Here is a 71,084-nt window from a genome sequence, read left to right on the forward strand (position 1 = left end):
TAAAAAAAATTACAGGATTTCAGCAGAAAGTTACAAGATATGCACCAGTTGGAAACCAAGCAGTATGTCCTACCCAAAACTTTTACAGTATTAAAAGTCGCGTTGCATATAACTGCCCTGGTACCATCATGAAAGGGCAAAAAAAGATGTCTGGAAGGGCCCTTTATAAATCACTATCATAGACAGAAGTACCATGCAAACAGAGAATGTTAGAAGCTGGGTTTTATAAGAAATCTCAGTTGGATAACAATAAAATGGTATAAAGCGGATGTTTAATAGCACTGAAATTCCATAGCAGCTCACAATCAACCATTAACAGGCTATGCAGAGGTTTTGTTTGAAAACTCCAGTAGTGTAACTAGTTTCTGCTTGTATCACAAGCTCATCTTCTATGGCCAGGGTACAATGGTTGGAGATTCAGCAATGAACAGGCAGTGATTGTCAGCCTGTTGCTGGTTTTGTTGCAAGAGCCCTCTGCTACCTTAAAGGCTAATTTGTTTAAACCAAACAGTCTTTACAAATCAACAGTTCTACCGTGCATTTCTGTCATGATGCATACTACATCACAGAGGGCTTCCTTCTGCAATGTGGTGTTGAGATTTGTAAATTTGGAGTGCTAAATTCACTGCTGTTTCCACTGCCAGTGTTTTGCAAACCAAGCCGAGCTAAGGAATGGAAAAGAGTTTGTGTTGCTTTGGATGCTTCACCATGTTTTTCATGAGGCAGCTGGAGGTTCACCTCACTGATGTTATTCACCAGCATATTCGATGTCAGGAAGTGAGTTAAGGAACTGCACCTGGTCAGCTTTTCTTCCAAAAACTGCTTATAGAGTTCCTGGACTTCTGCCTCCATGTAGTTGTTGAGTATGGAGTTTGAAAGAGGCTGCTTGTGGAAAGTCATGCTTTTCTCCCCAACCTCTTCTCCATGCCAGAACTTGACAGACTTGGATTTCAACACAGGTTCATTTAGAGGCGAATGTCCTAAGGGGATATCTTTTGAGAACAAAACAGGGCCAGCAGACAATCCATCATAGGTCTGGTCCATGATGCAACCTGAATCACACGTATGGTCAGCTATGTGATCTCCTCCGATATGCAGATCAGGATAGTTCTGGTAAAGGCTTTGACCCGACCAAGATCTATACAAATCCAGCTCGTTTTCACAGTGTTGCTCTTGTCTTGGTATGCACTGAGGAGTTGACTGGGGGATATTGTTTAATCTTTTCGCAGCTGGCTTTTGTAGAAAATTCTGCTGGGGAACGTCTTGGCCTCTTTCCTTGTCGCAGCACATCAGTGCCACCTTCTCTGCAGACTGCTTCTTGGATTCTGTACAAAAGTCTCCATTTGCATCTGTATCTTTAAACTGCTTTTGCCAGGGGTCTTCTCCAACTTCTCTTAGTGTCTGGGATTGGTGGGTCTTGTCTGGCCATTCCTCTTGGTAGGCAAAGTTGATGAGTATGCTTTCTGCTAGCATTCTGGCTGTGAATTGAGGCAGGCTGTCAAATTCGTATTGTAGATAATATTCCTTAAAAAAAAAGTGAGGGGCAGATGAAGTCATTTTGGAAATTAAGGCTCATACAACAAAAAATAACAGTTAGAACTTACTGGGCTTGACTCCATTACACTTGTTTATGAAAGGACTGTCTAAGGCATATAGCTCCAGGAGATGTAACAGGGATAATGCTTCTCTAAAACATATGTTTGTACAATGCCCTATATTGATAAAATTTTGGTGGAAGGTAATAGAGACAATCAACACAACTGTACAGAAAAATCTGAAATTTGTATAGGAAAATATCCTTTTGAATTATATACACAATACATGGAATCTAACAAAGGGACAATATGAATGGACTCTCTGCACCCTTACTGCAGCAAAAATACAGGTATTGGTGAACTGGGGAAAAAACTAAAATGTGGTTCTTTTCCACGACTGGATTAAAGGTATGTGCAAACTCACTACACATGAACAAGTTGCAAACAAACATAGACTTGCCATGGACAAATTTAATGATACTTAGAATTCATTTTTATAAATACCATATTAGGTTAAGGTCTGGTTAACTACAATAACATTTTTTTCTTTTTGTAATGTATACAATTTCTTTCTTTTTCTGTGATTTTTTTTTTTACATGGGTACTATTTCTTCTTCTTCTTCTTTGTGTCTTATCTTACTCTCTGTACTTGTGATTATGTACTTTTTATTTTTCAATAAAGAATATAAAATAAACAAACATTTTCCCCAGTCCTGCAGCATGCAGTTGAACTCAAGCAGCAAAATGCTCTACAGCAGCTTTCCCTAACTCACTTGCTTCCTAAATGCTGTTGGGCTCTGACTCACATTACCTCTAAGCTAAGCATGGGCCGTGCTGGATGGGGCTGACAATAGCTGCTTTCCAAAAACTTTGGGGCAGGATGCCAGGTTGGAGAACATTGCTTTTCCCCAACTCTGTCTGCCCAGGACAATTGACAGATACCCTCCAGAATTTTCCCTGGGATCTTCTTAACACCCCAGGGGAAACAGCAGTAGACCTCAACTGGATCTTACAATAGTTTACAGTGTGACCCTATACATTTGCACTCAGAAGTAAGTCCCACTGAGTTCAATGGGCTTACTCCCATTAAAGTAGATAAAGGATTGCCGCCTTTATACCCAGCTACTGTTGGTCAAGTGTAAACCTTAAAAACAGTGATGCAAACTAGGGGGAAACCATCAGTGCAAATATCACATCTGCTGTCTTGTCTTATTCACCTTTACCACAGCCCTGCAAGGTACCGTATTTTTTGCACCATAACACACACCTTTTTTTCCTCCTAAAAAGTAAGGGGAAATGTCTGTGCGTGTTATGGAGGGAATGCCTACGGGTGGCATGCCTACAGATTTTCCTCCTCTAAAAACTACATGCGTGTTATGGTCGAGTGCGTGTTATAGAGTGAAAAATACGGTAAGTCACAATAGTTCCCTTAAAAAGAAATCAGCTGTGGAAAGTGAGGCCAGAAATATTCAGTTTGCCCAAACCACAGTGTGGGCCATGGCAGGAACTGAACTTGGGCTTCTCACATCCTTGTTAAATGAATGGAAGGTGGCATATTAAAATATAAGCAACTAAATAAATAAATGAAACATCAGATTCTGCCCAGTTTCTCATCCATAAATCAAAATACTTTTAAGCCCCATCTACACTATACATTTGAATCAGTATCTTGCCACATTAAACAGTCATGGCTTCCCCCAAAGAATCCTGGGAACTTTGGTTTGTTAAGGGAACTGGGAGTTTGTTAAAGCACAACTGTTCTCCACACAGAGCGACAATTACCAGAGAGGGTTAACTATCAATCCCACTGCCAGGGAACTCTGGGAATTGTAGCTCTGTGAGGGGACTAGGGGTCTCCCAACATCTCTTAGCACACATAACAAACTACAGTTCACAGGATTCTTTAAAAGTATGTATACATTTTAAAATATGCATACAAAGCCCCCCAAAAAAGATTCTCATTGATGAACATAAGAAGCAGCAATCTTAGCTCCAAACTGAATCTTAGCTGCAAATCAAACCAATTCATATTCCTGCGATACAGTTACACATCTACAAATGAATATGTGTAACTGATTATTAAAAATAATGAAGCAGCACTTATGCTCAAAATTAGAAATGAGCATAGAACTGCAACCTTGAGATGTTGAAAGCCGCCGTCCTAAACACACTTGTCAGGAAAATGCATGCACACACACATATGCATCAGCCATTTGCCACTGCAATTTGTGTGCAAAAGTACAAACATAAACACAGTTTAGCAGATGAAATTACGAAACTAAATCAAATGACCAAAGAGTAAAATCCACTGGAAAAATTGGGACATTCTTCTGAACAGAAGTGTTGCACTGTAAGTACAAGAAATGTTTGGTTTTTAAAAAATAATAATAATAATAATAGAATAAATAGTGATAAAAGTACACAACATACCTTTGCAGGAAGGCAAGAATTACATGCTCTGTAAAATCAGTAATGTAAACAGAAGCAAAACTGGAGGCAGAGGATTCCTTAGTCTCTACCTTCTTCAAAGATCCTCTGAGTACTGTCTAGTGAGCTATCCTGTTCCCCTTTTCTTCTAGTACAGAATGCAACCCTCATGGAAAAATATGTCATCTAACCTCCAGTGACGACATACCCCAAAGAGGATATGATTATTATTTTTTAATGCAAAGGAGTATTAGGCAACAAGCCAAACAAAACTCATATTCTCCAAGTGACGGTTGCTACTTGAGTAATTTCGTAAGTCCATGGAAATGGGAACCAGACAATAACGAAAGTGAACTTAGTTCATTGCTCTGCTCTACAAGAAGCTGGACCTGAAAGCCCAGTGTACAGTACAGTGGTACCTTGGTTCTCAAACTTAATCCGTTCTGGAAGTCCATTCCAAAACCAAAGCATTCCAAAACCAAGGTGCGCTTTCCCATGGAAAGCAATGCAAAACGAATTAATCCGTTCCAGAATAAAAACAACCCCTAAAACAGGAATTTGACATGAATTTTACTATGTAACAAGACCATTAATCCATAAAATAAAAGCAATAATCAATGTACTGTACTATAAAATAAATAAGACAGTATTGTAGATGATAAAAAAATAAAAAATAAAAATTCTTACCTGCACTGATGATAGTCATTGTTTGGATGGAGGGCTTTTATCCATTTCCGCAGTCACACAATCAATAAATCAATCAATCAGTAGCTGAACTGGGTTCCACACAGTCACAAAAACAAATTAACCGAAAAAGCCTCAAAAACAAAAATGCAAAATAAATAGCAAAAACAAAAGCACCAAACTTGACTTCCAAAATGTTCAAAAAACAAGGCGCAGCTTCTGATTCGTGCAGGTGTCTTGGAAACAATAGCCGACAGCCGCATCAGGTGTTCGGCTTCTGAAAATCATTCAAAAACCAGAATACTTACAGTACTTCCGGGTTTTGGCATTTGAGTACCAAGGCATTTGCGAACCAAGGTACCACTGTAGTTCTTAGCTGTGGGTATTCAATATGGACACATAAAGGTCCAAAGTATATCTACTGCGTTAAATGTGCCATTGTAGCATTTTTGTGAAGTTATCGCCTCTCTCCCCTCCCCACCTCCCAAGTTGCTATGTAAATACAGTGGTACCTCGGGTTACAGACGCTTTAGGTTATGCGATTTTGGGTTGCGCACCATGCCAAACCCGGAAGTACCGGAACGGGTTTTGGCGCTCGCGCATGCACAGATGTGCTAAATCACACTTTGCGCATGCACAGAAGCAACGAATTGTGACCCACGCATGCGCAGACGTGGCGCTGCAGGTTGCGAATGTTGCGGGTTGTGGACGTGCCTCCCGCACAGATTACGTTCACAACCCGAAGTTCCACTGTAGCCAATTGAATGTTCCTGTAAAAACCCAATGTACAGCCACTTCTGATATAAATGGATATTTGTTTTTAGAAAAATGCATCAAACTACTAATAACTAAATATAAATTACACAATGAAATTGCGTATTTGAAAAACATACAGTTAGTAAGGAAAATGTTTGTTAACATTTCTATACATGTGGTTTATGCACAATCGTCTTCACAATAAGTTATTAATAAATATCCCATCTGCATAATTCATTACTATAATGGAAGACTTGCTTACTAGATTTTTACTTAAGCACCAGAGCTTGGAGGACAACTTCATATTTCATCTTTTCTTGCTTGCCCTTTTCCTTATTTTTATTTATCTTTAGTTCCAAGCTTTTCCTTAATAAATCCAACTTTTGGAGCATCTGTGCATCTTTCCAACTTCTAGACCTAGTTTAAAAATATAACCTGAATCAGATGACTTAGCTGAACTTGTTCTTAAACATAGTTCAAGAAAAAAGGGGGGGGGGGTTAGTTCTATTTCATATCTGCAGATTTCTTTACATTCCTTCATTTTTGTTCTTTAACGCAAATGTCTAAAATCTCATTTCTCTCTGTTACTGGGTCCGCATGTATGTTTTCTATGGGGCTGTGAACGGTGTACAAACTCAGTGACCGAAAACCTTGGTAGTTTACTCAGCCACTTCCAACTTCAATGGATTCAGATGTAGAATCTTTTATTTCTCAATGTCTGCAGTTCCTGTTTTCAGAGGGGTAGCTGTGCCTAGTTTGTTCCAGCAAATACGTCAAAGGGTCTTGTGTGGCACCTTGAGCACCAATAGATCTATTGTGACAGAAGCTTTAGTGAACTACGTAGGTCTAATTTGTCAGATGCAAGGAATGCTAAGTCAGCGGAGAGAGAGAATAAGCAGTGAGGTCAGAGTAATATGAACTGCAAGAACTGCAGGTTATGACAGGGCCTGTCCACACGGGTGCTTTTTTGTGGGTATATTCTGCAACATGTTTTTGGCACACTGATCATGCATTAGTTGTGAACACGTTCTGCTTCAGTTTGTTCTGTGATGCTTCCTCATTATTGAGGAATACTATATGTTATTTTTACTACATTATTGCCAAGGGCTACACAACAAAAACAGAACTAAAATAAAGCACATGTGTATAAAAAGTTACCAGATTTCAGCAGGTTACAGGATATGCACTGATTGGAAACGAAGCAGTGTGACTGGCCCAAAACTCTTGCAAGCACAAACAGTACTGAAAACAGAATTGCTTATGACTGACCCAATAGAATTATGAGCACATAGCATTACGAATGTGCAACGAAAAGAATGTCGGGGGGGGGGGCATAGACAAGTTTATACTGAATTGTCCACAGGTGTCTGCACAAAGTTTTGACTAAAATTAAAGCTTATGTGGTCAGTCACAAAGCAGTGTGGATGTTCATGCATTCTAACTAGCCAATTAATACCTGTAGTAGAATAAAAACTTGTTTTCCTGATGTAGGTCACAGATGACAGAACTGTACTTCTCGATGAATTCAGCCTTTACATGCTGGAGACTCTCTTTGAAGTCATATTCTTCCACCGGTTTCTGAACATTGCTGTTTCTGATATTAGATTTGCGCCCAGTTCTTTTGTCTTTGCCCTGTGCAGAATACAGAAGTCTACTGAAACAATAGTTACACTTCACTCTTCTCAGTACAATGTGTTTCTTATATGCAAAGTGGGAATTGCTGCTGGGGTGTGTTGCTTGTATATGCTGTGACTGGAAGGATTATTGTGACAGGGAAAGAGAGTGGGATTTGTCTATCGTCTTTGCAGGTGGGATCTGCAATAAAATGTTGCTGCATACAATGCTCCTTTTCAGGTTTCTAATCCTTTTCCAGGAAACTCCATTCCCTGCTCCCTTTTCCATTTTTTTCCTCTCAACAGCCAATTCAATGCCCACTGAGTATTCTCAGTCTGGGCTGTTTGGTTGGGGTGCGGGGGTGGGGTTCCTCCTTCCAAAAAGAAAAAAGGCCTGCTGCAAATCTTATGACTCCCGTAGTAAGCCTGTGAATAGTTCCCTCTTGCATGTAGATGCTGTTGTTTTTTGTTACACAAGAATCAGCAAATGGAGAATGAGTTTACTTGGAATGTTTCTGCTGGAGTACTACCAGTGGCAGCCCTTCCACTAATTGTGGTTGGTGCTCACTGGGGTTGGCTAGGATGGAAGGCAGGGAGGCCAACAGTAGTTGGAGCCAGAGCCAAAGAGCCAATGAGTTCTAGCTTTCCCCTCCTCCTCCTCCTCCCTGTTGGGTTCTATGAAGGCAGCACTGAGACGAAGGAGGAGGAAGGTGGGCGTACAGAACCACCTCTTGGACAGCTTGCAAGTAAGAAGGCAGGTTGAGGGGGACAGGGCAGTGCCCTATCTGCCCTAAAAGGACCAGGCTCCACTGCCTACCATGAAGCAGGGGGAAACAGCAAGCATGACTGGTGCAGAGTGGAGGGGGAAGCAGAATAGACGAAGGCACAAAATGGTATTCGAACAGTACAGCAAGACTTTTGCTTATGTAGGTGGAAAGATTTGGGCTCCATGTTATGCAGCAAAAACTCATCCTGGCAGTGAATACAGTAGTACGTCGGGTTAAGTACTTAATTCGTTCCGGAGGCCTGTACTTAACCTGAAAGTGTTCTTAACCTGAAGCACCACTTTAGCTAATGGGGCCTCCTGCTGCCGCCACGCCGCCGGAGCACGATTTCTGTTCTCATCCTGAAGCAAAGTTCTTAACCTGAAGCACTATTTCTGGGTTAGTGGAGTCTGTAACCTGAAGCGTATGTAACCTGAAGCTTATGTAACCCGAGGTACCACTGTACTATTTATTTAGGATGTGGGCAAGGGCATTGTTAGTGCGCTTGAATACTGCCAGTTCCCTGTATCATCCTGAGGATATAGAAAAGGAGGAACTTGGATCACGTGTGTTCCTAAATCAAGATGACTGGCTTGAAGCTATTTTAAAACTTGGTTATCAATGTGATTTAGTCACAGTTAGGTAGTAATAGAGTTGCAGTTTCCATTCTGATTACGAGGCTCTCCCATTTCCTTCTAACCGAGGCTCATTTTCGCAAGGTAATGCTTCCCTCATTTTCCAGATGCTGTTCACTCCCAGGGAGCTGTTTCCTTTTCAGATCAACTAAATGCTCCATTACAACAGTATTCTCCCATGACTTCTGAACTGAGCCTCACCAAGTGACCCACTATTCCATATTATATAGTACTGGCTGTCCCCAATACGTTTGTCTCTTGTCTGGGGAATATGTTCTCCAGTACTACCTGGGCTAGTCCTGAAATGCAGCTAGTGCACAGTCAACAAGAGTGTCTCCAATTCTATACCTCTATTTTGCATACCTCTGAAAAAGCTGCATCTCCAGGCTAAACAAACTGCAATGGCTGGCTTCCTCCTATGAAGGTTTTTACATTGTGAACACAGGATAAAACAGTCTATAAGTCTGTAACCCTGCACTGGGTCTGGTAGTAAGCTCCCCTGAACACATGGAGACTGTCTCTGAATGCATCAGTTTGCATAGTAAGAGGTTTTCCCTCACCAGATTGCAGCTGGTCCCACCCTAAGTTACCCACTTTCAGCGTTGACTGTTACTACTTGCAGTTTCTTTTCCTGATATCTTTTTACTGTCTGTTTTTGGGTTAGCCAAAGCCTTTTGATTCCAGATACTAACTGAAAGACTTTAGAGTCCAAGATAGCCAGGTGTCCATCCACAATGATTCTTTACCATCCCCAATTGTAGCTGGGATTCTGGGTCAGTTTTAAGCCCTTGCAGAAGGTTCCTCAGGAATTGATTGATTGATATTTATTATGGCCATTGGCCCATCACACGACAGTTTCCCACCAACATATATATACTTAAACCTCCAAATTTAAAACAGCCAAAAACTTACAGAAAACAGACAAGAACCAAAGCAGGAAGGATCTCATCTTACTTTCCAATGACCCTCCTTTGGGCTTCTCTTGAACTAGCACTGTGATAATTCTAATTCCTGCTGAAGCTCTTGGGCTTTGCTGGAATATGATTTCTCTTTTGAGGGCTGTTGTTTGCTGCACCTGAATTCAATCACCCAAGGAAAGAGATCTTATACAGTATAGTGGATAAGACTATCCGTAGTTACTAGCAACAATGGCTATGTTCTACCTTCATCACTGGAGGTGGTATGCCTTTCAATACCAGTGGCTGGGAATCAAATGGGGGCGTGTTGTTGCCCTTGGGTTCTGCTTTCAGATTTACTACAGACATCTGATTAGCCACTCTTAAAACAGGATGCTGGATGATGGTGGGTCTCTGGCCTGACCCCACAGATATTGCCTTACTTTCTTCTCCTTTCCACTGTTGGTACCAATGCTAAGTACTCTCAACTTCCATGAAAGGTGAGACATCTGGGGGTAGGGTAAAATTGGAGAATTCAGATTAGTTGGATGAGAGAGAGAATGAATACTGGGCATTTATTGTATAATAGCTGTATATTTACAGATATACAAACAAAACCAACTGGAAGCAAGCAGGCTCCTAAAAGCAGACAACTGGTCATCCTTTCTCCAAAGACAGCAACTGCATTCCAAAGGGAATCTCTTTAAGTAAAATAAATCACAGCTCACTTGCCTTCTCTCTCTCTCTCTCTCTCTCTCTCTCTCTCTCTCTTTCTCCAGATGCAAGCTTCTTTACACAATTTTGGTCCCTCAACCCCATTAGCTGAAAAGTATCATTTGCAAAAGGGAGGGAGATTTACGGCTATCAATGAATGCTAATGTTATTTTATTAAATGTCTGAACACATACTGACTGTGTGACAGATGCACACATTCAAGACAGGTAGAATTTTCTCCCAGTGGAGATAGGTATCATCGAGGATAAATCTTTTTTTGCTATCAATTAAAAACATATCCATTCTCCCTGGACATTAGGGGTTCGTAATACAACTGCTTTAGGAACTGGAGCCTTATAATACAACTGTTGCTGTGTGTTGCCCTGCCTAATTTTATATTATTGTAGTTTTATGTTTTTATTACTATTTTATTCTGTATGTTAATTTAAACTTCATGCTTGCCAGGGAACATCAGTTGAAGGGTGATCTAAAATACTTTAAGTAACTAATTATCACAATCAGAAGCATTTCCTAATTATTCTTTTTTATTATTCATTAAATTTATATTATATTGTGAAGCCTAATCACGAAAGAATGGTCTGTGTAGGGGTTCACCTGCATTAAGAAATAAATTGCTCAGAGCCAGAAAGGGAGAGTTGAAGCATTTTAAGCAAATTAAGCCAAAGCTAATATAATTACAATATATAATATTTCTAGATATCAATGGGATATTCCAACATGTGCTTAGATCTACCTCACTGAAACCATTAAGACTTAAAAATGTTTAATTTTGACTGGAGTGTGCCCAGTGTGTCTTGCAGAACTGGGAGGCCTATTGGTTAGAGATACAGTGGTACCTCGGGTTAAGTACTTAATTCGTTCAGGAGATCCGTTCTTAACCTGAAACTGTTCTTAACCTGAAGCACCACTTTAGCTAATGGGGCCTCCCGCTGCCGCCGCGCTGCCAGAGCACAATTTCTGTTCTCATCCTGAAGCAAAGTTCTTAACCTGAAGCACTATTTCTGGGTTAACGGAGTCTGTAACCTGAAGCATATGCAACCTGAAGCATATGTAACCCGAGGTACCACTGTACTCAGTGTATACAGTGAAGGCTAGTAAAGTTTTTTTCCATGGGAGTGGACAAACCCAGTAACATTTAGAACCCCTCAAACAGTTGGCTCATTTCCCCTTCCAAGCTCCTTGCAACACAGAAACTTTTCTCCTTCCTTTTTGTCTTACTAGATTCTTGACTAGGCTACTTCCTGTATTCCCACAATAGATTATTACATTCTCATCTATAATTGCATAAATGGTCATTGTCATTATTTGGCTCACAGCGGTAAGAAGAAGAAGAAGACACATAACCTATGTTTGTAGAAAATGAATGTTCATAACCATCTGCCTTGCTGTATTCCTTCCTGAGATAGATAACACTTAACAAATAAATTATTTAATTTAACTTTAGGTAAAGGGACCCCTTACCATTCGGTCCAGTTGTGGCTGACTCTGGGGTTGCGGTGCTCATCTCGCTTTATTGGCCGAGGGTGCCGGCGCACAGCTTCTGGGTCTTGTGGCCAGCATGACTAAGCCGCTTCTGGCGACCCAGAGCAGTGCACGGAAATGCCGTTTACCTTCCCGCCGGAGCGTTACTTATTTATCTACTTGCACTTTGATGTGCTTTCGAACTGCTAGGTTGGCAGGAGCAGGGACCGAGCAACGGAAGCTCACCCCGTCACGGGGATTCGAACTGCCGACCTTCTGATCGGCAAGTCCTAGGCTCTGTGGTTTAACCCACAACGCCACCCGCGTCCCTAATTTAACTTTATATCCTCATAAAAGGAAAACCATTTGCATGTGGATACTTCATAGTCCAAAAGCGTATTGGTCTCTCTCTCTCTCTCTCTCTCTCTCTCTCACACACACACACACACACACACAAACACACACACAGGAGATATCTACAGATTTGGGAGAACCCTAAGAAGTACAAAAAACTTTAATGGGGGTGGAATCCCAAAGAGCCTAATGAGGACTGAGCATGCTCAGGAAACAAGGAATGCTGACTGTTGAGAGGGTGGGAACAGGAAATTGAGTGAGGGTGAAATGGAGCATCCTAGAAGATGACAAGACAGGCTAGGAAGAATTCTTAACAGGAGCACCCCACATTTTGCTGCAGGTTCCACTTGCTAATTATAAGACAAGCAGCAGCCCTTGCAAATATGCCAGGCTGGCATGCATGGTTCTACCACCACTTATCTTCTCAACAACCTTGTCAGGTGGGTTGGTGACTGATCCAAGGTGACAGCTGAATAAGGATTTGAAGCTGTTCTGGGTCAACAATCAAAACACTCCACCTCATTAGATCTCGTTGACTTTAGGAGGTGAATGTAAGCTCCAAGTCAGCTCCAACAGCTCCGACCAAGCCTTGAAGCTGCTCATCACAAATCTTCCCCCTTCCCCACATTTTTAAAGGCAGGCATCTGGTCATCTAACCACCAGCCCCAATCCTCAGCCTTCCTGAATCAGGGCAGGGAAAGAGGAGTGGAATGAGGTGCCTTATTAATATAAATAACTTAAATAAAATCAATGGCAGTTTCATAGACCAATTCTAGTAGGAATGGGCCTACTTGTTTCAGTTTTCCACCTTTTCCACTCCTGGCAAGGCAGAATAGCAATGGCCAGCCTTTATGGCAAACGGACCACAAGGCAAGAGTTTGAGGCGATACCAGTTTTGTGCCCTAGTGTCCAGGGCTTACATGATCCATGTAGAAAAGGCACTAAGTCTTTTCTTCCTTCGGGCAGCAGGGGCACAGGTAGCTATCAGTGGTAGCCAGACAATTGGCTCATCAAGCTAAGAACTGTCTACACGGACTGCCAGCAGCTTTCTCCCACGTGTCAGAAAGGAGTCTTTTCCCAGCCTTGCCTGGAGGGAGCTGCCAACTTTCAGATTTGAAAATAAGGGATCAGCAGCCTTGAAAATAAGGGATCAGCAGCTTCATCTGTTCCAGGGACAGTCTACGGGATATCTAACAATCCAGGATAGCAGCGGGAAACAGCGCTAGAATAAGGGAATTCCCCACAAAAAAAGGGAAGGTTGACAGCTATGGACCTTCTGCATGCAAAGCGGATGGTCTACCACAGAGCTGTGGCTGTTCCCCCATTCATTACAAGTTCCCACTTCGCTGGAGACTTTAAAGCAGAAGTTGGATAGCCATCTGCAATGGGTGCTTCAGTTAAGGTTCCTGCATTGCAAAAGGGGGCTGGACTAGATGACCCTGGGTCCCTTCCAACTTGGTGCCCTCTGGCAGTTTTGGGACTACAGTTCACTGATCATCCCCAACTGCTGGCCATACCAGGCTGGCGCTGATGAAAATCCAACACCCGTGAAGGGCACCAGATTGCCCACCCCTTCTGCAGTGAAGCCACCACCAGAGCAAGGAATGGTTACTGCAGCGGTTCAAGGTATAATCACCGTTGTCCCGCGCCCTCCCGCAACCTTTTCCTCCAAACAACAAAAAACTCCTGCCGTTCCTCGCAAGCCGCGCTTGGGGGCGCCAGAGAGCAACCACCAGGAGGCGGAAGGACGTGAGAGCGTATAGGCCTGCGTTGTGAGGGCTTGCCTTTTTTTTGAGTGGCAGCTCCAGCAGACCAATCCGAAAGTACGGTGAGCCTACAGGCGGAGAACGGGGCAGGGGGATAAAATCCAGGCAGCGCAGGAGATGCTGCGTTTCCATAGCAACTGCGAAGATTGTGGCTCGGGCGGGCGGGCGGGCGGTAGGGATAGTTTTATCCAGGACGGAGCAGATAAAATTAAAGTGGGCGGAGGAGGTGGATGAACGGGGATCGGGGCCCTCAGCTGGTGTGAGCATGGGCACTATTCGGGTCTATTACACCAGTGTCACAGGATCCAGGGAGGTGAGAGGAGAGGGTTTAGACGAGAGGTAGAGACGCCCCTCCCCCGGGATGCAGCGATAGAGCCACCAAACGGAGGGTTGGGTAGGTGTGTCCATCATCTGGCGCGGAATAGGAGGGGCTCGTGGCACAGGTGTGGGCTGACTTAGAGAAACCCCATGGCACGTCAACTCGGAAGGCACTCTGCACATGCTCAAATACACCTTTGGGAAAAACAGGAGCCCATTTCTTACTTGGACTTTTGGCTGTACATATCTATCTAGGCACACACACAAACCTTGCTCTCTTCTGAGTGGTGCTGGTGCCAGGCTATTTCACGCCTTGGGCAAGGCTAACTACTTGGGTGCGCTGCTTTCCCCTGCCCCCCAAATTAAAAAATGCTAACTTCAATTTTCAAAAACAGACACCTTGTAGGAAATAAGTACTTATATTTGTTTGTGGCTGAAATGTGTCTCTGAACTGTGAAAATAGATTCTAACTGGTCCTAGAGGTCTATATGGGGTAGGGGGTGATTGTCCTTCATGTAAGAGAGGCTCCATGATTCAGGGCTACCATCTTCAACAGGAATGTTTGTTTCTGCCTAGGTGAAGCAAAGGCAGTCTGATGTCATTCGCATTCTGGATGGAAACCGTATGAAGTACCAGTTAGTGGATGTGTCCATCAGTGAAAGTTTACTGCAAGAGATGAGGGACAAAGCTGGGAAGCCAGATGCGATTCCACCTCAAATATTTAATGGAGAGGAGTATTGTGGGGTAAGAGATCAGACTCTACACAAACACAAAGACACACACACACCAAGCAGCTAAGATACGTAAGAGACAACCTGCTGGATCAGGCCAAAGCTCCACCATGTAGTCCTGCACTCTGTTCTCACAGTAGCTAACCCACAATTATATTTTATCCATTTGAACTATTGTTTATTGCATTTTTAGCCCAAACTTCCTCAAATATCTGAGCACCATTGCCTTCCGTCAATGATTCTTACAACAATCCTGGAGGGCAAGTTGGGTTGAGAGATAGTGACTGCTCCAGCAAGCCTTATAATTGACTGGAGATTTGAATCCAAGCCTCTCAGGTCCAAGCTTTTTCCAACCTGATGTTCTCCAGCTGTTTTGGGACTACAGATCCTGTAAGTTCCAGACAATGTTTAGCAATAATGGGAGTTGTAGTCCAGCAACATCTGGAGAACACCATCTTGGGTAAGATGGCTGTAACCATTACGCATACCAGATTTGTTGGTTTCTTGAATCTATATAACGGGCTGTTTGCATTTGTTTTTAGGATTTTGAGATGCTGTATGAAGCAACTGAAAATGAAGAAGTTAGGAAGTTCCTGAAGATAGGAAGGGTAGACAATGTTGCAAGAGAAGGGATTTCCATCTGAGATGTGGCTCCACATAGATATTAAAATACTGTCCAGTTTTTGACTTAGATGAAATTTGTGAATCCTGAGTGTCAAAAAAATTCCAAGCTATAAATACCTTAGTTGCACAAATGACAAATCAGCTTTTTGGATAACGTTTGCTTCAAGTGCCATGCCGTCTTCTCTGTGAAACAAGGTCCAGCACTACCTTCTTCAGAAGCTCAGTGGAAACACATTGTTTTTAGCTATGAAAAAACATTTGAGTATAGGTACTGGAAAATATTGCACATCTGGATGGAATATTCAATTAAAACGGCAGCCAAAGTGTATACAAAATCAGCTGATCTGTTAACAGTCCTTTGTGTCTCATGCCCATTAAGAACATAGGAGCCCAGTGGATCAGGCCAGTGGCCTTTATAGTTCAGCATAAATCTAATACCTTTGGGAAGCAGTCAATCTAATACCTTTGGGAAGCCCACAAGCAGGATCTGAATGCAATCTCCTGTGATTTCCAGAAACAGTATTCAGAAGCAACCTGCCTCCGACTATGGAGGCAGAGCATAACTACCATACTCAGTAGCCATGATAGCCTTAACCTCCACAAAGTGTCTAATTCTCTTTTGAAGCCAACCAAACTGATATACATTGCTGCTTCTTGTGTGAGCGAATGTCATAGTTTTAACTATTCAAATACAGTATGCCCAATGTGGTAGTTCATAGAACTACTTCAAACAAACAGAAAGAACCATTATTTTATGGAAGATTGAATGATACACAACATGATACAGCCACAGAATTAAGAGCTTCAAGATGGTTTGGAGTTCAGATGAAAAGGAGCCTGGGTATGTGTCCTTCCTCCTTTGTGGCATTTCATTTTAGATAGAGGGAAGTAGGCTGCAGGTGTGGGTTGGCTTGCATGGAGAAGGTCCCTGGTTCCATCTCCAGGTGGGAATGTTCCCTGCCTGAAACTTTGAAGAGCCACTGCTGGCCAGTGTAGACAATGCTGAACGTGATGGACCATTTGTGTGACTCAGTATAAGAAAGCTTTGTGCCTATGAAAGGGTCCAATCTCCCCTCCTCAACTATTATAACCCTAGTAATTATCATCACCACTACCCTGGGGGTGCTTTGTGATTTATTTTTTAATGCATATTGAATGCAAAAATATGTATACAATGTCACATGTAGTTTGGACCAAAATGCTGCTGTTCATCACCACTTCCTAAAACCAAAACTCTCTTGTGCAGAGCTACTGCAAGCCATTCTCCTCCCAACATCATCTACCCCTCCATCAGCTAAGATTTTGTGACTCTTTTGGTGAATACTTTAGCAGATCTGAGGGTTTTTCAGTACTTGCCAATATTTCCCTCTTGTTTTTCAGTGGCCCATTTGGGCTTCATTTCTGTTTGCTTTTAGAATACATGATTAAATATAAGAGAACACAGTAGAAGTGGGATCCCCTGTTGTAGGCTGGAGCAAAGGGAAAGGGAAAAGCTGAAGGCCACAGTGTCTCTAACATGGAAGCATGTTAGATAATACAAATAAACAAGACACCAGTAAAGCTTGTGTATGTGTGTGTGTGTCAGGTAGAAATCTTTATTATGAAATTCATACTACTGTAACACAAAACGGAGTGAACGGAAAGATGCAGAAGTACATCTGTTACTACAGATTTTTTTGAAACCGATTTTCATTGCTGTGTGTTGATTACCAATATTAAGACTAACTTAGCAGAAAGACAAAATACCCTTCAAAGAAATCAGCAATTGTGAAATATATGTATATTAAGAGAGAACCAGAACATCCTGTGATTTGATTTTCTAATTCAGGACCCAGAAGGGGACAGAAGGTTTTTTTTTTAATCCCATAAACATAAACAGGAAAGGCAGTCATTAATTAAAAAAAAAAACCCTTAAAAAACAAGATTGTTAAAAATGAGAAGCCTGATTATTATTAATAAAAACAAGAAAGTCCTTACTTGAGGAAAGAGTACATTATCTCAGGTTTCAAATATAAAGTACAAGAATTCAATTTTACCAAGTCTCAAAAAGCAGTTTAAAGGCAAATGCTTACAAAGGAGATGTTGGCTTAGTTCTCATGGTGGTTGTATGGAATGCCGTTCCATACAAACAACCACACCCTCCATGTAAACAGGGAATTTTCTTTTTGCATAATGTAGTTATGGCCTATAGTTACAGAATGAATTATATAGTTAGTACAGTGGTACCTTGGTTTGCAAACATCTCAGAAGTCGAACGTTTTGGTTTTCAAACAAACCTCGGAAGTTGAACATGCTACACGGCTTCCGCTGAGTGCAAGATAGCTGTCAGCTATTGAGTCCTTGGTTTTCGAACATTTCAGAACTCGAACAGTCTTCCGAAATGGATTACGTTTGAAAACCGAGGTACCACTGTAGTAGTAGTACTACCATTTTAGAATGGGACAACAATGAATCACCTAAAGGGGTATACCTCAATGAGAATTAGCCTCTTGCTGGATTATTGTGCCCTAAGATTGCCATCAAGGCAGCCTGGACTGCACAATCTTTTTTTCTTTAACAAGCTAGCAATAATGCTTCTTACAGATTTATCACCATGTCTCCTCGAATCATTGCTTGCTACTTGAACCTGCAAAGCAGTCCAGGGATAATAAATGGCACACTAAGATTCAGAATTGAACATTTTCTTCCCAGAACACATGATAAAGTTGACCTGAAATGGGATTCACAGTAGGATCAAGATCAAAACTGGGCACAATGGCTGTGACTGAACAAAACTGAATCCTAGAAGCAGCAGCAGCAGCAGGGATCGGCTCACAGCACGGATAAAAGCCTGTACTTACTTTGGGATCGGCTCACAGCACGGATGAAAGCCTGTACTTACTTTGACCTTTGATATGATGTTAAGACCTCTTCTAGCATCTGGTTTCCAAACAGTGATTGGTTGGAAGCTTCCAGAAAGTGTAGGCAGCTATCCTGCCCAACTTCGGATCTTAGCCACTGATACTAAAGAGATCAACTGGAGGTTCCATTTTAGCAACCGTAGCTAACAGGCATGGATAGGTCTGCCTTCTGTGAATTTATCTAATTGGTAGTTAAATTCATTTAAGACACAATTGTAGCTGTACCCTAAGACGGAGAATTCCATTATAATATGATGGCACCAACTACTAGCCATTGCCTCTTACTGGCAAAGTCTCAATATTCTATGAATACATTAACCCAACATTCACAGGTGCTGTTTTTGCAGGGATTCTGATGGGTTTGCGAATTCTTTTTTAAAAAACAAAAAACAAAACACAAACAATTCTAAATTTGCAGGCTGTTTGGAATTGCTTTATTGCAATACTATGGCATGAGTCAATATGACAATCTAAGATGTTTCGTTGCCTTACTGGTTGTAGAAATGACAATAAAAAGTAAATGTCAAAATTGCTTCCTGAAATTGGCTGTGATATTCCCTGCTGTAATATCCCTAAGACTGCCAAGTTATGATGATTTACATAAGAATATTTGTTCCCACCCTCCCATACTGTGTTTGGAAGAAGCCACATTCCTGGGAAGGAGAGTGAAGGTGGTAAGGGGACTCATAAACCCAAGATCTTGTACCATTGCACACCATTCAACACAGAGAGAAGTGGGGACTTACATTCCAATTCAGAAGCACTATTTTCCCAGTGCTGACTCCATGTGAGTTATATTTACAAGTCCTAAAACAGCCACGTTTTTAAGGAAAGCAATTTTTTACCTCACTTGTAAAAGTGAGCAACTGAAAAACAACATCCACAACAGAGTCCAAAGTTTCTAAAATGCATGCAAGAAACTTAAAAGTACACATCTGTTCAAGCTCAATATATGGACCACAACTTCAATAGGCCACCACTGTTCTTTCCAATGCAATGTGTTCATGCTTTTGTCCTTCCAACAGGAATAATCCTATCCCACCCTTGACTCAATTTACTACAGAGTGCTGTTAGAGCTGAAGCATCTCCAGATGCTAATTCACTGGAGGACAAAGAAAGAGACGGGCAAAAAGAGATGGCTTCCTACTGTATGGCAAAACATGGAAACAAACCATTGGTTCACCCTACTTTCTGCAGTCCCACATCACTTTGGGCACACATGTGCAAATACAATGTGTGAATCAGATCCCCATGGGTGTAGGCCACCTGTCTCAGTTATTAAAATTGCTGCCTATATATCCCTAATCTGGTTGAAACATGAATGATTAATCTGGACTGGTGAACCTTCTTCAGCCAAAGGGCCACATGACCTTCTAGACAACCTTCTGGGGGCCGCATGCCAGTGGTGGGTGACAGAAGCAAAAGTGGAACAACAATTTGCTCACATATCCCTCCGTATCTTTCATCTAGGAAAGCAAGAAGCACGATTAGAGCTTAAGGGCACATTATATCCTGGCAAAAACACTAAATAGGTATAAAGCGGGCTGATGTGACTTGAGAAGATTCCCACAGGTAAGGTACATTTGCTTCCCACGCCTAAGGTTTCTCATCCCCTGATTAAGTCCCAGAGAATGAAGAACATGCTATGGATTTCTGTAGCCCTCCTTCTATCTTGTGCACTGGTCGCGCTTCCATTTCCTAGGTCACTTCCAGACAAGTGATTTATTGGGCATTCAACCTCATTTGTTTGCACAATGTTTGTGGGCAAGTTATATGGTGTGTGCTGTTGTCAAGCATTCATTCTGTATTTTTTTTGGGGGGGGGAGGTTACATTACATCACGTCAAACATCTGTTATGCTACAATTTACAGTGCATTTTCCAATCACATCCTTTCGAAAGAAAATCATTTGGAGTGGGGGAAGTAGGTTTATTGTTCAGGAGTGCCAAATCCACATTAAAGGTGTAGCCTAGATTTGCTGGCATGCAACTGAATCCCAACTGCAGTTGTCTGGAAGTGGTCCTGGTTTCTTGTTTCATTGGTATGAATAATTAGGAAAAGAATGGACAGCAAGACCCTCTGAGCAATGATTTGAGACTATGGATTGAAGTAGGTTTGCAACCCATAGCTTGCAAGCAAGCAATAACCCATAGTTTTCCGATTCAGATGTCACCGCAAGCTACAGTAAACACATCCCAAAAGACAGAAAGGGGAATCCATGCTGAAGAGGGGAGAAAGAAACATATTTTTCCAATCCAAACAGAGCTCATACTAAGAAACCTGATCAGAAACAGCATTTGGGCTAAAGCAAATATTGAAAGCTACTCCGTATACTGCTGTGCTTCCAACTCTTTTACATTACAGAGCTTGTAAAATAAGGCAGCAGCTGCTTTTGGACTGCACCCATTTCTTCAAACATTGCATCCAACATTTTCTACTGGGGGGGGGGGGAGAAACAGGTCAGCGAGGGAAGTCACATAAATGCTTTCTCTCTTAAACTCCGCTGTCTTCTCAAATATTCTGGAGTATGGAGACTTTACTCCTCAAGCTCATCACCCAGGTCTAACAAATGATAAGATGGTGACAAGCTACACTATGTCCAAAAAGGAAGCCTGATTCTCAGAGCGCTTGCATACAGTAGACAGTCCTGCAAATTGGTATGAATCCCATTCATAAACACACCAATTAAGGGAGCGGGGGGGGGGGACCCTTGAAAAGAAAATACTTGGTAACAGGGATCAAGTAGACTATTAAGGTCAAAACCAACAGATTAGAAAGCATCTTTGTTCAATATACAAGGGGACAAGAGATAAATTGTGGCCAGTAGACAAAAGGTGTTTGGCAAGGTATCACTGGATCAGAGCTTTGGCACACAGTCTTCAAGGTTACTTTCCAACTTAGAGGCCTCGATGAATCAGTCCCCCAGAATGCTTTCTGAGTGAGGTTATTGCCTGTTGCATGATAACAGCTCAATATTGCACTAAATGAAAATCAACACGATGAGCAAAGATTGCTGAAAACAGATTCATGGCATTGCAAATCCACGCTGACAAATCTGTAGAGGTGGCATTTTCTCTCAGTATCTCTCTTCCTACAAAGCTGCAAAGATTTACTCAGAATGACTATTATTCCAAATAGCAATAACTTGATTATGCTTTTCAAGTTCTAAAACATACACGAGCAAAGTGGAATGGAATTTTTTTTTTTGCAAAACGTCGCATGAAAGGCTTCAAATTTTACAGAAGATGAGGACCAGAGCAGGTTTATTTCTTGTGGTTTTTTTGGCTTATTTGTAATATGGTTTGTTATGTACATTTCACCATGACTGCACTAAAATCTTACACAAGTAGGCATTTTCAGGTCCTTGAAAAACAGATATATAATAATGTAATCAAACCTTGAGTTTGTGAGAATTTCTCACATTGGTCACTCCAATGAGAATTATAAGGCATTTTTAATAAAGGTCTAAGCTGTGTGCTGAAAAATTACAGTAGACAATTTCAAAATGCATCCTACAAATGAAGAAATATCCTAACCTCAGCAAGCAACTACAACTATTACTACACTACACATTAACTTTTTGTATTTCAAAAATCACATTTAAAGAAACACCAACATTATTTTTCAGTAATGTTTTTGAGGCACTGGCGTTGATTAACAGAATTATTTGCTGCTGTTTCAGCTGTTGGATCTACAAGTATAACTACAGATTTGCATTACTAATAGTAAAATAAGGTGGGGTGTTTTTTTTAAGTTTACAAAAAATAAAATAAAAAATTACACAATTGCCAAAAAGCAGATTGCACCACTTGGGTGAACAAGTGGGGGGAAATTCATTATTTCTAAACACTTCCTTTAATGACACCCTTTGTCTTCATGGCAAGTTTGAGTTTTCACTTGGCATTTTCCATTTTATATTCATGTATAGTGGGGATGCCGTGTGCAGCAATCAGCATAGGGGGTGGGGGTGGGGCGGAATTCTTGAAGCATAGATATTTTTGCTATTGTATCAAAAAGCTGTTGAAATTTCCCTTCGCAGAACATTTAAGGCTTTAGGCACAGGGAAAAATATTCACGCTTCTTGCTTCGCCAGGGCTTCTGCCTCCTAGAACAACAACAATAACAACAACAACGTCATAAATAAACAAAATGAAAGAGTGTTATTACTATTAAAACAAAACAATGGCAACTTGGACACATGTGTTTGTTTTGATGACAGACAAGAAAGGAAAAATTGTGGTGCTACTTGGGCAAATAACAAAGCCACATTGTGTAAATGGCAGAATTCCCACTGATCTCAGCTTATCACTCACAGGCCCAAGGAGACACTGTGTGCTAGCATAGGACATAAAAGGCAGACTAGCTCAAACACCGGCTGGGACTGCATAGTCTTGCCCCTTTCACACTGGTTCTGTTGCTCATTGCTGCTTCTGCCTTCTGCAACAACAGCAGACAGGGAGTGGCTGGCAGTAGGAGGCTATGGACCCAGTGGGAAAGGGCAAGATGGCAGGGCTTCAACTGGTATTCGGCCATGCAATCCTAACCATATCTGCTCAGAAGCAAGTCCCACTGAATTCAATTGGGCTTACGCCCAGAGATGTGGGGTCACTGCCCAAGTCACTTAAATGCCTGAAAGTTCATGTTTCAAGGTGGGCTCAGAGCATATCTGAATAGAGGCTGATCCATTAGGATAGACAGGATACTGCCCCACCAACTGCAATCCTTCTTACTTGCAGGCCAAGCCAGGGGTGGTCCTGCCTGCCATCCTCCTCCTCCTTAGTCTTGGTCTTCCACTTGCAGAGCTCAGCAGGAAGGAGGAGGATGGGTACAAAGCTAAAATTAGTAGGCTCTGGCTATCATTGGTTCTAGCTCTACCCACCTTCCTACCGCCCTAGTAGTCCCAATAGGAACCAGCACCCCTGGAAGACTCTGTTCCAATGTCTCTTTATCCTACATCTGTCAAAAGTTTTAAGTTGCATTCTAATTTGTGCAACAGCAAACCTAGAATGTCCTCCCTAGAGATGCTCAACAGCTACATTTCTATGTATTTCCTGTATTGTGAACTCCATTTTTTGCTGTTGTTGGTGATGAGTTTTTAAACCATCACGTTTCTAGATGTTTCCATTTTAGAAACCTTGATTTTTTATTTTGCACTAAGTTGTTGCTTTGGGTATGTTTTAAACAAATTTATAAGAGTGTGTGTGTGTGTGTGTGTGTGTGTGTGTGTGTGTGTTTAAAAAACAACCACCCAGGTTTTCAGCACATACAGTATGTACTTGGCAGGGCCAATCCTGGCTCTCAGGTGTGTTTGCAAGGACATCACATGTACATTTTTTGTGTATACTCAAATCCTGCAATCAGCAATTCAGTAGCTAGGTTTTGAAAAGACAAGGTATATCCCCCAGAGTTTCTTTTCGGGGAAACTGGTGTGTGTCTCTCTGTGTGCGAGAGATATAACCAAAACACACACATACACAAAAAGCAATGGTTCACAATACAAATGCTAAATATTTGCAAATCCTCCCCCTTTTAAATTCAAGGAGTCAATAAGCATGACAGCTAATAACCTTAAGAACCAACTTATCAGATCAAAAGGTGGGCTGGAGAGAAAATGTAGCACTGTGAACACTTGATAGCGAATCAATTACTCTTCAAATGTGTTTACATAGAAGAATGCTAGCAGGCAAGCTAGTCCTATCTCATCTGATTGAAATCAGAAAAGAATTTTCCCATTTCAAGACCTCTCACAGGAATCCAGTGCTTAACTAACCTAGACAGCTACGCAAAACAAGTCTGTAAACTACCTAAGGCAAAAGTCTATTACAGAGACAGCACGTTCCAAGAATGTTCAGATATTTCACGGGTAACATTCACCTTTACAACAAACGCTTTAGCAAGTTCTGATTTTTAAGGACTCCCTCTCCTGTCCCCTCTTGTGGATTGTTTCCCTACCCACCTCCTCTCTTTCCTACACATTATGGTAAGCACAGGATTTAAGCAGTCTACTTTCTGCCAGAAAAAGCAGCCAACCTGGATCAGGGCTAAGGTGTGTGTGGGGGGGGGGAGAGAGGTTTAACCCTTTCTTCCCTGCAATAATGCCCCATCAAGGGTATACCAGCAATACAGAGCACCATTGGGGGCAATTAGCAGCACACCTCTCTCTCTCTCTCTCTCTCTCTCTCTCTCTCTCTCTCTCTCTCTCTGTGTGTGTGTGTGTGTGTGTGTGTGTGTTCGAGGTGGGATGATTTTCAGTGGGACAATGGTGCAGAGGGTTAGGTGCCCCCAATGCTGCAGTCATTATCTGGATAGTGAGTGATCCTCCATAGATGCTTTCTGCAAAAGCACATAGCTTGACTTTCTGAAAACAAGTAGAAATCTTCCCTTAGAACTACTATGATGTTTTACTAAAGAAGTAAAAATATTTACGCAAATACCTGTCTGGGGGAAAAAAAGCAGGCATCAAGATGAAATTATACGTACCTTGGAACCAGGTGGGGCAGTCAAGCCTAAAAAGGCGTATACCGCATTATTCTCTCTAGCTTCGAAGAAATCGTCATAGTTCTTTCAGATTAAAAAAAAAGCAGAAAGAGAATCAACATTCCAGCAATAACAATCCAGTTAGAATGGCTCATCCAAGGGTCACCAACATGGCACCCTTGGGCACAATAGAGCCCATTGAAGTCTTTCCCTGGCACTTGCAAAAACCATTCTCACACAATGCCCCCTTGGTTGTGAAGATGGTTATTGAAAAGTTTAAGAAGTTGGAAAAGCGACAATCCTTCCCACTTCCTTTTTCAACTCTACGTCCTTTTCAAGATTCAGATTAATTCTACTGGTTCCAATGTTTACACTTTGGAAAACCAAAATGTTTGCGTTAGTGCTTATTTTCTCCCCCCCCCACCTCAAACTCTCTCAGGGAGGGGCTGGGAAGTAATCAGAAGGTGCTCACCCCAGAATCTAAAAAGGCTGGTGAACCCTGGGCTAGTCTTTGAGATATGGTAGGTGGGGGCTCAAGCAGGGAGAAGTGTTCTCTAAGATTAGGTTATGAAGGAGACTGTATCTTGTTCTTCATTAGCAGAATTTGTAGGTGGGGTTGATTGAGTTGCTTCCCCACTTCCTTCAAGAAAGAAATCTCTACTCCTGCCAGTTGCCCTAGGACCACAAAACAAAAATGAGGCATACTCTGGCCTGTGCCATCAGCCAGGGCCCCAAAGGCTGCTGGGAGCTGCAGTCCATGCCTCCTGGAAAAAGCATCATGTTAAACAAGAGACCAACCTGGCTCTTATTGGCCAATAAAGGAGAAACTGCTAGCTTTCCTTTTCCCGCCTCATTCCTTTTTCTTACTTCCTTTTTTATCATGCCTTCAAGAGGCTGTCTTATCTTTTAATATATGTGCAGTGCTTAGAACATTTTGGTGCTTTTAATATTTCCCCTCTAAATTTCTTTCTTGGAACTCAAGGCAACATATATGGACTCCCAAGTCAGTCTCCCAATTTGGACAACGACTAGATCCCAACCCACAGCTTCAGCAAGTTATATCAACTAGCTTTTTGGACCACATCCTGCGATCTTGTAAGAACAGATCAAAGGCCTAACTAGTTCAGTTTTCTGTTCTCACAGCCAGATGCCTCCAGAAAGTTTGTTGGAACCTGCCTGCCTATTAATATCATTTTCATAGATTTAATTCCATGTTCCCTCAATACAGGAAGCAATGCCACCCATTGCTCAAATGAGGGCCTTTGGGGTGATGGCCCCATAGTGGTTGACTTAGTTATATACTGGCATTCAGAAATTGGTACAAAGCCCACATGTCTGGAAAGGCTTTGGGATCATAGGAGCCAACTCCCAGGGGCCAAGGGATCTTCAACCCCCACGCCAAATTAAATATTTGAATGGGCTGCCACCCCCCAAGTTGATGGGCATTGCCCTTTAAATGGCACCCATGCACTGCATCATGTGATTGATTATACGGGGCGGAGCTTACCAAGGGACACCCCCCCCATATTTTATTCAAGTTGGCACCCCTGTTTGGAGTGACAATGAGTTGGATTTATTGATGTATTTCGACATCACAGGATTGCTAGTTTCAATTAGCCTCAGGAGAAAGTTATATTTGTATACTGCCTATGCAAATGTAACCTAGCCAAGATTTTTTTAAAAACTTGGGGTGTGGTTTTTTGGGGATGTGATTGAACAGTTTTTTATTGTAACATATACGCTACTCTTTTATTATTGGTGTTAATATGAAATTGTTCTCGCAATTGTTGATTTTATGATGTATTGCTGTTTTCATTGATAAAAGCTACACACTGCTATTGTAAGTATATTTTTTTGTGGAAAGACGTCATACAAATAAAGTGAAGATGATAACTTTCTGTTTTTTAGGACCCCCCCCCCCTTTTTTTAATTGCTAAGTTGCATTTTTATAAACTACCTTGAGTGTATAAAAAGGCAGGGCAGTTTTCAAAGTGTGTGTGTGTGTGTGTGTGTGTGTGTGAGATAGTAATTATATTCTATTTCCTACCCACCCTTCATGAGAAGAGCTTCCTTGAAAAGTTGTCATATCTAGTGCAGGCTGGGAATCAGAATGTCTGGCAATCGTCTAGCTCCCAAATACAGCATTAAGCTCCAAAATTTCTAACATTAACAATGTATAGCTTGAACATGGTGCCAAGACAGTAGGTCTCAGTATCCATGGCAACAGCAATACATGCATCTTTAAACTCCTACTCTGTTTCTTCCTCCTCCAGGTTCTAAAAGGACTGGATAATTGCCTGCTAGGCCAAGAGGCACAACATCTGATACTTGCAGAAGACACAGATGTTTCCCCCCCCCCCACTGCCCAACTGATACCCTGGAAGATGCCAACAGTGAGCATCTCATTTCTTGCTATCAAGTTGTACTACAGAAATGAGAGGCCATGCATCTTTCCGTAACTTTTCTGCGCTTGTAATGAATCAGTCTTTTAGTGTAGCATGCTCCCCTATTCTCTGGGTAGGCACCTTCACTGTACTGTTTTCAACATCTTCTGAAATCTAAAATCTACCCAATATTTGTTTTTAAAACTGCAAACCAGTTAGAGGATTTCGATTTTTTTTTTTAAATTAGGTGGTGTATAAATCTTTTTTAACCCCCCCCCCAAAAAAACCCCATCAAATCACTATATTATCTTTTGAAGTAGTACTCTTTTTCTTAAAAATGATAATAATCATTTGAATAAAAACATGGGAGGAGATTGATGCTGCAATCCTGTACAGATTTGCCTGGAGTGAATGGAAATTATTTCTGAGTAGGCATTGCACAGGATGACACTGGTAAATCCCAAAGCTTTCTGTGTCTTGAATGATGGAAATCTAAGTTAACTCAAACAGGAAGCCAAAGGCAAAAGGGGAAGCTACACATTTCCACATTTTAGTGGGACTGGATCCAATTTGCACCAGGGAAAGTTCAAGCGTGTACACTGCTTAAGCAAATACAGTATAATGTATTTTGGTAAGGCAGAGTTGCTGTTTTTAAGTGACAGCTGGTGCTCCAACCCCTGGAAGGGAAAGGATAATGAAAAATAGACCACCCAGATACACCATTTCCTTTCAATTATTATTATTAATTAACCATCATCAGTGACACAGAACACATTGCTGGATTCAGTCAGGTTGACTCTATACTGCCAAGTGTGACAGAGGAAACCAGTAATTTCGCAACTGCAGTTGAGAAAATACTAGTGTTTAATGGAGCCAGCAGGAGGTTTTTCAATTCCCCCTGTGATGTAATCAGCCTAGCTCTTTAATGCAAAGCCTCTCCCACCAAAGGTCACAGATCTCGGGCAGGTCACATGGGAGAACCAAAGTGAAGTTAGCCAAGGAGCTGCCATTAAGGGCAAAACATTTTGCATGTCTTCAAGTCACAAAGGCCAGGCACCTAAAGCAGAGTCTCATCTTGTGAGTATCAAGGGAATAACACAGAAAGCTCCAGATCAGCCACAATAAAACAGGAAAAAGGGGTTAGAATTTGAGCATACTGCATGGTTTTTACACACTGGGCAACTTATTACATGGTTTTAACTCCTCAAAAGGTTCTAACTCTTCAAAAGACTCCATCAATAATGTCTCTGAAAATTTTTACATATCATTTGGGAAGACAGGCAAACTAATGCCAGTATACTGGATGAAGCAAAGATCGCCAGTGCCAAATCAATGATTCTTCAATATCAACTTCGTTGGACTGGCCATGTTGTTCAGATGCCTGATTATCATCTTCCAAAGCAACTACTCTATCCCAACTTAAGAATGGAAAGCGAAATACCGGTGGATAACACAAGAGGTTTAAAGACTTTCTCAAGGCAATGTGCTATTTAAAAAAAAGGTAAAGGGACCCCTGACCATTAGGTCCAGTCGTGGCTGACTCTGGGGTTGCACGCTCATCTCGCTTTATTGGCCGAGGGAGCCGGCGTACAGCTTCCGGGTCATGTGGCAAACCAGAGCAGCACACAGAAACGCCGTCTACCTTCCCGCCTGTGTGGTACCTATTTATCTAGTTGAACTTTGATGTGCTTTCGAACTGCTAGGTTGACAGAAGCAGGGACCAAGCAATGGGAACTCACCCCATAGCCGGGATTCGAACTGCTGACCTTCTGATCGGCAAGTCATAGGCTCTGTGGTTTAACCCACAGCGCCACCCGCGTCCCACTAAAAAATGTGCTATAAACACCAACAATTGAGAAAACACTGGACTGCCAGTGCTCCAAATGGAGAACAGCCTTTAACAAAGGTGTTTGAAGACGCTCAAACTCAGGACGAAAGGGAGAAACGTGCTAAGAGGAAGGCACGTTTGGCAAATCCTCACCGTGATCAACTCCTGCCCGGAAACCTATGGCCCCACTGTGGAAGGACGTGTGGATCCAGAATTGGCCTCCACGGTCACTTAGGGACTCACTGTTAAGACCGTGTTCATGGAAGACATGGAAGAATCTTACTTGGCTACAAGTGATCGCCAAAGAAGAAGACATGATTTTAAATTTAATCAAAAAACCTTTGCCGGTCTAGGAAGATTGGCAGGCTTTTAAACCTGTTTGTGTTATATTTGTAACCATTTATATATGAAGCTATGGGACGTGGGTGGCGCTGTGGGTTAAACCACAGAGCCTAGGACTTGCTGATCAGAAGGTTGGCGGTTCAAATCCCCGTGACGGGGTGAGCTTCTGTTGCTCAGTCCTTGCTCCTGCCAACCTAGCAGTTCGAAAGCACGTCAAAGTGCAAGTAGATAAATAGGTACCGCTCCGGCGGGAAGGTAAATGGCGCTTCCGTGCACTGCTCTGGTTCGCCAGAAGTGGCTTAGTCATGCTGTCCACATGACCCGGAAGCTGTACGCCGGCTCCCTCGGCCAATAAAGCAAGATGAGCGCCACAACCCCAGAGTCGGCCATGACTGGACCTAATGGTCAGGGGCCCCTTTTCCTTTACCTTATATATGAAGCTGTTTTATGCTGAGTCAGATCATTGGTCTATGTAGCTCAGCATTGTTTACACTGACTACTAGAGATGCCAGGGAGTGAACCTGCGGCTTTCTGTGTGCAAAGCAGATGCTCTACAACAGAGCTACAGCCCTTTGCCAAACTTTTAATACAAAGTACAAAAAAGGAGGGCAAGAAAAAGAAACTGCTGCCCCCTGTCACAATATTCCCCCCACCCCAAACCGAAATTTGGCTCCTGAAAATTGGATGTTCACTTTTGGACTAGGATGGAGGCTTTCTTCTCAGCCCTAATTTCAAGGCTTGCACAGAATTTTCCACTGTATCCTTCCAAAAGGCAGGTAAGAGAGGCCTGGTTCTCACCCCAAGGTACCGGCCATCATTGAAGATTCGTGGAGGCAAAGGATTCCCACTGGTCGGCCGGCAGTTTTCAGGGATGTTCTCCCGCATCCATTTGCGGTTCTCTTCATTGGCCGCGATGTCCTTCTCCTCATACTCTATCTTGTTGACTTCCAAAAAGCCACACACGTCCTGCTGCTGCTTTTTAATCTGGAACAATATATATATATATATAGGAATCAGGTGGGAATAGAAATTTAGTAATAACAGGATCAAATCTCATGGATCAGAATAAGCTGGGGGGAGGGGGAAGAGAGGTATGTCTTTACAAGACATTCTGAAGCAACTGGTGGGTGATGTTTCATGTGCAACGGAAGGAAGTGCCTCACAATGCAGGGGCAATGGTAGGAAATGCCCATTTTTGGTTTCCCGCCCTGTAATACTCTGTAGTGTTTACCATAAGTAAAATCTCCCCAGGCAATCTAAGTGATTTTGCAAGTCTATACAGAAGGAAAGGCAGTCTTTCAGGTAACCTGGTCTGAAGTCGTTCAGGGCTTTATATATTAATAACAATATATTGAACATGTCCCTGTAACTGATTGTCAGGCAGTGAAGTTCCCTCAGCACAGGTGCAATAATGTACACGACTGGGTGCTACAATCAACATCATGGCCACAAGGTTCTCACCAGCTACACCTTAAGGACCAGACTCAAGGGAAGCCCCCCAAAGAAGGCATTACAGCAGTCCAATTGTGAAGTTATCAGTGCATGAATCCCAGTGGCCAAACTATCCCTGTCCAGGAAAGGGCACATTTGGCATACCAAGCTAAGCCAGTGACCAGCAACCAAATTGCTGTTATGGGTGGGACTAAAAGAAGGTTCTCCAAGGCCAATCATACAGCACAGGCAGGTTTCTACAAATAAACAAAGTGAACTACTCCTGGCCTACAGGAGCATCTAACCATGGTTACTACCATTTCTCACCCAAATCTAACCTACATTATTTATTTACTCGTGACTGGATAATATCCTGGGTTATTGGCATCCATCTGGCTTGAGAGACAATGGAGGACACACTCCTTTACAGAAAGGGCCAAAAGCTCAGTAGTTGAATATCTACTCTGCATGCAAAAGATCCCAGATTCAGTCCCTGGAATCTCCAGGTAGGGACAGGAGAGCGGCTGCCCGTCAGTGTAAACAATGCTGGGCTAGATGGACCAGTGGTCTTACTCAGTATAAAGTCAGATTCCTGTGTTGGTATAATGAAACTGTAGGATTCACACTGCGCATCTGTCCATCTCCAGATAACTCCTGTCACTAGAAAATAAGCTTAAAAAGAGGCTGACTTTAAGCTAACGAGACTACTGTTAAGAAAAGCAGCACTACAAACACTGTGTTACTTCCGATTCAGGCCAGATGCTGGACTCTTCAAGCAGCTTTCCCATATTTGGACAAGTAAAAACACCCAAATCCTCTACTGAGCAGATGTGAGGTCAGAAGATAGGCAGACAAGCTCCAAATATGGTAGCTAAGCTCCTTGGCATGCTGGAGAACAGAGGCTGAAAGGGGAAGCAAGAGGGAGAAATATAAGTTGATTCTCACGTCTGAAGCTTCTGGTAGGATGCTCATTCAGCTACGTACACTGCAGTGACATGAAGGATGAAGGCAGAGGCATGGTCTACACATGCAGCAGAACAGGATGGGGAAATGGACTACACTAATTGAGATTGCAAGTCTGAATGTTGCTCCTTCTTTGCAAACAGAAAACCAGCACAACAGGCAAAGGGCTTGGCTAGAATGACCTCTCTGATGTCCTAGTTTTCTCTCTGCTAGGAGGTATTTGTTGATAGGGCTACAGCCATTCTACCACCTCATTCTGCTGCATGTGTAGAGCAAGCCCAACAGACAATATTGTCTAAGCCAACCTTCACCAACCTCCTAACATGCCTGCACACAATTTCTTGTCACCTATGGCTATCAAGGTAGTGCTATAATGCAAGGTTGCTTTAACCAATCCTCATAGATTATTATTTTTTTGCAGAAAGGAAATACGAATGTACAGGGTCATGCAAGCAAGGGGATGTAACTTGCACTGTCAAAGAACAGACATAGAGGAGAAAATTGAAACAGACTTTTAAAGAGAAAACAGAAACGAAAACCACACCTTTTGACAAGGGTCTGTGTGGATGGCCAGTCTCACCTTGGATACTTTCAAAATTAATTAAACAATCCAGAAATTATTCTGCTCTCTGGAATAAGCTTGCCTCAAGCCAGGAACTGCTCTGTGTTTTACAGAAACACTGTGTAGTCAATACTCTAGCTCACACTCTTCCCTAATTAATAAAGCAGCAAGCCAGCGGTACAGAGCCGAAAATTTTCTGAATTGCTTTCCAGTGCTTTCTGTAGCATAAGCTCATTAGTAACAACAAATAGATGGCAATTACAAATAAAATATTTGGAATGCTTTACAATTTCAAAGGTGTTTTTTTTTTAAGCTTTGCTAAACATGCTAAAATGAGGTCACTCTCTAGAGCATGGGGAAAACCCACATAACAGCCCAGTTCAACTTGCTGTCTGCTTTTTTAAAATGTTTATTTGGCAAAATGTCCTTCCAGTGGGAGTGGGGGAAGGGAGGGCTTTAAGTCTCCGCAAGATCGCTTCTAGAGTGCCAATCAGCTATAGAGCAGGCACAAGACAGAATGATTCTTGAACACTGTCAGACCAACAGCAAGACAGAATGGAAAAAGAATTTATGTCACACAGTGAACTCGGGAATAGTGGTGGGTAAAGGTAAAGGGACCACTGACCATTAGGTCCAGTTGTGGCTGACTCTGGGGTTGCGGCACTCATCTCGCTTTATTGGCCGAGAGAGCCGGCATACAGCTTCCAGGTCATGTGGACAGCATGACTAAGCCGCTTCTGGTGAACCAGAGCAGCGCACGGAAATGCCATTTACCTTCCCGCCGGAGCAGTACCTATTTATCTATTTGCACTTTGACATGCTTTCAAACTGCTAGGTTGGCAGGAGCGGGGACCGAGCAACGGGAGCTCACCCCAACGCGGGGATTCGAACCGCCAACCTTCTGTTCGGCAAGTCCTAGGCTCTGTGGTTTAACCCACAGCGCCACCCACATGCCACAGTGCCAGGTAAGGCAAAAGGCAAGGAGCCCGGCAGTAGGGGGAGTCTCTATTCTCCTACCTACTGAGGGTTACACTGAGGATAAGGGGGAATAAATAAGCTGGCTACCAGTACCGTCTCTTGGACTGGATATAAGACGGCAGGCTGGCACCCCATCTGCCCTAAAAGGATGTGCCCATAGCTCAGGTAAGAGTCACAGAAGTGTGCAGTAACAATAGGGTCTGAAAAGCCAAGAAGCACAATTAAGCTATTTTGGGTAGGCCTATCAGCAGCCCTGTTTCCTGAGGAACACTTAGGAGAGCTGCAGACTGAGAAGCCAGAACAAATAAATTCGCCCCAGCTTTGCCCTCATTTCAGATCAGCGGGGCAGGGTTCAAGATCAAGTGCAGCCAGGTCTCTGCTGGGCCTACTATGCCTAGGGCTAGCTCCATCTGTCCCAGCTACAAGTTATCCTTTGTTCTGCTTGCTTTATATACCTAAATACCATAAACAAACACAGTATCTTGGCACTAATCATCACACATCCATAAAAACAACACAAAGTAATTTAACCTCTGGACAACGATTCACAAATAACTGACGGACTGAGCAAGACACATCAGAAGCAGGCATTTGAAACAAAGTGCTGGCTTGATATTGTATTAATTAGGCAACAAATTCCCCAACCAAGGCACAGATGCACTAAACATCCTGTTTCTTGCAGGAGCAAGGCACCCTTTTCAACTCTGGCTCCGGCCTGGTGGAACTCTCTGCCTCATGAGACCAGGGTCCTGCAGGATCTGATTTCTTTCCTCAGGGCCTGTAAGACAGAGCTTGGAGCCAATTTGATTCCCCCCCTCTCTTTTTTCTTTTCCTTTCTCCTCCTGCGATGAGGCTACATTTTAATGTTTCAATATTTTAATGCTGTATTTTAATTTTGTTTTTAAGTTGTATTCATTCAACTTGTTTTTATTATTGCTTGTTTGCAGCCCTGAGCCCAGCCTTGGCTGGGAAGGGCGGGGTATAAATAAAAATTATTATTATTATTATTAATAGTGCCTCTCTGGCTGAAGACAAAGATTGGCTAGGGATACATGGTACAAGGTAAGCTGGTCCCAGACTGTGTATTAAGAGGAAGAATTTGACTTTGTACCCTATAGACAGCTAGTACAGATCCTATGTTACTCAAAGGAGAATGTCTTCCTGACCCCAACCATCTCACATCCTGCAGCAAAAGAAAACCCACACTTTGGAAACAAATATATGGGTTCATTACCTAACTGACGGTAAGCCCCCTCAGCACCCTCACAGAACTACAATTCCCAAGATTTCATTGGAGAAGGTTAGTTTTCAATATGAGCAGTACCAAAAGGTGTATTTTTAAAAAACAACAACAACCAGGAATGACACTCATTGTTTCTGGCATACTGTACTACTAAGTTGTACAGGGCACCCTTAGTGCCAGCCCACAGGATCTGTCCATTCAAATTGCCTGAACTGCTGTTGATAAAACTCAGAAGAAGAGAGCCGCTTTTCAGTGGAGCGATAACAAGGGAGAGATGGGCTGCTGCCAAGTCAAATTAATTTATCCACAGGGAACTAAGCCAGTCTGGAGGTCCTAACTGCATGTCGTTTTGACATTCCAGAGAACACCAGGAATGCGCATACCATTCCAATTTGAAAGAGCACCCTGCAAAAGTGCCCAGCTGAGAACAACAGTTGTGCTTTCAGAGTCTAAAACGAACACAAAACCAGCCAAGAAGTTAACCTGCATGCCACAAACAAACAAAGCCAAGAACTTTTATTTCTAAAGGGCACAGAATTTCCTTGCATTACTGTAAACGAAATAAAAGGAAACTCTGTAGCAACTGGAATTTGATGTGGCTGCTTGAGTCTAGCTGGGCTTTTCGGCTTTTCACTTTTTGAAAAGGCAACTTTTTCCCCACTTTCTGGAAAAGTCAGGAACCTTTATCAAGCCAAGGCCCCATTCACTTCTGGGAAATCTTCTGGGGGCCACGTGCTTATAGTGTGCAGGGCCAGAGACAGAAGTGAGCAGAGTAACACATGCAAATTTTAGCTTTGTATGGGAGGCTTGGCTTCCTACAGTAGCCTATAAACACTCACAAACCCATCTCTCTCAAGGGAAGCAAGAAGCAGTTCCAGAGTTCAAAGACCCATCCTGCCTGGCAAAGGCACACAAGAAGGATGCAAAGCAGGGCGAGTGAGAGTGTGACCCAGAGAAAGGAGGGGTGGCTGGGGACGATGACCTGGTAAGAATCCCAAAGGCCAGAAAGAGAGATCTAGAGGGCTGAGCTTTTGGAAAATTTTGCTGGCCCGGGTACATGCCTGCTCCTCCCTTCCCATCAGCTTGTATGTTTGTAAATCAAATGAGATAAACATGGCACAAATCTCCAAAACTTCCTCCTTACAAAGAAACTGATCCTGTAAAAATGATGTGGAGCACACAAACAAATCCTCCAGAAGACTAGCCATGTTAGCCTATTGAACTAAAAAAAGATCAACCAAGGAATAAGCCTACAAAGTCATTCAGCTGATACAGTTGCCTCCTTTTGTCCTCAGTGAAACATAAAGGGCTTGGGTTCAGACATAGTTTGTGGAGGACATGAATATACCCAATTTGCCCTTAGGGATTTTTTTGTAAAGCGACCAACCCTTCAGTTAGAGCTGTTGGAAGAGATGGCTCAAACAAGGTAAGTGCATAAAGTGATGGTTATAGACAAGTCATTGTTTAGCTATACAGTGGTACCTCGGGTTACAGGTTACAGGTTACAGACGCTTCAGGTTACAGGCTCCGCTAACCCAGAAATAGTATCTCGGGTTAAGAACTTTGCTTCAGGATGAGAACGGAAATCGCGCCGCGGCAGTGGGAGGCCCCATTAGCTAAAGTGGTACCTCAGGTTAAGAACAGTTTCAGGTTAAGAATGGGCCTCCAGAATGAATTACGTTCTTAACCCGAGGTACCACTGTAGTGTGAACAATATCATAAAGCAAGGGCTGGTGAAACTGAGCCCCTCTGAATGTTGCTTGACTAGAATTCCCAACATCCCCTGTTACTGGTTATGCTGACTAGGGATTGTGGCAGTTGGAGTCCAACACTATCGGGGGGGGGGGTGTCAAAGGCTCCCCACTCCTGCCTGAAAGACTACCAGGTTTACTGCTGCAGAAACTTTTGTTAGCTACAGACTACTTCACCAGTTGCATATTGTGATGCATTAGTAAACAAGCTCGTCTCACAAGAAGTTTGGCAACCTGTAAGTGCCAAACGGTGCCACAAGATTTACAGTATTTACATTTAGAGTTTCCTGAAGGCTACATAAACATAACACCATGGAATATTACAGCTCACTCTTCTTCCTTAAAAAGAACATTAATAAACACAAGCTGGTTTTTTTCCTCTGCCACTGCCATTTCCAGATACTCAGGTTGCACAAACCTTCACAACATTCCACTGAGAGAAGCAAGAGGTAAACTTGCAATAAATCAAGAGACAGCACTCATTGCTGGAAGCAAAATGCCATCTTGGCTTCGACTTTTTTCACTTTCTATTTCAGTAGCAAACCAGAGTCAGAACTGATTCAAAAGCAGAACAAAGGTGCTCTTCAATTATCAACCCTACAGATTAACCTCCTCACCAAATCTATCAATCATTTAATGCTTTAGTTTATTCATCTGCCAAAGAAAACTATTTAAATGCTTGTGGCCAAGTTTTCTCTCTCTTGAATGTGTAGAAGGAAAGACATAGAGCCAGTTCACACCTAATGCTAAACCAAACTATGTCTTCAGGAGAATGCACAAACAAGTGGTCACCGTGCTCCTCCCCCAATCCTCCCGCTGCTGCTGTGCTAAGCCATGATTTGGTTTAGCCTGTCATCTGAACTTGGGTTTATGGTTTGTCTTGCTCCACTGGCAGCAGAAACAGGGCTGAAGAGAAGCAAAGAGACGTCAATCTCTGCCCCAGGAGCCAGTGCTTTTGGGCTAAATCACAGCTTGGCTTAAGGCTCCATTTGAACCAACTTACTATGGTTTGGAGCTCTGTGGAATAGTCTGTGAGAAGGAGCACACATTGTTTGGAAAACAAAAGCAGGCAAGAATTTCTAAACTGTGGTTTGTGTTGTACATTTGGAAGCTGAGTCTGGGTTCTAAGTTATGATTATTGCAATCCATGGTTTAGTGTGATGTCTAAATTGAGACAATGCCACTCAGTGATGCAGAGGCAGGTAGGGATGAGGTTCTGTCACTTATTTAACAATAGGGCAACAAGGCCAGCTCCTGGGGTGCTATTTGCTAATCTTCTGCATGCCAAATAAATAGGCTTTATTCTGAGAGAAACCCATCAAGGAAGGTAGGCAGAAAAAGAGGTAGATTGGCAAGGCATGCATGGATAAAAGGGAGGGCATGGAGGATTTCCAAAGTCCCAAGCAAAATGACACAAAACAGTGAACAAGCTTTTTAGTCCACCAGTAGTCTTCATTAGGCTAGATGTTAAGCAAAGCAGGATTTGAGCGGAAAACGCTCAAAATGTGCAAAAAACTCTAGCTTGGTGTTCAAGCCATAGTATGCACTGGCCAAACAAAATTCATGAAGGGGCGTGGCTATGGTTGTCACAGAGTGCCAGCATTTACTACCACACCATTGATGTCACCACTTTAAGAAAACGGTCATGTGGACCTCACTCCTCAGTCTCCCAAAGACTTCTAGCAATCCTGCTAATAGGGTGCTGAGTACCCTCAGCTGGTGCTGACATCTCTTCAGACCATAGGGCATTCAAGCACCATCAGGACATTTGCAGCAAAGAGCTCCAAGCGCTTTTCCTGTTGCTCTGCATTGCATGAGGTCTGATAAAACATGACTATTTTTAGAAGTGGGTAATTACTGCTGAACTCTTGCTGCTTCTGCTGTCTCAGGCACTGGGGCCTTTTTGAGCCAAGAATCACACATGAAGTCATGTCACCTGCAAAAGTTTGTGCAGCTGGCGACAAAACATTCTGGGCAACTGGTGGACAATCAAAAAAGCACATGCATACAGTATATGTGTTTGATGGTGGCTTTGAAATGCATATGCAATGCACCAAAATGTTCAGGTAGGAGTTGTGCTGAGAGAATAAGAAAATACAAAAAAAAAAAATCTCAAAAAATTAACTAGAAAAGATGTAATGGTTTCAGATGGTGAACTTCTTTTAGTGAAAACTAAACACACCTCACCAAGTGTGAATTGCTAAGACTGGATACATTTAGGACTGATGATGCAAGCAGTGGACTAGCTTCAAGGTCACCAAGCCATTTCCTTCATGTGTGTGCCTTGAAGGCACATACAGGTAATATCACAAATGGTAATGGCACATTTAAGCTACATGAGAATCAGCCTCTGTAAAGTTCTCATCCCACCATAGATAGGATAGTACAGAACCGGGATCTGGGACCTTCTGTAACAAAGCCACTGCTAAGCTACAGTGCTTCCCTCAGACCCAGATGCTTGGAGAACTTCATCCCAAAAAGAGGCTTTGGACCTGCAGGAAACCCCAGTACACTTGAAGAACCATGTTAAGCAGCCCAGCTCGCCCAGACATTTCACCTTGGGCATTGGACAAGCCTGTACATTGCTTCAAAGGATCCAGAATCTTTGCCTTCACTCTCCCTCTCCTCATGAGCTAAGCCAGAGGAGGGTCCAGTGGGAGAACTGGTGGAGGAGTACCTGCCAGGCTGCAAAAAGGCCAGAGGTCTAATCAAGGGGAGATGGCATCAGGTGCATCGTGATGGAACAGGCTCTACTTGCATAAAACCACTTGGGGTGCTTCCAGACAGATATTTATGGCAGAATCAGTGTTACTTTGGCACAGAAGTTTTTTTGCACTGTCCACATGACAACAAAATGCCAGTGCGCGGCATTTAAACATAATAATAATATGGGTTTCTGTTTTATCACAGAGAATCCGTCAATTAAAAAAATGTCTTCTACATCTGCAGTCACTGCTGGCATGGAAGTTTGCTAGTGCATTTGGGGGAGAGGGCAGAGTCTGACTTATCTGTTGTGGCATTTCGTGGGCAGTCTCTGTCACTTTGCCTCTACATCCATTTGCTCCTCACCTGAGCATTTGCTCCTCACCCAGCTATTTTGTTTCTGGCGATTTAAATGATACGGACATACTGGGTACCTATTTCCACATGCTGAGGCATGCTGGAATTTCAACAGGCCAGTTTGGAGGAGCTATTCTCTGAAGAGCTAAATACATGTGGGAAATTTCCATGGAGACGGCGGGTGGCATTCAACTAAGAACAGAGTCACAAAATTAATGAACTACCTTAATCATGTTCATTAGTTTTAATAGGTCTACTTCCTATAAATCACAGCATATACATCGGTTCCCTGGGAAGAGAAGATTGCTTGTTAAAGCACCCTGGTAACTGTGGCTCTATCAGGGGAATTGGGGGTGGGTTGCCTTCTAACAGCTCTCAGCACCCTTAATAAACTACCAAGAGCCTTCTTGGTGGGTGCTCCCGAAGTTTGAACTCCCTCCCTAGAGAAGCTAGACTGACTCCCTCCTTGTTGTTCTTCCGCCGGCAGGTGAAGATTTTCTTGTTCCAACAGGCTTTTAGGAACTGACTGCTTTGAATTAAAGCACTGCTGTTGTGCTGGTTTCATTGTACAGGCAGTGACCATTTCACACAAGGGTTCCGTTCCTTGCCCCCATGCATATATTAGCATCCCCCATCCCGGTCCACGCCTCCCCACACGATTCTACCTTCTTCTGGGTCCAAAAGGACCCACATGGCGGCAATAGCACGTCACAATTTGACAAGCCTAAAATGGTCTCCACCTGAACTTACTGGCATGTTTTAAACAAATTTTATATATGAATATAGTTTTAATTCTATCAATATTTAATTGTAACTTAATTATTGGTTTTTCTGTGTTTTTAAAGATTCTTGTTTTTATCAGTAAGCCGCCTTGAATCACGTCAGGAAAAAGGCAGGGTATAAATTAACAACAACAGCAGCAGCAGCAGCAAAAACAATACAGTTCCAAGGATTCTTTGGGTGGAACTATGACTGTTTAAGGAAGTACGGTGGTGCCTCGCAAGACGAAATTAATTCGTTCCGCGAGTTTTTTCACCTAGCGAATTTTTCGTCTTGCGAAGCACGGTGTCGGAAAAGTTTTGGAAAAGCTTCAAAAATCACCAAAAAAATCTCAAAAAAGGCTACCACACCGCGTTCTATGAGTTGCTCCTCGAAGTCAAGTCGCAACTGTATTAACGGTGTTAAGAAAAAGGAAACAAACTTGCAAGACGTTTTCGTCTTGCGAAGCAAGCCCATAGGGAAATTCGTCTTGCGAAGGAGCTCAAAAATTGCAAAACCCTTTCGTCTAGCGAGTTTTTCGTCTTGCGAGGCATTCGTCTTGCGGGGCACCACTGTATCACAGTGTTTTAGTGTTGTATTGTATTCAGATGATCAAATTACAAATATAATAAGGATTAGGGAAGGCAGGCAGCAAGATGATAGATGTAGAGAAAAGTGGAACATATTTCATATCAACTGGAATGAAAGGATACAGGAAGGAGACAATAGATCCATATAAGCTATTGGGGAAGATAAAGACTTAAATATATCCAAGATCAAGTTGTCTACAAAATGTGCTTGGTCTGAGTAATTTCTTTTTAGTGCTGTGATTAGATTACAAACTAAATTGGAATGAATGAGCAGCTTGCGTTGAATAATGCTGAATTTCTCTGAACAGTGTGCATTTAATATTTATAAAACATTTGTTTATCTGCAGATAGATGCATTCAGGCTTCAGTTTTGTATTCAATAATTATACTACTAAAATGTGCATATTTTAGTTTTATTCTTAAGGAAAGCAAAGAACCTTTCACGTCAGGAAAACATATATTTTTGTGTTTTAAAAAACACAAACAAAAATATACACTACCTAACGTCAAAGAGTTAATTTGGTATGATACGAACACAACCTCTTATTGTCTTAGAAAAAGAAAAGTGTGGGGGAAGAACAGCGGAGTTGTGTTCTGATGCAAAAACCTAGAAGATCACATTGCTTCCGATAACTTGACAAGAAAGTAAACTAATAGCAGCTGGTTTTACTCCAGGGAGACAGAGATTGTCAGATGGGCCTCTCACTTGACACCGTTTCAAGCTGCATATGTGTTTAACATGAGGAAGCCAGTATTCCTTCGGGTAGGTGGGAGCCAACACAAGCTCTGCAAAATTAAACTGAGCATTTGTGCTGTCCAGATTTTATCCTAGCAAGCTTACTTAGTGCATGTAGTACAATAGACAGTGGAAAGGGCAAAATGGGAGGAATAATAATAATAATAATAATAATAATAATAATAATAATAAATGAACTAGGAGAGCAGAATTAGGAGTTATTTTGAAGACTTCTGCAAGGTATTCAAAGGAATGTGAAGGGTAGCTTTATTAATGTAAGTGAAAGTTGCACTTTAGACAGGTATACTTAAAACTAATAATTATTCTGCGGCCATAGCCACGGTATGAAAGCTTGCTTGTGGGAATGTTTCTATGTTTTTTAAAAGCACTTCAAACGATCGTTCATTATACAACACAGCATAATGCATAGAGTCCTTTATAAAAGTTGATGTAGAAGAACAAAATATTTCCCGATCAAATTAGACGTATTAACTGCCTCCAAACATACACTGTCCAAATACTGCAAAGTTTGTTAAACTGTTCAGAAAGTCTTATGCATGTTCTTCAGCCTCAAGAAAGGACTAGTTTCACAAAAGAAACCAGCAGTCTACTGTACATTTTTTTAAGAATTGCAAAAGCATTTTCACAGTCTATTTGTCTTAGCAACAACCCTGTAAGGTAGACCACTGTTCCGATTTTTTTGTTTTTTGTTTTCACTAAAGATAATCAAAATGGTCAGGCAACAATTTGCCCAAGACCACCCAGCAAAAAACAAAAAGCACAACCCCAAAACCCCACACAGCTAAAAAAGTCCCGAATCCATGATTACTCTACCTGCTAAGTTGGGGGGGGGGGGCGGAGCAACTTACTCTCTCACAATACCTACTTTTAAATGAAATTTAACTTACAGGTCCTGTGCTGCTGATGTCTGGTGTCAGCTTCCTGGCAAAATTCACCTAGTTCAGAATTCTATTTCTAAGGCATCCAGATAATTGCTTCTAGAATCTCACAAATAAGTCATCAACCAAACTGCCATCCTCATTTGCCCTCAGGCTCTCCTACCCAGAGGTTTACACAGAATAGCCTTCTGCAACCTGGTGCCCTCCAGATGTTAATGCAATAATGTAACATCCTTGTGGGCTCAGATTGGAAGCTCAGGTATTCTGGCATCACTGGTGGCCAAGCAGAGGCCTGTGGGAAATTAATGAGGAGGACCTCAGTGCAACAACACTCTTCCCCACTTGTAATTCTCAGCAACAGGTCTACAGAGGCATACCACCTCTGATACTGGAGCTAATATATAGAGGTCATGACTAGTAGTCACTGGTAGTCCTTGTCCTCCATCAGGCATCCCCAAACTCGGCCCGCCAGCTGTTTTGGGACTACAACTCCCATCATCCCTACTAACAGGACCAGTGGTCAGGGATGATGGGAATTGTAGTCCCAAAACAGCTGGAGGGCAGAGTTTGGGGGTGCCTGTCCTCTATGAATATACGCCTTTTTAAACCATCCAAGTTGGTGGCCCTTGCCAACATGGGCCTGTGGTAGAAAATTCCACCATGTAACCCAGACAAATACGTTCTTCTGTCTGTCCTGACTCTCTCAACATTCAAATTTATTAGATGACTCTAGTTGTGAGAGGGGCAAGAAAAACTTCTCTATCCACTTTCTCCAAACCATGCATAATTCTTTATTCTGTGTTTGTTTCAGTTGCTCTTGTCTGGGCCTTATCCAGATGCACAATATGCTTTCTGAGAGCAAACCCAAATTGTGCACAGTATTCCAAGCGTGTCCAACATTTGTTTAACATCATTGTGATACTGGCAGTTTTATTATCAATCCGTTTCCTAATTATTCCTTACCTGGGCTTCACCCTTTTCACAGCTGCCGCACACTGGGTCACAATCTTCATCAAGCTAACTATGAATCTAAGATCTTATTCCTAGTCACTCACCACCAGTTCAGACTCCATAGGCGTATACGTGGATTTTATTTTCTGCAATAGTATGTGTCACTTTGCACTTGCTTGCATTGAATAACATTTGCTAATTTAATTACCATTCAGGCACTTTGAAAAGATTCTTTCAGAGCTCTTCGCAATGCCCTTCTGTTCTTACCTCCAGTACAACTGAGTGTCATCAGTAAACTTGGCTGCCAAGCAGCTCAACCCAAACTAATTTATGAGCAACTTAAAAAGCGCTGGTCCCAATATGAATCCTTGAGGGACCTCACTTCTTAAAAGCCTCCACTGTGAGAACTGCTCATTGATCCCTACTCTCTACTTTTTCTTAAACAAGTTAGTGGTTAAAATTACTGATGTATAAGAGGACCTGTTCTTCCCCACCAACCCACTCAATGACTGCTAAGCTTATCAGGAGTCTTGCAGGGTGGTGATTAATCAACAGTTTTTCAAAGTTTAAATACACAGTGTTGACTGGATCACCTCTACTTATAGGCTTGTCAACACTCTCAAAAGAAGTGTTCAGTGTTTCTCAAGCTTGAGTCTCCAGCTATTGTTATGACTACAATTCCCACCATCCCTGACCACTGGTCCAGCTAGCAACAGATGATGGAAGGTTATACCTGTACTCCAACAAAAGCTGAGAACCTAAGTTTGAGAAACTCTTGTTAGCTAGACAGAACCTAGCCTTACAGCTGGAGCAGATTTAGGGTTGTACACTGATCCAAGGGGACGCCATTTCAAAGCAGGGTGAGCTAGGTGCTGGGCTATGGGTAGGACACGTGAGGCTCTAACAGGGTCCTAGAGTCCTTCTGCTTCGGTTCCAAAGCCTAGCTAGCACTTTCCCAGCTTGGGGAAGGAGATGGGAGGGTTCTAGGTCCCTGCCAGAGTCTTTGTGCCTCCTTCACAAAGCCAGGTACCTCCTTACCCACCTTTGGGAAAGTAGCGCAAGGACTGGGATAGGGTGGAGGAATGCCAAATTTTGCCCTTGTGCAGGGCACCATAGTACCCAAGTCTGCCACTGCTTGCAGAAGCCATGCCGGTTCCTCTCTATGTGCTATAATTCTACCATCAATAATGCTTTCTATCTGGTTAGGTGGGGCCAAGTGCCCTGCTTGGTCATCTTACCCATTTCCATTCCCCCCCCCCATTCAAGCTGAATTGCTAACTTTATGCCTGACTTTGAAATCAGAAGACCTAGAAAACCTGAATAATCTTTTTTCTTTTTTAGTGGATGTGCCTTTTGAGTTTGCATGTTGCCGCTGCCGAACCCAGCATCAGACATGCCCTTGTTCCTCTCCTTAAAACATATGCTTGGAAACAAAGCACTTTAAAAAAAAGAAGAAGAAATAAAACAAGCATATGTTTGGGTCAAAACAACTAACTTCCATCTGCAATGCAATGTGGCAAAACGTTATCAGGTTTCAAAAGGATGCCTTCCAGCGGCCTTCTGCTTCTTTTTAAAGTACTGAGCACCTCCCAAATCATCATAGCCATAACCCCAATTACTGCTTTTCAATGTGAAAAGAGTCTGCCCTTTGGCAGTCTCTGAAATCCAGCCAAACCATGTTTGACTTTTACATGCTTGGAAATGGCTTTTTGCCTAGTCCAAAATAAACACCACATAAAACCTCAACAATTGCTGGAGGGCATTCGCTAAACATGATGGGTTATCCATCCACTACTTTAAAAGTTCAGCAAAGGAATATGAACACAGCTATAAGTTTGCCTTCACATTGTCTACTACATCCCCATTGTATTCTGGGGATTCTGGCTTGGCCCAGGCCATTTGGTTATCACATTTTAAAAAGTCATGGCATCCACCTAGAGCAGGGGTTGGCAAGGTTTACCTCGCCTGGGCCTGTTCACTCCACTGGAGATCTCTCAGTGGGCCAGATTGCACATGCAATTTCCGGCACTGCGGAAGTGAGTCCCCACGCCACACTGGTTTAGCGCAATGGGTGGGGACTCGCAGAGCAGGTGGCTCGGTTTGGGGGCAGCTCGTGGGCTGGTTAAATGACCCCCGTGAGCCGCTTGTGGCCCATGGGTCGTACATTGCCAACCCCTGACCTAGAGCCTTAACATTTAAAAATGAAGCTCGAAGCTGTCCCAAAGGAGCAACTGGTAGTGCAGAACTTTGACTGCTGGGGACCTAGGTGTAACTCTCACACAAGGCAACGTATGGAAAGTGTGGTCAGACTGTGAACCCTTGATTTAACCTTTCCCCTCTAGGCAGGCCTGTGGAACTTGTGGCGCTCCAGATGTTGCTAGGGGACAAATCCCATCAACTGCAATCATTGGCCACCCTAGCTGATGCTGATGGGAGCTTAAATCCAACAACATATGGAGGGCCACAGGTTTCCACATTTGTAGCCTACTTGCTACTGGGATTTCCCAGTGAACCCGGGGAACTTTAGAATGAGGTCTGGGTGTATATGCAATAGGAGAGAGATGGTTATCATGTAGTGAAAATTCCTTGAGGGTTGGATATATATATATTTTAAGAGCCCCAGAACCTGATAAGACAATTGAAATTAAAAGAGAGTTTCTTAATAGTTTTGTGGAAGCACATATATCCATTTCCACATTGTCCTGAGTAGTGTTGTACAACTGTTGTTACACAGAAATCAAGATCTCGCAACAACAGATATAGAAAATGGCATTTTAAGGCATTACCAAAATCTCATGATTAACCCACCTTTCCTGAGCTTTCTTTAAGAAAATGCTTAAGGCAGATTTAAACAATGCATGTACATTTTCATTAAATGGTAGCTCTTGAAGCTTAAATGATAGCACCCAAATTAGCATCCAAATTCAAACTAAACAGCAGCAGTAGAATGGAAGAAATAAGCAGCAATGTCAAGAACTTCTAGTATCTAACCACAACATCAGAGGTGGAAATCTAAAAAGTCTCATATTTACAACACAGTGATATCACTATAACAGTTACAGCTTCCCCCAAAGAATCCAGGGAAATGTAGTTTTGTAAGGGTGCCAAGAGTTGTAGAAGTCTCTTATTCCCCTCACAGAGCTGCCATTTCCAGAGTTCCAGGCAAAGAGGGACTAAATGTTAAAAATATATTGCATTGCTTTAAATGTATGGTGCAGGTGTGGCCCAAGTTTCAGAACCAAAAGGTCCTTAACCCTTGTCATGAAAGGATTTCAGAACCAAAACACAACAGAAGAGGCTCGTCTGTGCTGTATTTGCAGATCTAGGGTGAATGCAGCTGTGGCCCACCATGGTTCAGCTCTGCCCAGACCTCAAACATGATGTGGAGCAAGATCTGCCCAGAAGACTCTGCCAATAACTCTGAAACCATGGGATTTGGGTTTCCCTACCCCAGGAATGGAGGTCCCCACACCATCTACCTGGGCTTCTAGCTGACTCTTGTACTGCCCCCTCAGAGTACAAACACATTCTAGCCGACAAAAACACTCAGGGTGCAAATCAGGACCAGTGAGTGGTGTGGTCTGGGGACAGTCCCAAGGGCCAGACAAAAACACCTGGAGGGCCAAATCTGGCTCTCGGACAAGAGATTCCCCATCCGAGTCCTAGGGCCATAGCAGGAGCAGAGAAGACAATGGGCCAGGCAGATCAAGGGCTGATTGAGCCAGGACGGGGCACCAGCCTTCTGGACCTGAGGAAACATACATCGCCCTTCACACCAAGCCTTGAGCCAGGTCTTGGCCATTCTGCAAGGTTCCCAGCATCTGCGGCTTTACTTTCCCTAGCACAGTACTGCTATGCGCCACCTCAATCTCCAAGCGGTGCAAGATTCCAAGGGTTGCAGGTGTGCCTTAACCCAGAGTCTGTATTCACTTTTGAACAAGGGGACACAGTCTTTATGGTGTCTTTATGATATATGGTTTGTTTACACATATTTACAAACATAGCCTCCTGTGGGAGGGTGGTTCCAAGCATCTCTTCCCAAGCAGCGCCAGCTTCTTCCAAAGGCAGCAGCATCCCTGCCTTGCAGCTTGCCTCCCCAACCCCATCCCATCCCAAGAAAAGCCACATCTCACGTGTTCTCACCTTGCTATCCTAAGCCCTGGTTTTAGGAGAGAGGCCCTGCTCATCTGTATTCTCACACCTAGTTATTTGATGCTTTGTTGTGCTCAGACTCCCCAGGCTCTCACCTCAAAGAAAATTAGGCTGACTCCATTACCTTTGAACCCATGTTGATTTCACAGAATTAAGGGTGTCTGTCCAGCACACAGGGTCTGACTTAATTAGCCATCACACATGCTAATTAAAGGATTAGCAGGGACTATCACACAGTTTAAACAAATCTATGACAAAACAATAGCTTCATTGTTTAGCCATTGTTAACATTGCCCTGCTTGCCATCAACAAAGTTATTTACCGAGTGGGAATTTACCTTGGTATGCCTGGAACTACATGGAACAACTATTTCTGTCTCTCTATCTCTCAAGCTTCACCCACCCCAGTTTGGTCATTTGCATTATCCTGCTAATGACCAGAAATATATATACAGTATATGTATCAAGTGAAGTAGGGGAGGTACCTTCTTTTTTCTTTTTCCTTTCTCCTCCTGTGATGAGGCTGCATTTTAATGTTTCAATATTTTAATGTTGTATTTTAATCTTGTTTTTAAGTTGTATTCATTCAACTTGTTTTTATTATTGCTTTTTAGCCGCCCTGAGCCCAGCCTTGGCTGGGTAGGGTGGGGTATAAATAAAAATAATAATTATTATTATTACTATTATTATTATTATTATTACCTTAGAGCTATTCCTATCCTTGGGCAGAGTGAGGAAGCCACTGCAGCTGGTGGTTTTGAGTACAGTGGTGCCCCGCAAGACGAATGCCTCGCAAGATGGAAAACCCGCTAGACGAAAGGGTTTTCCGTTTTTGAGCTGCTTCGCAAGACGATTTTCCCTATGGGCTTGGTTTGCAAGACGAAAACGTCTTGCGAGTGTTCCTTTTTTTTCTGCTCCCCCCCCTTTTCTAAGCCGCTAAGCCTTTAATAGCCGCTAATCCGCTAAACCGCTAATAGCGCTAATCCGCTAATAGGGTTGCTTCGCAAGATGAAAAAACCGCTAGACGAAAAGACTCTCCGAACGGATTAATTTCGTCTTGCGAGGCACCACTGTACCATGAAAGGGCAACAAAAGGTTACAGATTTAAATTTTTTACTTGCAGTGAGGGGTACCTGTGGGATTTCTCAGGTTCAAATTCCCACTCAGCCACAAAGCTCACTAGCTGGCCTTGGGTCAGTTGCTATTACTTGGCTCAAGCTACCTTGCAGGGTTGTTGCAATGATAAAAAAAAATTGAAGAAAAGGGGTTGTATTTGCTGCTTTGAATTCCTTAACTGAAAAGGTGGGGTGCATAGAAATAAATAACTTGACCAGTCCTGAGTACTGTGACCCTTGACCAGAGGCAGGGGAGGGGGAGGTTGCTTCTCCAGAAAGGAAATGTCTCTAAGTTGCCTTTATCATCCTTAATCTTCCCTGGAAACCCAATGTGGTGCACAGCCTCAGCTGCTGCGCATGGGAAACAGAACTCTGAATGTTGTGGAATTAGCCCTTAAGCCTGAGTGAGTTTGTCAAATGAGATTTAGTACCAGGCTGATCACATTATATTGCCCCTCTGCATCTCAGGAACAATAAAGATTATGGGTTTAAGTCTGTAAATATTTATTGGTGTGTGTTTTAAGTGGCTCTTCTGGACCCTAAGCCATGTCTTGAAAAGGACTGAGGAAACATGGGCGACCACACCCAACAGAAGGAACAGAAACCATACTTAAAAGGTGTGACTGGCAGTTTGCCTCCCAGAAGGAAAACTGGAATCTGTGCCAAATGCCTTAGCTAATCATTTGTTAGGGTTTTTATTTTTTGTTAAGTCATTGTTCTGCTGGGTCATTTCACTGGGCAAAACATTCATCCAGTCAGAATATCAGGACTACTTCCAGAGAATATTTTTAAAGTACAGTGGTACTTCGGGTTACAGATGCTTCAGGTTACAGACTCTGCTAACCCAGAAATAGTACCTCGGGTTAAGAACCTTGCTTCAGGGTGAGAACAGATATCGTGCTCCGGTGGTGTGGTGGCAGCGAGAGGCCCCATTAGCTAAAGTGGTACCTCAGGTTAAGAACAGTTTCAGGTTAAGAACGGACCTCGGGAACGAATTAAGTTCTTAACCAGAGGTACCACTGTATGGGGGCAGGGCGAGAGATCACCACCAATAGTAAATACCATGTTCAAAGGAGCAGAAACTACACTAGAGGCTGCTAACTGAGGGGAAATGTTGCTGCTGGTACTTCTGTGAAACCCTGAAAGGTCTATATCCCCTCTAAATCCACAGGGCATAAGAATCAGTGCTTTGTACTGCCTCAGCCTCTCCTACACTGAACACATCTCCTTAAAAATGCCCATGTGGCGCTTGGTGCCAAGACTGAGTGCCTACCCTCCCTATCCAGAGCAGAGGTGCAAAGAACTTTGCTCTGTGAGTGACTGCACTGGTGACCCTTTATCCCTATTGATGGGACAGCTGTGTCATGGCTGCGCCATTTTGTGCTTGGATTTCCCCACTATTTTAGATGCAGCAATCATTTGGCATTATGCCAAAATCCAATAGCGGCCATTTCTTTGTTTTGTCACACCCTTACAGTGTTCAATGCCACCACCACCACCCTTCCCATGGCAGTCATTATGTGACTGCTGTCCACGGAATGTTCTCAAATTTCCAAATGTGTCCATAGGCACAAAAAGGTTGGTGATGCCTGAACTAGACAATAACTACCCCCACCCCCCAAAATGTGCTCGTTTATCCTCAACTGCTTCACATTTGTTTATTTGGTTTGCACCATACCTCGCTGTTTGGGAAAAGTATTCTTTGCACGTTGTCCAGTCGTTAGAGGTGGCATTTTGTTTGTACTGAAAGACTAATGTTTGTCATTACAAACAAACATCATCAGCTGCATGCAGTTGACTAGAGGCACCTGGCTTTGTAGTATGAAATGGGACTCACATATGAAAGGTTGCCCAGGCTATAGATTCCTATATAAAGGTAAAAGGACCCCTGACCGTTAGGTCCAGTTGTGGATGACTCTGTGGTTGCGGTGCTCATCTCACTTTACTGGCCGAGGGAGCCGGTGTACAGCTTCCGGGTCATGTGGCCAGCATGACTAAGGCAAACCAGAGCAGCGCACAGATATATACCCTACGTCATATCCTTTATGATTATTACAAATAAGCACCACCAATTGCCCATGGCAGAGTCCATGCACATGGATGCTAGCACGCACTTGCTATAGCACTCAAAGCCACTGTCAGTGTCTTGAGGTGTTAAAAGTACAGTGGTGCCCCGCAAGACGAATGCCTCGCAAGACGAAAAACTCACTAGACGAAAGGGTTTTTCGGTTTTGCATTGCTTTGCCAGACGAATTTCCCTATGGTCTTGCTTCGCAAGACGAAAACGTCTTGCGTTTTTTTTAAAAGCCGCTTGAAGAGGCACAGTTGCAACGGACCGTGCTTCGCAAGACGAAAAACATCGCAAGACGAAAAGACTCGCGGAACGAATTATTTTCGTCTTGTGAGGCACCACTGTAATCTCTGCTGTGGGATCCCTTTTGTTGTGTGAAGTCTACCCCCCTGAGGAGGGGGTAACATAATAGCCTATATAAAAGCCTAAGCTGCATGACCTATATATGAATCACATTATCAGCAGGCTGCATAAAAGGAAAGGTTTTTTAAAAACAACAACAACAACAAAACACACATGCTGTTCCCATGCTCTTGTTATACCATAAACTCTATTCAAGTGGTCCAAAAATGTGTACAAGTTTTCCTTCCAAATTCGAAAGAGAATTGGGTCCAGGGGCCCATAAAGTTTGATATAGCTTGATGGTCACTCATTATTTATGGAACCAACCCCTCCATTAAAGTCCTTTGATGAGCACACAGGGCAGAGTCTTTGCTCTCATTTCTTGATGGGTTTTAGACAAAGAAAGCAAAATCAGGAATCCATCCAAATTTGCACTTTGTGTTGGGAGAGATCTCAGAAGCAATGACAGAGATTCACACAACTTATCCAAATTCCAGTATTAACTAGGCAAAAAGAGCCTCTCCACTCCAGAGACCTCTGCATTTGGCATAGAATTTGGGAGAGGGATGGGTTTCTCTTTCCCTTTAAACTGGGCTCTTGGAAAAAGTAAAAGCAGTTCCAATTCAGGAATGAAGAACCTTTGGGCCTCCAGGTGTTGCTGAACTACAACTGCCATCCCCTAGCAAGCATGACTAATGGTCAGGGATGATGGAAGTTGCAGTTTAGCAACATCTGGATGGCAGGTGGTCAAAGTTCCCCACACTGGCCACAGGCCACTGCAAATATAATACAATGTCTTATTAACACAGACATACACACAACATGAATATACATGCTGTTTAAAATGCAATCAAAAATTAAACTAAACGTTGAAACTTTCTGGGGTTACTCTTACATTTAGCTTGTTCAACTAACAAGGCACCTTTACAAACCACTGACATTGGGTTCAGAAACAGCTCAATTCTCCCAATTCGCAGAAATGGCAAAATCAACAAATTCCGCTGTACTATACTTTGAACAGAATTCAGAGGAAAACTTTACATTAGCGATCTGGGGCAGGAGCAGTCACCATGGGGAACTGAATTTATGAGGCTCTCCATAAGGAAAGACCCTGATCTTAGGCTGCCACCTAAGATCAAAATTTGACTGATTCCCCAAGCATTTCCAAATGGCAATGGAAGGAGCCATTTTCTTTGGATTTGTTTTTCAATTACCGTAGTTTTATTATTGGTGTTATGCACATGCAACCACAAACATGGTTGGTGTTGAAGACCAGGAATGAGGAACCTGTGGCCCTGAAGATATTTCTGGATTACAACACTCATGTAGGGATGGGAGAATCTGACAACTCTGTTTCTCTTCCGTTTCTTGTTTTCCCATTCTTAAGTTCAGTTCTCTGCATTTCTACATCAACTGTTAATTTTTTAAAAAAAGTTCTCATGAAAAGTTCTCATTTTAGTATAAATTTCTCCCAATATACACGTTTTTGCAATCACATTTCCTTAATACAACACAATTTTCACCAATTCACCAATATAGGCATGCTTATGCACTTTACCACAGTATATGCACTTTTTAATGCATTACTTGACTGGAGAACTGCACTGCAAAACTCAAAAAGTTTTGCAAAGTTTCAAAGATTTCTTTGATCACATCCCCATCATACATTTTAAGACATTCTTGCACCAAGATGTCAACATTTTAGTGTGAATTTTCCCTAACAAAACTAATCTCTGCCATGATTTTTGAGATCAAGTGTTAGCAATAATTGTCACCATAAGAAAAATACCTACACCGTAAGCTAAAGGTACCCCTGCCTGTACGGGCCAGTCTTGACAGACTCTAGGGTTGTGCGCTCATCTCACTCTAGAAGCCGGGAGCCAGCGCTGTCCGCAGACACTTCCAGGTCATGCGGCCAGCGTGACGAAGCTACTCTGGCAAGCCAGAGCTGCACACGGAAACGCCGTTTACCTTCCCGCTAGTAAGCGGTCCCTATTTATCTACTTGCATCCGAGGGTGCTTTCGAACTGCTAGGTTGGCAGGCGCTGGGACCGAGCAACGGGAATGCACCCCGCCGCGGGGATTCGAACTGCTGACCATACGATCGGCAAGTCCTAGGCGCTGAGGTTTTACCCACAGCGCCACCTGCGTCCACCGTAAGTTCCTTCTTGCTAAAAGCAATATTTTAGCAATGACGCTTATAGCCATGCACAGGGCCAGCAAACCCGCGAGGCAAAGTGAGACGGCTAACTCAAGGGGCACAAGTGCAGTAGATCCTGATGTAGATCTATATTCAGGGCCGGCCCACCCATGAGACAAGGTGAGGCAACTGACTCAGGCGGCAGGATTCACCAGGCAGCATATCCTGATGTCAAAATCCCACCCCCTTGCTCCTGATGTAGATCTTCCCTTACTTCTTTTTCCATGGCAAGGAGAGAGGTGCCATTTTGTGGTTCACCTCAGGTGCCAAAATGTCTTAGGCCAGTCCTGTGTCAACCAGATGTCAATAGGAAGACCACAAACAGGATCTGAGTGCAAAATTATTCTCGCCACTGGCATTTCACAGCAGCTGGTATTCAGAGTCATCATAGCTAGTAGCCACTGACAACCTTATCTTCTTACGAATTTGTCTAATCCTCTTTCAAATCCATCCATCTTGGTGGCCATCCCTACATCATGTGGGAGCAAATCCCATAGTTAAACTGGGTGCTGTGAGAAGTAGTTTCTTTTGCTTGTCCTGAATTTTCCAACATCCAGCTTCACTTTATGTCTCCGTGTATTATTAAAGGTAAAGGGACCCCTGACCATTAGGTCCAGTCGTGACTGACTCTGGGGTTGTGGCGCTCATCTCGCTTTATTGGCCGAGGGAGCCAGCGTACAGCTTCCGGGTCATGTGGCCGGCATGACTAAGCCGCTTCTGGCGAACCAGAGCAGTGCGCAGAAACGCCGTTTACCTTCCCGCCGGAGCGGTACCTATTTATCTACTTGCACTTTGACGTGCTTTCGAACTGCTAGGTTGGCAGAAGCAGGGACCGAGAAACGGGAGCTCACCCCATTGCGGGGATTCGAACCGCCAACTTTCTGATCAGCAAGTCCTAGGCTCTGTGGTTTAACCCACAGCGCCACCCGCGTCCCCCATGTATTACTGGGCAGGTGGCAAAGTTCACAAACTGGAACACCGACTTCTGGGTTTGCAGCATTTTATTTCCAATTTGTTTATAAGCTAAGGTGTTCTAAAACCACTGTACTCATTTTCCCCCATTAACTAAAAAGCACCAAATCTTGTAACGTCCCTACATTTCCCTTTCTGCACCTTTTCCAGTCACGATATAGGCACCAAATGGTTCCTTAAACCAAGGTCACAGTTGCCAAAACAGAATATCTAGTTGACATTTTGGAGTAAGACAGCTCTGAAGTCTTATTTTTCAAATAATGAACTAGCTGTTACTGATTATCAGTTAAACATCTGGCTAGTTCAGATGACAACCTTGAGCTAGGTTAAGAACTTTGGGAACTTAAAAAGTCCCTTGATCCAGGGACAGTCCACACACACATTGGCCTATTCTGGACTGCTCCTGCTCTTACTGCACAGAAAAAGCAGTTTGGTTCCAGAAATTCATGCTGATTGTGCAGATAAAATATAACTAATAGAATTCTACAGGATGTGTTGCTTAGTGTGTGAAAACATTCCAGATCCAATGACCTCCAGATGATGGAAACGTGGAAACGGTGGCACCCAGACATCTTCACTTGGTTGCAAATGGCCAATAGCCAGGTACAAAATGCGCTGGGCGTCTCGTTATTTCCTAACACTGTTTCCAGTCTACAATATTATTTTTTAAGTGGGGCAATCAGAATTGTGCATAGTATGGCAAGTGTGGTCACAACATGTAGGAAGCAGCTGACTGAGTGGTCTTTCACATCAAAACTCAGCGGGGTGGGAGCAGGCAGCAAGAAGAACTGCATTACCAGCGTTTAAATGTTCTAACCATTTAGGCAGGAGTTGATCAGAGATTCAGCTGTTCCAACACAGCTGGGTGGGTGGTCTCCAAGTCACTCTGCTGATGGGTTTCTTTAGATTTAGAAGAAGGTGGATCCTGCTGCTTGGTAAACATCTGAAGTCACAATGCAAGAATAAAGAAACAATCCAAATCCACCTCATAAGTGCTGTAAAAACTGGTGCAACTATTTCACCACTTCCTTATGAGTGTTTGCCACATGCACAGGCTCCCCCCCCCCATATAACTGTACAGTCATTGCGTCAGTTATTCTGCAATATTAACTACAGGAAACTGAACTGTCTGAAGTTTCAGTGTATACTGGATTCTGTCTTGCTACATAAAGGCTGCACCTTAATTTTTGCAAGGTCTGGCTCACACATCACATTAAACTTAACTACTGTGGTTCAAAAGTGAGCTTCCCCTGCACCCCTGGTGAGAGTTAAGCCACTGTTTGGCTTAGCATTAAGTCCAAACCCAGGCTCTTTTATTATTTTTCTCCAAGACAATGAGCTATAACCAAGGTTTGCTCTGGGCTTAGGGATCATGGCTTGTTTGTGGGAAAGGACCCATTAGCCAGGTTTCAGATGCAATGACAAGCCAGACCATGGATTACCTCAGCTGCACAGCACTCTCAAATGTTGTTGGTTCCATGATGCAAATGCTAGTAAACTCTGGATTCCAAAATCAGCACTCTTGAGTTCAAATCTCTGTGGATCTGCATTGATTAGACCATTGTCCTGTGACAGCACAAAATTCAGTCCACAGCTTCTATTGTTTAAAAGGTCAGTGGAAAAAAATATGGGAAGCACCTTAATTGCTGTCTATCACAGAAGTTGACGCTACTGGGCAAGATGAACCAACAGTCTGACATTTTTTTACAAAGCAGCTCCTAGGTTGCACTTTGAGAAAGCCTTCACTGGCATACAAAATGGTGCTTTGTGGTTAGAATGGGCCACTCACATGGCAGATCTGCCACAAGTACATTTCAAGTTGAGAATTTCTTTCTTTTTAAAAGCCAGCTCGTCCTGCAGCCCAAGTGTTATAATCATACATTAACAATGTTCTAAATTTTCCAAGCGCTGGGTCCTTATGCACCCGAAATAGCAGAATCCACGCATTAGTGGGAGGTTATAAGAAGGTTCAGAGAACCCCAAGGTTTGAGCTAGTACAAACATCTTCCGTAAACAGAGAAAGGATGAAATAGAACATCCTAAGCAGAATCATTCCGCACTGCAACATTTTGTTGCAGGCTTTATTTTATCATAGTTATATTCAGGTTCTCTGTCATATTATTTGCATTCCATCCTTCCTTCAAAGAGCGGGAGTGGGGCATTGTCGGCCAATTGGTGTCAAAGAGGGACAGAACTTTATGTATGCTACAACAGCAGCAAGAATACTTATCGCAAAGTATTGGAAGACACAAGATCTACCCACTCTGGAAGAATGGCAGATGAAAGTGATGGACTATATGACATTGGCTGAGATGACTGGCAGAATCCGTGATCAGGGGAAAGAGACGGCGGAAGAAGAATGGAGAAAATTTAAAAGATACCTTAAGGACTACTATAAACTTGATGAATGTTAGAATGTCGAGATTTTCAGGGGAAAAAAGGGATACAGTGACATAAGATCAGATTATAGAAAAGATTAAGATGACAGAGGTTGGAAAGGAATATCTAGAAGTTGCTAAAAAAAAAACTTTGGACATTGGGATGCAGAAAGGGGGGGTATGGGGGAGTCCCGGAAAAGAGGTTTATGAAAAATGCTATGAAACTATACGTGTGTGTATGTCTTTTTAAGTGTTTGTTTTGTCTTTAAAAAATTTTGTAAAACAAATAAAAATTTTATAAAAAAAAAAAAGAGCGGGAGTGGGGACAAATATGGGATTTCCCCACTTTATCCTCCTAACAACCCTGTGAGGTAGGCAGAGACTAGTACTGTACAAAGCTACCCATTGAACTTAGTGGCCAAGCAGAGCTTAGAACCAAGGTACCGTATATACTCGAGTATAAGCCGACCTGAATATAAGCCGAGGCACCTAATTTTAGCACAAAAAACTGGGAAAACTTACTGGCTCAGGTATAAGCCGGTTCACCACACCACAAACCTGGTGGTGGCGGCAACAGCGGAGAAAGAAGAACAAACAGCCAGAAATGGCTCCTTTCGGGCCGCTCATCCCTCCACCACCGCCTCTGCCGCTCGCAAGAGCAGGCATAGGAGCCGCGGGTGAAAAAGGCACAGCGCACAGCAGTGCAGCATCTCTCCCAACCGTGGCTCCTGTGCCTGCCCTTGTGAGAGGCGGGCGGCGGCAGTGGGACCAGTGGCAAGAAAGGGCTCCTTTTGGGCCGCTGCCACCCACCTCACTCGAGTATAAAACGAGGGGGGTTTTTTCAGCATAAAAAATGCGCTGAAAAAGTCGGCTTATACTCGAGTATATATGGTATACTGTGTTCTAAATTATATTGGTACCATATCTACTTCTTAAAGGACCCTCCAATTCCTTGTCCAAACGAAGCTACAGGGGCTACACCTGATTTACACACCTGACAATCAGGCACCTGATTTAGCTTTAATTCTGACACAAGCCATGTCTGGAGAATAACGCACACACACTCCCTTTGAAGGGAGGTCATATAGAAATGTAATAAAAACATGAGCATCCAAGATTGTGGAACTGGATACTGAAAAGGGAAGAAATGAAATAGGAAAGGAACATGGGGGAGGTTAATGCTTAATTTCTATAACAGAGAGGGAAATCTGAGCCTTTGTATTCTGAACAGCAGGACAAGCCTGAAGAGTGGCGTTAAGTGGATTAAACGGATGCTTACCTCCTGGATAATCTCCATGAAATAAAAGTGCTTTTGCCAAAAAGGGAAAAGAATGAGAACTGAAACCCATTCCTTCCCTAGGTACAGTTTTGCCTAACCCCAGGAACATGGAAGTTGGTGGTTGCTACTCGAATGTAAGGGAAAGGCACTCTGTACACGCTAAGATGCACTCACATTATGCCTTCATGCATGCCAGCTAAACAGTTTTGTAGGCAGAAGGTCTGAAGGTGCAGATTAAGCCCTTCCTAGGTAAGCAAAATATGACTTGATGCTGCGACCCATGAATAACCAAATGGAGCAGAAGTCTACCCTGTTTACTCCACTTTTAAGCTTTTCCTAAAGTTATTAGTGAAAAACTTGCTAGGTTGCAAACAAGTTATCTCAGACAAGTACAGTACTTACATGGTTACGTATTTATACCTATATCTGTGACAAATCAACACAATTAAAAAAATTTAAAAGTTGGGGACTGGAAGGACCACCCTAAGCAAGCAGAAGCAGTCTTGAATACTAGGATTCAGTACTGGAGCATGCAAAGTAATCAGTACAGATTAGAGTCCTCCTTCCTCAAGGGTATTTGCAAATAACTTTGAAGACTAAAGAGCACTATCCAAGTATGCTTCACTGGAAGCAAATCCTATTAAAGTCAATGGGAATTAAATTCCAGAAGAGGATCCATGTGTTGCTTTGGCAGCTGTAGACAGCAGCTGCATACCCATTTACCTGGGAGCAAGACAAAATGAAATTAATGGAACTTACTTCTGAGACGTCTATAAACATGTACATAACAATTGCACTGTCAAGAGTTTTGTGGCAACTGAAGAGAAAAACAATCCTACTGCATGTTTTCCCATGAATCAATCCAGTTGTTTTCAGTGGGAAATTACCCACCAGGTAATCAAGCACAGAGATAGTTGCCTTACTGTGGCATCAGCTTTCATAGTCTCAGCTTCTCATACTATGAAAGCTGATGCCACAGTAAGGGCAGGAAGTTGCACTGAGCACAACGGAGCTTGCCTCCGAGTAAGATTGCTTAGGATCATACTCATGTCAGCCTTGAAGATGCCGATAATACACAGGGTTGCCCCACCCCCCACCCCATCATAAAATGGCAGATAAAATAAACCCTGCTAAAGATTGTCCCAAATTGCTTGCTACAATTTGCAGAAGCCACCCAGCCCATATTTTTTGTAAGCGAGCAGAGGAAATAAAAGAAATAAGGAAGGAAAATGGGGAAATGCCCTGAATGTAGGGGCAGTACTGTAGGGGGAAACGGGAGAGAGGGAAGGGAAGGAGCCTGCTGCTGCAACTTTCCTTCAGTACAAAGGGGTGGGGGAAAGTTAGGAAGGAGAACAGCTTCTGGGCGAGGGAGGGGAGCAGGAGCCGCTGGCTTCTCCTTACCGCTGTGGAACCTGATGAAGAAGCGATGAAGACTACGATCACCATCCTGAAGAAGGGCGCAGGCACTTCTTTGCGATGGCAGAACGAGCGCAGGAGGCCAGGAACAGTGTCTCAGCCGAAAGCGAGCGCAGGAGGATGGGGAGAGAGAGAACGCGCGCAGGCGAAGAGGCGCAGCGCCGTGCAGTGTGGAAACACGGAATGCCCCGCCTCCTCCTACGAGCGGCAGCTGCTGCTATTGCTACGCATGGGACCCGCTCGCTGATCATCCAAACCCCGGAAGAAGCTGAGAGGGAGAGCATGTTTGTATCGCAGAATCGAAAGGAAGTGGGGGAAATTGCAGGGGTGATACAATCCGAAGCAGAACTGCGAAGGCTCGCTTATTTCCCGCGCCGGATCTGCTGGGCCTGGGTCATTCATGGGGGGCGGGAAACGCGTTGCTGTTGATTTAGGGGTAAAGCTCTTTTTTTCCGGAACGGGGAAACTATTTTGTTCACTTTCAGCCACAATCCTCAAGCCCCAGAACCTTCAAAGCCGTGCCGAGGCATTTGTTAAAATGAAATGGCTTGCGTTCAAAAATCGCACCGATCAACGTGAAATCGACTTAACGCCAGAGATGCCCCTGCTTCGGGGCGCTTACAATCGGGAAAGTTCGCATTATTAGGTCTAAGGCAGCCTTTTTCAATCTTGGGTTCCCATATGTCGTTAGACTACAACTCCCATCATTCCTAGCTAGCAGGACCAGCAGTCAGCGATGATGGGAGTTGTAGTCCAACAACATCTGGGGAACCAAGGTTGAGAAAGGCTGGTCTAAGGTAATAATGCTTGGCTCTTGGTTTCAAATGCTTTGTTTAAATATAGTTTTAAAATGCCTGAATAAAGGGCACACCCGCAAGACAGTATGCAAGAAATGTACTGTAAAACAAAACATGCCAATTTATAAAATAACAGTATTAAACCTCTTAAAAAAGCTTTATTATTATTATTATTATTATTATTATTATTATTATTATTATTATTAAATTTGTACAGACTTTTCATCCAGAGAACACAGGGCAGTGCTCTACATAACAATACAAAATGAGAATGCAAAAACAGACAGTCAAGCGTTTTCTAGTTTGTATCAAAATTTTTAAAAGGCTTAAGAGCATGGCTTAACTACAATGTGGCCGTGTGCATTTCCTGTGGGAGGGAATTAAACAAATGTTGAGCCATCACCAAGAAGGCCCTGTTCCTGGTTAACACACACACACACACATATTTTAGATATCCAAGTAGGCTTGAGATAGGTCATTAGTCCATGTAAGGTAAAAGGTAAAGGATACCTGGACGGTTAAGTCTAGTCAAAGGCGACAATGGGGTGCGGCGCTCATCTCTACTTTCAAGCCAAGGGAGCTGGTGTTTGTCCACAGACAGTTTTCTGGGTCATGTGGCCAGCATGACTAAACTGTTTCTGGCATACGGAGGACTGTGATGGAAACCAGAGCGCACGGAAATGCCGTTTATCTTCCTGCCACAGTGGTATCTATTTATCTACTCACGTTGGTATGCGTTCGAACTGCTAGGTTGGCAGAAGCTGGGGCAGAGCAATGGGAGCTCACTCCATTGTGGGGATTCAAACCGCTGACCTTCCAATCCAGGGGTCGGCAGCCTAAGGCCCATGGGCCACAAGCGGCCCACAGGGTTGCTTTACTGGCCCACGAGCCACCACCGAACCGAGCCACCCACTCGGTGAGTCACTGTGCTCTGTGCTAAACTGGCACAGTGTGGGGATTCACTTCTGCAGCACCAGAAACTGCATCGACACAGACGCTGGAAATCGCAGTCACGCACTCTCATGCACACCCGCGATCCGGCCCACGGAGGGGGCTCCGCGGCAGTGAACCAGCCCAGGCAAGGTAAGCCCAAGAGGCTCAGTGGTTTAGACCAGTGTTCCACAACCTTGGGCCTCCAGCTGTTTTTGGACTACAATTCCCATCATCCTTGACCACTGGTCTTGCTAGCGAGGGATGATGGGAGTTGTAGTCCAAAAACAGCTGGAGGCCCAAGGTTGGGGAACACTGGTTTAGACCCTAGCACCACCCACATCCCTTTTTACCTTAGTCCATTTAGCTCAGTCTTGCTTACACTGACAGGAAGCAACTTTCCAGGATTTGAGGCAGGGTTTTCTCCCAGACCAACCTGGAGATGCTGAGCTTTGAACCTGGGATCTGGATGCATCAGCAGCGGGTCCTCCCCAGATACTGGGGCTACAGCAGCTGCCCAAAGATGCCACATGTTGACACAGGGCTGGTCATGCACATTTTGGAACAGCTGGCTCTGCCTTAAGGTCAATGTGCTCCAGATTTGCAAAGCTAGTAATCAGAACCTTACAGTGTAGCTGCTCTTTTGGCCTAGCATAAATAAAATTTCTATTTGTGCAACCACCCAAACCTCCTTCATAGAGGTCTTATCACCTCCCTAATCGGAATAACTTGCAAACGTCAGGCAATCCCTGAAGTTAAACACTTAGTACCTTTGACTCTGGGATAAAGTTTGTATTGAATAATATGAATGAAGGAGAAAAGGAAAGGAGCAGAACGGAAACAAAACAAAAGGGAAAGGGAAGAAATCAAAAACCTCTGGCCAACACCTGCATAATGTGCTGCAGAACTTACCGTATATCAGTTTAGGGGAACAATTGTGTAATTAAGGATTTCAGTCTCCAAACAGGACACACAAAAAAACATCAAATTCCCCAAACTTTCCTCAAGCAAGGATTAGTTGTTAGTGGGTGGAACATCATTTCTTCATGACAAGGAAAGGAAGTTTCCATGCTGTTCAGTTGACAAAGTCTTACTCAGAGTTTACACAATAAATCACCACGTGTTATGTTTATAATGCTTGACCTCATACGTCACATTTTTTTTGCCTTGGTACATTTTTTTTTAATATGGAAAAGCACACTAATGATGTAGCTGGCAGAGGGCCATAGATTCAGTTGCAGACTTTTTCCCGCTTGTATTGCATCTTTATGTGAATATAAATCAGGTTTAATGGGGGCACTTGATTCAACTGAAATTCTAAAACCCAGTTTAAATTTAAAACCTCCAATTTATGTTGCTACTATTTTTTAGATAATTCAATTCTTAAAAACTAAGCCCAGCCTTGTTTAGCACAATGCATTCATTGTCCAGTGGCAAGCATTGCTGCCATTAACCTAAATATCATAAACTTTCAGGGTATTATTAGACCTGATGATATTTAGGATAGCCCTGGCTGGTCTAGTTCAGCATCCTGCTTCCCACAATGGGCCAACCAGAAGAAGATTGGAAGTGCACAAACATGATGTGAAGCCAGCTGCCCTCATCCTGCCTCTGATCCTTGATGGTGCTTCTAATCCATGGTGGCTTCTAGCCACCATGACTAGCAGCCTTTTTGACAGGCCGGGCTCAGGGCGACTTAGAAGCAATAATAAAAACAAGTTGAATGAATACAACTTTAAAACAAAATTAAAATACAACAATTAAAATATTGAAACATTAAAATATTAAAATGAAGCCTCATCACAGGAGGAAAAGGGGGGGGGGGAGAGAAAGAAAGAGGGGGAGGGAATCAATCTGGCTCCAAGTCAAAGGCCAGGTGGAACAACTCTGTTTTACAGGCCCTGCGGAAAGAAATCAGATCCTGCAGGGCCCTGGTCTCATGAGGCAGAGCGTTCCACCAGGCTGGAGCCAGTGTTGAAAAGACCCTGGCTCTGGTTGAGGCTAATCTAACTTCCTTAGGGCCAGGGACCTCTAGGGTGTTGCTATTTATGGACCTTAAGGTCCTCCGTGGGGCATACCGGGAGAGGCAGTCCCGTAGGTATGAGGGTCCTAGTCCGTGAATCTGTCTAAACTCCCTTTCAATTCATTTTAAGTCAGTGGCCATCACACACCTTGCAGTAACAAATGTCAGAGTTTAACTATGTGCTGTATGTATTTGCCTGACCTGGATCTCCAACAATTCAACTTAATTGGCGCAGGGTTCTAATATTATGAGGGAGGAAAATTTCTCCCCTTCCCACTTTCTCTGCACCATACGTAATTGTATCACCTCTGCCTCCCTGCTTATCACCCCGTCCCCCCCGCCCCCGCAAACTAGCCCCAAATAACCCCTTTCATAGCAGTTACTCCAGCACTTGATCGTTTTGGCTGTGCCCCCTTTTCCACCTTTCCCAGCTCTACAATATTGAGATGTGGTGCCCAAGAAATGTACACAGTATTTCAAGTGTAGTTGCATTATATGTTTGCATAAAAGTGCAGCTTAATCCCTTCCCTAATTACCCCTCACGTGCAATTGATCTTTTTCATGGATGACCCATTGCTAATAATTATGGCAATGCTGTGCTTTTTTTTTTTATTAGCATTTGGATGCTTCTTGTGATATATTCATTAAATATAAAATATTCTTAAATGGAAAGTAAAGTTACTCATTGGATTAAAAAAAGATGGAAACCAGTAATAAATGTGTTGATTATAGACTGAAATGGCTTCCAGGAGGAAAGCAGATGCCTTATCTAGAGAGAAATTCTTAGGGAGGATTGAGGGGTGCTGCCAGGTAGTTGCTATTTTTGAGTGGAATTAACTTTTATACTGGCAAATTCAGGTTGTACAATTACAGTTGATTAGAAAATCTTGTGCAAAATAAGTCCTCTTCCCTGAAAGATCAGAAGCTTTACAGTAAGGAAAGTGGTAGGAAAACGCACTGAAAGGTGTGAGATGACACTTGCTTTGATGGAACACTGCCTAATCTCCACACAAATAAATCAGAATAAATTAAATGGCTAATGTTGTCTAGACTCCTGCGAACATACTAGGTTATCTCGAAGTGTCCTTGAACACTTTTATTGATGAAGCGTACAAATCTACCAAAGAATATCTAGTTAAGCATGTTTCACTACAATCAAATGAAATAATTTTATCTGCTGTTGAACGTGTAGAACAAATAGCTGATGCCCAAGATGGAAATTATGGAAGTTATGCGTTGACATTAAGAAAGCCTTCCACTTCTAATAAAAAGAGTACAAAACATCAGAAATACACAATGTTGCTATGCAGAGCATCGGATATGGAGTTGGCCTGTGTGCTACAGCTGCCATCACTACTGCTGCCTTTATGGATGCTGGGTTGATCACTGAAGAAGACCAGAGACTTGTCGTTGATCACAATAAAGCCAGAGGGCCCAATAAAAAGTTATGAAATCTCTGGATTGGGAATTTGATGGTCTTTTTCAGAAGGCTGATATTGACTGCATCTTCTTTGACGGCTGCGAAGATACAACTAAATTTATGCTGAAAGCAGACAGTTCAGATATGCAGCTCCTCATCACCATCACAGGGAAGCATTATTCTGTGTGCAGTGTGCCAGGTGGAAGGTATCTTTACCATTTCACTCCAGAAAAAGGCTCAAAGAAAGACAAACCAGCCAAAGTTATTGCTATTCAACTTGCAGATTTCCTGAAGAAGGGCATTGATAAAAGCCTGCAGGCCATTGGAAGTGATTCTACAAATGTTAATGCTGGCTTGGAGGGTGATACTATGCATTGGGTCAGTGGCGTAGCGTGGGTTGTCAGCACCCGGGGCAAGGCAAGTAATTTGCGCCTCCTAACCCGTGGATTTGCGCCCCCTAACCCGTGGATTTGCGCCCCCTAACCCTAACCCCCAGATGTTGCGTCCGGTGCGGCCGGCCCCCCCTGCACCCCCCACGCTACGCCACTGCATTGGGTACAGGTCAGGCTTGGTTGTAAGCTGATGTGGTTGGTTTGTGCCCTCCACACCAAAACGTTCTTCAACATTTTAGTGCAATTTTTTTCCATTAAACGCATTTTTGTATGCAGTTATGACTATTGTACATATTTTTGCAAGCAATTTGTCCTAATTTAATGCAGTTTTGTATGTTACTTTCACCGTGCTTATTTTTATACAAAATTTTCCCCAATCCGTGCATTTTTGCAGACATTGTTTGGCTGAGCATCACAGAATTCAAAGAAGTGAGAATTTTCTAGGAAGACTGTATTTTAGTTCTCACGTTGTTTTGGAAAATGAGAATATGAGAGATTCATCCTTAAATGTGCACAGAATCTAATTTTATTGGAGTTTTACAACTTTGACCTGTTGCAGGCCCTTAGCCAGACCTTAGCAGAGCATATGCAGAGTTCTAAAAAGCAATCAGCTGCAGGCAGGATGGACGAAGCAGGAACCAGACACCGCTACCAGTAACTTGTTTACTTAGAGGTGTTTATTATTTACAGCAGACTCTACAAGTTACTATATACAAAAACAGAAAACAGATCCAAATGACTCTCAGACTCCGCACTGACCAACAACCTTTCCAGTCAGTTAGGTCATAAGTCATCATGCCTGTGTGAGACTTCAACGAATAGTAGAGATGTATCTAAGGCCTCATATCTCTAGGCAGAATTACTCCTTTCTGCTCAGTCATCCTTGGCTTTCGGCCAACTCTTAATTGACTTCGTGTGAAGCTGCACGTAGAAGAAAAATCCCAACAAATTTCTCCTCCATTCCTAGCAACAACTAGCAGCTGTTCTTCTGAGTTTTTGTTGCAAGCAATGCTAAAGCAGTGTGCAGCATGTGGCCAGCTTACACTGTCTCTCCCACCCTCTATTGTGTAAGCCTTAAATGCATTGGTGGTATGGACCTGTTGGCTTTCACAACTCCTTCTTTTAGTTACAGTACTACATTTATATACTAGCTTTCCTTCAATGAGTTCAGGGTGGTTTATATACAGGTCTCCATTTTATCCTGACAATTACCTTGTGAGGTAGTTACAGATAGGTAGCCGTGTTGGTCTGCCATAGTCAAAATAAAAAAATTCCTTCCAGTAGCACCTTAAAGACCAACTAAGTTAGTTCTTGGTATACCAAGAACTAACTTAGTTGGTCTTTAAGGTGCTACTGGAAGGAATTTTCTTGTGATGTAGGTTAGGCAGGCCCAGACAGAGGGGGGGGGGCATATGGGCCACTTGGCCTGGGCCTCTGATTCCAAAGGGGGCCTCAGTCAGCATATTCACAATCGCAGAGGATGCACTGGGGCGAATGCGGAGGTGCAAAGGCGGTGGCGGGCAGATTCCCTGGGGCCATGGCTGGCAGTAAGAGAGAAAAGCTTCCCCGGCATCCGGGAAGGGGCCTGCGATTGGTTCCGCAGAGGAGCGCGGAATGGGCGCCGGGTGGGTGGAGGCGACCAAGGCTCCAGCAGCCAGCATGCTGCAAACGTGATGGTGGACCATGTTTTTCATGCTGTTAAAAGTTGGTGAGTTTTTGTTTGAAATCTTGTTTGCCAAAAATTAAAACCACACGTACCTTAAAGATAAGTGTTTTGGCTTTCTTATCACTATTTTTTTTTTTAAATGATGAAAAATTGATGAAGATGTGGCCATTTGTTTAAAATTTTGTTGACTAGGCCAGGAATATTACTTACAACCAAGGAGTACATACACCTCAATGAGGATAAAATTTGGTGGAAACCATGTTTTTTAAAGAAATAGTGGCTTATGAGCAATAGTGGCTTTCTCACAAGCGTACATCTTTTTTAAGAGTAGAATAAGAAGATGGAGAAGTTTAAATTATAATTATAATTTAATTATAACACTGGGCAACAATTTTTTACTTTGTGATTGTTGTCTAGATTTCTACAACTGATTTAGGGTATTTTTGTACTGCTGAATCAGGAAATGGCATCCGTTTCTCTCCATCAGGTCAGGTTTACTGTAAACTGAATGGTGGGCATTGATAAAGGTAAGTACATGTAAATTGCATGTTGCTTCACCATTTTTCAAACTTCAGGGCTTGAACTTCCGTTTCTTGGAATTCCTGGAATGCTCAGCGGCAGGGAGGTCTCTCTTCAGAGTCCAACAGTAGTCAGCCATCATGACTGCGTCCCAGCGACCCTGATACCTGGTCTCCATCTCTTTCATGTCCTGATGGAATCTCTCCCCCTGGTCATCACTCATTGAACCCAGGTTCTCAGGAAACCGGTCCATATGTGAAAATAGGTAGTGCATCTTGATGCTCATGTTGCAACCCAGGTTTCTGAAAGCAGTCAGCATGTTGTTGACAAGTTCTGTGCAGTTTTTGGCCTTATTGTTGCCAAGAAAGTTCTTCACTACCAGAACAAATGCCTTCCATGCTTCCAGTTCCACTTCGTTCATTGAGTTTCCGAACTCTGGATCTCTGATGAGCTGACGGATCTGAGGACCATCAAAGATGCCAGCTTTCAACTTCTCCATGGTCAATCCTGGAAAAGCCTGGCACAAGTAGGTGAAGCAGTCACCATCCTTGTCCAGAGCCTTGGTGAACTGCTTGATTAAGCCGAGCTTGATGTGCAGCGGTGGGAAGAGTATTCTGTCTCTGTCCACCAGAGGGTCGTTGATGACGTTCCTTTCTTTGCAAGGCACCAATTCCTCCTGCACAGGCCAGTCCTTTGTGTAATGCTGAGCACGGTCCCTACTATCCCACATGCACAGAAAACATGGGTACTTGGTGAAGCCAGACTGTTGTCCCAACAAAAAGTTCACCATCTTCAGGTCAACACAAATAAACCACTTATGCTGATCATAACCAATTTTCTCCAGCACATACTTCACCGCTTCATAGTTCTCCTTCAGTGTACTCGAGTGAGCCAGGGGTATAGAGGCAATCTGGTTGCTGTTGTGTAGCAGAACACATTTCAGTGATCGCTTGCTGCTGTCAATGAGCAGTCTCCAATCTTTGGGTTCGTACTGTGGCACTCCAAGCTTGAGCAGAAGCTGCGCAATATCTGCACAGTACACCAAGTCCTTCTCTTCTGAGAAAAAACGGAGGTACTCTTGATGCCTGTTGCGGAAGAAGCTGATGCGAGCACTGTCAGAGAGGAGGTTTTTTTCCTTCAAATTAGTCATAAGTTGGCGCATGCGCGGGTGGAGTTTCCTATACACTTTGTGGGGCGGCTGCCCCATTAACTTAGTTTTGATCCCCCAACTTTATGCTTTGCCGCACAAATTTATGGAAGATTTCGAGGTTATACGACTTCAAACTGATCCCTTTTCGACATAATCACCCAGAACTATCGGACCTGAATACTTCTTGTCATTAAAATAAGCATTTCCAATCAAAACAATTATTCCACATGGCATTTTTTTTATTCTTTGGGGAATAAAAAAAAAATACTTGAACACTTTTGAATAAGTTGTAATGTCAAGTATTTGGAGCAAACTTCTCACAATGATAAATGAGATAAACTTGGTAATAGAATCACGCAATGCCACACTGGATGTTGAAAGTGACAACATAGATCAACTGCGTACAGACATTTTGAATTTTAGAGAGAAATGGAATAACATACTTCAAGAATGTCAACATGTATCAGTCAAAATAGGTGTTTCAGATACTTTTATTACTCGCAGGGGATGTCTAACTCAAGAGGATGCTGAAAAAGACTTTAGAGTGAATGTATTCTTCAAAATAATTGACTTTGTTATTGTTGGACTGACACGGCAATTTTCTGCTGTTAGGGAAATATGTGAACTTTTCGATTTTTTGTGGAAGTTACAATACTTCAATAATGACGAACTGATACAAAAATGCACTTGGTTTCACTTGTGATACTCGAACCATATTTCCCGTGATGAAATACAGAGTGAAGTGCTCCTCCTTAAGCAAACTTTCGATACGAATTTCAAACTTAATTCTCCGTCACCGAAAGAAATTGCCGAGCAAATACTAAACTTGAATTTGGAAAACATTTTTCCAAATCTTCTAATTGCATTACGCATTTTCTTATCATTACCAGCTACAGTGGCCTTTAGAAAAGTTTCAATATATGAAAACGAATTAAGTCTTTCTTTCGATCAACAATGGCTCAATGGTTTAGCAATGATAAACATAAACCACGATAAGGCGAAGTTGCTTGATTTTTTCTGCGTAATTCAAGAATTTGCAGAAAAGAAAGCTAGGAAAGCATTTTTAAATGTAAATACTTAAAATAATCATTTTCCCTATGTATTTTTAAAAAGCACTATTTTATATCTATATTTTCCATTTTGTCTTTATATGTAGATATGGTTAAAGCCTTGAAATAAAATTATTTGTCAGCATAACTTTTGTGAAAATTATTTATATACTTATTTATAAGACTTCAGTTATCCCCAGGGTAAAAAAAAAAAAGGGGGGAGAGCACATTATCTACCTGGTCCGGGCCTCTGCCTGGCTTTGCAAGGCCCTGAGGTTAGGCAAGGAGTGAGTAACTGGCTCATCACCCAGTGAGTTTCATGGCTCAGCAGGGATTTGAACCCTGGTCTCCTGGGTCTTAAAAGGTCCAGCACAGGACACTGGCTCTCCCACTTCCGTAGCATACAGGACATCATATGTGTAATTACTGTTACTATTCAGGCCATCTGAGCAATCTGCTGTTGTTGTTTAGTCGTTTAGTCGTGTCTAACTCTTTGTGACCCCATGGACCAGAGCACGCCAGGCACTCCTGTCTTCCACTGCCTCCTGCAGCTTGGTCAAACTCATGTTCATAGCTTTGAGAACACTGTCCAACCATCTTGTCCTCTGTCGTCCCCTTCTCTTTGTGCCCCCCATCTTTCCCAACATCAGGGTATTTTCCAGGGAGTCTTCTCTTCTCATGAGGTGGCCAAAGTATTGGAGTCTCAGCTTCAGGATTTGTCCTTCCAGGGAGCACTCAGGGTTGATTTCCTTAAGAATGGAGAGGTTTGATCTTCTTGCAGTCCATGGGACTCTCAAGAGTCTCCTCCAGCAGCATAATTCAAAAGCATCAATTCTTTGGCGATCAGCCTTCTTTATGGTCCAGCTCTCACTTCCATACATCACTACTGGGGAAACCATAGCTTTAACTATACGGAGCAATCTGTCTGCTGCAAAAATGGGAGAGATTTCACAAATTGTACACTCACTTCTGTTTGTTGGAAAAGCAGATAGAAGCCTTGTGTGTTCCTGTACTTCACTGCCTTATATACTGTGGTGAAGCACCCCTTTAGCTTTCAAAGCCATTCAGATCCTTTGGACAGGTATGTTTTTCAGCTGACTTCCATTGCATGAATATTTGCACTATAGGTGGGTGATTTTTGTTGGAGCAGGGGCATGGGCTGTCACTGCAGCTCATGTGCATGCAGTTGTAGAAAAGAATTATCTTGTGATCCTGTTGGTCAATAGAAGAAACAGTGTGTTGGCTATTAGATAGTGAAAGAAGGGCTGGAAATGATGTTGCACAAGTATTTATTTTTTAAAAAACACAGTATCAAATATCTGGAGGGGTAGAAAGGAGCACGTATTTGCGACTTTGCATGTGCATGAAGCATTCATTATTCTGCAACTAAACAGAGACACCTGCTGGAGCAACTACAGAACTTCAGTGATGTCTGTCCAAGGAAGAGAAACATAAGGGCTAATTATTAGTTTAAATGAAAACAGAAAACTTCGTAGCAGCTTAGCAATTGGATAGTTTTTTTGAATAAGGCACATTCTCTCCCAACTACCCTCTCTTTTGTTTCCTTCATCGTTCTCGAGCAGATCTTTGCCGCAGGGACACCCAGATTCTTATCCCCGCACGCACCCTTTCTCCCCAGCCCCCGACAGCCACTCTTTGCAGAATAAAGGTGTCTGCTGCTGTTCTTCTGCTAACAACCTCGCAAGTTCAAGCGCATACAGCCAGCCCGCTTTCGTTGGGTAACTTTCAGGGAACTTCTTCCAACTTCTTGTCATATTGTACCAGATGGTTGTGCAGTGGTGATTGGGAGCCATTAGGCGGCGCTGTTTCTGTGCAGAAAGGCGCTTAAAACATCAGTACAGTAGCTAGTTGTTAAGCCGCTTGTGTTTTGATTCATTAGTGCATTTAGATATATAGATCATAGATGTCAACGTTTCTCCCTTATTCCAAATAGGATTCCTCGCAAGAAAAGGGAAAAGTTGACAGCTATGATATAGATACTGTATAGAGCTGTGAGCGGGGTGGTTTATAGTTTGCAGGGAACTGTCACTCAGGCGATGCT

At 43.0% G+C, this 71,084-nt stretch overlaps 4 protein-coding genes across 6 annotated transcripts; 1 reads left to right on the forward strand and 3 right to left on the reverse strand.

Annotated features, from left to right (window-relative positions):
- Positions 1-255: 255 nt before the first annotated feature.
- LOC310698062 (TLR adapter interacting with SLC15A4 on the lysosome-like) lies at positions 256-5,282 on the reverse strand. 2 transcript variants are annotated; one of them, XM_083484813.1, is made up of 2 exons: positions 4,650-5,282; positions 256-1,524 (listed from the first exon to the last, which is right to left on the reverse strand). In XM_083484813.1, exon 2 carries the CDS (start codon positions 1,471-1,473, stop codon positions 559-561), a length of 915 nt encoding a protein of 304 aa, XP_083340939.1. In that variant the 5' UTR covers positions 1,474-1,524; positions 4,650-5,282; the 3' UTR covers positions 256-558. The 2 variants fall into 2 exon arrangements, with proteins under 2 accessions (XP_083340939.1, XP_083340938.1); XM_083484812.1 differs by lacking the exon at positions 4,650-5,282 and adding an exon at positions 3,966-4,180.
- A 353-nt stretch (positions 5,283-5,635) lies between these two features.
- LOC310698090 (uncharacterized protein) lies at positions 5,636-12,844 on the reverse strand. The gene is made up of 3 exons (XM_083484861.1): positions 12,781-12,844; positions 6,859-7,034; positions 5,636-5,819 (listed from the first exon to the last, which is right to left on the reverse strand). The coding sequence occupies exons 1-3, from the start codon at positions 12,787-12,789 to the stop codon at positions 5,672-5,674; spliced, it is 333 nt and encodes a 110-aa protein (XP_083340987.1). The 5' UTR covers positions 12,790-12,844; the 3' UTR covers positions 5,636-5,671.
- An 863-nt stretch (positions 12,845-13,707) lies between these two features.
- On the forward strand, positions 13,708-20,643 carry LOC310698092 (SH3 domain-binding glutamic acid-rich-like protein 3). The gene is made up of 3 exons (XM_083484863.1): positions 13,708-13,939; positions 14,521-14,688; positions 15,218-20,643. The coding sequence occupies exons 1-3, from the start codon at positions 13,892-13,894 to the stop codon at positions 15,317-15,319; spliced, it is 318 nt and encodes a 105-aa protein (XP_083340989.1). The 5' UTR covers positions 13,708-13,891; the 3' UTR covers positions 15,320-20,643.
- On the reverse strand, positions 16,873-59,331 carry SH3BGRL (SH3 domain binding glutamate rich protein like). 2 transcript variants are annotated; one of them, XR_014521298.1, is made up of 5 exons: positions 59,062-59,286; positions 30,028-30,213; positions 24,679-24,759; positions 17,724-22,303; positions 16,873-17,525 (listed from the first exon to the last, which is right to left on the reverse strand). XR_014521298.1 is itself a non-coding variant. In XM_083484850.1 (4 exons), exons 1-4 carry the CDS (start codon positions 59,104-59,106, stop codon positions 22,271-22,273), a joined length of 345 nt encoding a protein of 114 aa, XP_083340976.1. In that variant the 5' UTR covers positions 59,107-59,331; the 3' UTR covers positions 16,873-22,270. The 2 variants fall into 2 exon arrangements, 1 of the variants encoding a protein (XP_083340976.1); XM_083484850.1 differs by having other exon boundaries at positions 16,873-22,303; positions 59,062-59,331.
- Between the last annotated feature and the right edge of the window lie 11,753 nt (positions 59,332-71,084).

Source organism: Podarcis liolepis (assembly GCF_965112155.1).
Source record: "Podarcis liolepis genome assembly, chromosome: Z".
In the NCBI taxonomy this organism is placed as follows: Eukaryota; Metazoa; Chordata; class Lepidosauria; order Squamata; family Lacertidae; genus Podarcis; species Podarcis liolepis.

Coding starts and splice junctions, on each gene's coding strand:
- LOC310698062 (XM_083484813.1), bottom strand. CDS start 1,473: ATGCTAGCAGAAAGCATACTCATCAACTTTGCCTACCAAGAGGAATGG.
- LOC310698090 (XM_083484861.1), bottom strand. Junction 5,820..6,858: donor AAGTTTTTATTCTACTACAG/GTATTAATTGGC, acceptor TTTTTAAACTAG/GTCTAGAAGTTGGAAAGATG.
- LOC310698092 (XM_083484863.1), top strand. CDS start 13,892: ATGGGCACTATTCGGGTCTATTACACCAGTGTCACAGGATCCAGGGAG. Junction 13,940..14,520: donor GTGTCACAGGATCCAGGGAG/GTGAGAGGAGAG, acceptor GTTTCTGCCTAG/GTGAAGCAAAGGCAGTCTGA. Junction 14,689..15,217: donor ATGGAGAGGAGTATTGTGGG/GTAAGAGATCAG, acceptor ATTTGTTTTTAG/GATTTTGAGATGCTGTATGA.
- SH3BGRL (XM_083484850.1), bottom strand. CDS start 59,106: ATGGTGATCGTAGTCTTCATCGCTTCTTCATCAGGTTCCACAGCG. Junction 24,760..30,027: donor ATGATGGCCGGTACCTTGGG/GTGAGAACCAGG, acceptor TTAATCTGAAAG/AACTATGACGATTTCTTCGA. Junction 22,304..24,678: donor CTGCCCCACCTGGTTCCAAG/GTACGTATAATT, acceptor TTGTTGTTCTAG/GAGGCAGAAGCCCTGGCGAA.